This window comes from Drosophila novamexicana, unplaced genomic scaffold, assembly GCF_003285875.2.
Source record: "Drosophila novamexicana strain 15010-1031.04,08,12 unplaced genomic scaffold, DnovRS2.1 tig00000689-arrow-pilon, whole genome shotgun sequence".
Taxonomy (NCBI): Eukaryota; Metazoa; Arthropoda; class Insecta; order Diptera; family Drosophilidae; genus Drosophila; species Drosophila novamexicana.
Genome location: NW_020824818.1, coordinates 341,562 through 413,650, shown reverse-complemented (window position 1 = coordinate 413,650; position 72,089 = coordinate 341,562). Strand labels below are relative to the sequence as shown.

At 39.6% G+C, this 72,089-nt stretch overlaps 3 protein-coding genes and 1 long non-coding RNA gene across 4 annotated transcripts; 3 read left to right on the top strand and 1 right to left on the bottom strand.

The window, feature by feature from the left end:
- Positions 1-19,583: 19,583 nt before the first annotated feature.
- On the bottom strand, positions 19,584-20,329 carry LOC115763214. The gene is made up of 3 exons (XR_004017887.1): positions 20,248-20,329; positions 19,967-20,151; positions 19,584-19,895 (listed from the first exon to the last, which is right to left on the bottom strand). It is a non-coding gene; the product is annotated as an uncharacterized LOC115763214 (long non-coding RNA).
- Positions 20,248-20,823, top strand: LOC115763213 (protein Diedel-like). Its single transcript, XM_030705682.1, has 2 exons — positions 20,248-20,634; positions 20,700-20,823. The coding sequence occupies exons 1-2, from the start codon at positions 20,303-20,305 to the stop codon at positions 20,725-20,727; spliced, it is 360 nt and encodes a 119-aa protein (XP_030561542.1). The 5' UTR covers positions 20,248-20,302; the 3' UTR covers positions 20,728-20,823.
- Positions 20,824-27,942: 7,119 nt separating this feature from the next.
- LOC115763232 lies at positions 27,943-29,035 on the top strand. The gene is made up of 3 exons (XM_030705708.1): positions 27,943-28,026; positions 28,198-28,759; positions 28,833-29,035. The coding sequence occupies exons 1-3, from the start codon at positions 27,979-27,981 to the stop codon at positions 28,889-28,891; spliced, it is 669 nt and encodes a 222-aa protein (XP_030561568.1). The 5' UTR covers positions 27,943-27,978; the 3' UTR covers positions 28,892-29,035.
- Positions 29,036-41,223: 12,188 nt separating this feature from the next.
- On the top strand, positions 41,224-41,911 carry LOC115763124. The gene is made up of 3 exons (XM_030705570.1): positions 41,224-41,476; positions 41,544-41,801; positions 41,860-41,911. The coding sequence occupies exons 1-3, from the start codon at positions 41,316-41,318 to the stop codon at positions 41,882-41,884; spliced, it is 444 nt and encodes a 147-aa protein (XP_030561430.1). The 5' UTR covers positions 41,224-41,315; the 3' UTR covers positions 41,885-41,911.
- The last annotated feature ends 30,178 nt before the right edge of the window (positions 41,912-72,089 follow it).

Below are 72,089 nucleotides of genomic sequence, written 5' to 3'. Positions count from 1 at the left end.
CACTTTCTACTTACTAAATGTAAGATAATTCTCAAAGTTCATTGTGACCCAAATAATTAGGAAAAATATGTACTACTTATATAGCTCTTCCGCCCATTTGAAAAACACAGAATAAGTACGCAGCAGTCAAAATATACTCTCAAAATATATGCGATCTACGCATCTACGTTTTACTCGCAAGCGTTTTGCTTTTAAATAAATGTTGGTATTACTACAAATTAATTGATGACGAACGTTTTCTAAGCTCATAAAAGTATTTACTTTGATTTCATGCTTTTCATGTTTTTGATATGTGAAAATACCATCGTGCTGCAATGTAAATATTTGTGCATCATTAAACATGTATCCCTGTTTTGACTGCCGGCACTTGGGAGAGCCAAGAGGGAGACTCGTTCCGGACTCGTTCCTGCCTCTGCACTCATCAATTGGATGGGCAAACGGCAGGCAATGTAAACAAAATCCACACGTTGCATAAATGTTTAAGCAACTGCTGCCAATCCTAACCAGCCATAAAAACCAGGCAGGCAAACATAAATGCTTGTAAATAAATTGCGCATACGCCGCGTATTTGCCAAGGGCAACCAGACAAGGCTAACAACAATGAAGCAACAAAACAACATGGCAGGAGCGACAAAATGTTTATAAAAATGATTTCTGCATTTTATTTGTCATTTAAACAAATAAATGCCCCAGCACATGCATTTATTGATGCACCCACACCTCCTTCACGCCTGGCTGAATATTTATTTGGACGATTTTATCAGAGACAGGACATGCAACTAAAAAAGGGGCCAGGATGAGCACACAAAATGTAATTAGGCTTAGGCCAGGATTAGTTGCAAATTCAGTTATTCGACCGCCGGCCAACTTGTTGAGCGTGTTTTAATTGAGGCTCGCTCTTTGGATTATGTTATCACATTTGTTGTTGCTACGCTTGCGGCATATTAAATTATCTAGGGGATTTGCATACATATTTAAAAATCGGATCTCAAAAATATACCTCTAACACAAACCAATGGAAAATTTAATAAATGTAGCAATTGAAATGCTTTAATAAATATAAGCCGAGCATCAAAAGCGTTCATCCATTCCTCGCTTCCCTTGTCTTTAGCTGAGACTTGAGACTTTAAAATTAATGATTTCTATTTGATTTCGAATGCGACTGCTTCTAATTGTGTTCGAATCCACGACGATGACTCGAGTCGCCCGAATCGTTTCATTGCTTACAAGAAATGTGTTTACACTCGAATGGCGCACCAGACAACAGCTATATATGTATATACAATAGCATGATTTAACCGGCGTTGCTCGGCCGTCATTTATCTCTTTTAACTTAATAAGCTTAATGCATTTGTTTTTAATATAATTTAAAACCTAACACGGAATGTGGGAATGTGCTCTGTCGTAAACAACTTTCTGATTCTTTTTCCCTCTAGTCGGGGTACACGACTAGGAGATACTCTTCTCATTATTCTACCAAAGCCAGAAGCACGTACAATAGGAATTATTTAAGATATAACCTCTCTGCGCGTGCCATACAGCTTTTATACCCTTTTTATCCATTTCAAATGGGCTTGGGGTATAATTCAGAAAGGAGCCTAAATTATGTCAAGTAATGTAAACTTCAGAAGCTTGGAACTTAAATTTTAAAATATATATTCTTTCATGGCGTATATCATTAGCAAATTATCGATAAGAATCGATTTGAGAAAATTTTTGGTAACACTCCTCCTTGCAAAATCCATTTTTAAAGGTGAAGCCTTGCCAAGTGGTGTTCACACATTTTTGGAGAGCACATTAATGCCCTGGAAATATCAAAAAGATCGGGGAAAATAATCACCGAAGTTTGCCATGAAGGCATGAGGCATGTATGTGTATTTTCGTTTATTTTTATAGAAGATCGGAGTATCTCCCAGTCGGGCCCTAACGGCTATACACTCTGGTTTATCTTTTTCTTAAAAGTTAAAATGCTTTAAGCAATTCGATTAATTTTGATAAAACCCCTACATACCTCCTATAAATAAGCCATATGACAAAAAGTGTGAACAAGCACAATCTTGTGTTCTCTTCATAAGTTAACGACTGGTCGATAGACTTTCATTTCTGGCAGTGCTGTGGCAGAGTGTATCGAGTGTATCTAAGCCCTTGTGTTCTCTATATTTGCACGCACACTGACAGCACAAGTTGTTATTTGTAGTTGGTGTCGTTTTTGTTGCCACTGGCAAATTTCCAATGCAAACATGAAAAGCGGTTGGAAAAACGCCCGCGAGCTGCCGCTGCACAGCTCGCACAGAAGAACAACTTCTGCCTGCTGCCACAGACTCTGGCCGGGCTCTGGATATATCTGACTGACTTGGTGCGTTAATAGAATTGTGATAAACGCATCCTTTTGTATCGATGCGCGGGCATTTTAGCCGCTTTTGGCTTACAATGGATTTGCGATTGGGATTTGGATTGGGCTTTGGGTTTGGGCTGGGGTTTGGGGGATATGTTTGGTTGCTGTCTGAAGCAAAGCTGCTATCGAGAACGAGATGCGCTTCGTTGGGCTCCCAACAAACAAATTTAATTAAATTGACTACAGCAATTTGCTTTGTGTGCTGGGAATCCCAGTTAAGAGCTCAGTTCGTGTTAAGCCGAAAGTGTTGTGAATTTCCCTTTTAAAGGAAAGCCAGTTCAGTATTTTTCCCAACTTTCTTATGTGCGCTTCAAAGAAAGCACATGTGTGCGAGCTGGATGTTGGGGGACGTGTGCGTGTGTGTTGAGTTTCTCACTTTTCATAATTAATTAGAAGTTGAAACGACTTTACGCATTCATCGCTGGCATCTTTTTATACGCATGCCTCCGTTCTAGGAGCTCGATTCAGCTGCTACACGTGCCTACTTCAACCTTCAACTCATAATTTCGCCTACGCATTCAAACTTAATTTGTTTATGCACAAACACGGCACTGAGTTACTTTTGGAGTGTGCGGTATAAGTGCTGCTGGCACGCCCACTTGCCTGCACATTGTGCATAATGCAATATACTAAAAATGTCAACTAAGTCCACTTCGTTTCGCCTCCTTTCGCTATTTTTCAAACAATTTTCAAGAGTTTCGCATTTGCGGCATGACATGTCGGTGGATAGGGGGAAGAGAGCGTAGCACTTACTGCTCTTGGCTTCAGTTGGAATGGACACAAAATCTAGGTGATATATTAGCTGGCGATACATCAGACTGGGCCAAGGAAAAGCATATTATGCCACGTTTTGTGTATATGCTAGGGTGAGTCGGGGCCTGAGCAGGTCTTAAAATGATTTCCCACTTTTGGCAGGGTTCGTTTACCTTGGCCAAAGCTGTGGAACCTTCGTCAACGTGGTGTAAATTTATGTCAAAGCGTTGGAGTCGAACATATTACGTGTTTGTTTCTCATTTATTTGACGGAGCTTATGCTGGGACCTTTTAGAGTGGAACAGAGGAGGCGGCGCTGTGGGGGCGACTACTGAAAGTGGTCAAAGCAATCCATTAACATTCCCCATAATAATGTACATATAAGCCAAAACATTTTTTTTAATAACGTAGCCATTCAAACTGGATAAAAAATGTGTTATGGTTTCATGCAAATGTATGCTACAGGCGGAAGGAAGCCTCGCCGACAATATGAATATATATATATATATATACATATATATTCTTAGTTAGCGTCAGTAGTCGAGTAGGTCTGGACAATTTATTTCAAATCGATAGCAAACTTAATTTTTACGAAATCGCTAAGTATCGATTTTAAAATTAGGTTTCTGGCCATATATCGAGTATAGATATGTAGTAATATCTCGTAAAGAATACATACCCAGATCTAGAATATTTAAGTTCTTGGAAACTTCTGCCCGCTCTTTTCAATTATTAGAATAGAGCGCACTTACTTGCTCATACTCATTTCTTGCTCATTTTGTTAAAATAATATGCAAATGAAATTCTTCAACTCATTAGCCAGGCTAAGAGCAACAGTTGTTCTACACGATGATGCTTGTTGTTTCGTTCATTAGACAGCATTTCAAGAGTTAATGCAATTGCCATGCACTCCGCTAACGCTGGCTGAATTTAAGACCCACGACCTTGTCCTGCTACAGTAGTCAAGAGCGCATCTTTCTCATGCTCCCCATATTCTGTTGTGTGTGGGCTGCGCTCTGGCTTTTGCCAACTGCATCGACTTCCCGGCCCGTCCTCCTTGTTGGCCTCGTCAATCGTCAAGTAATTGCATTTACCAAGCACGTATGTTGACGATAGTTAATTTTGTAAGTGTATCTTGATATCGATTGCAGTCGTGTGTGGCAAGCAGCAGCCAGCAGCCAGCAACCGGCAACCGAAGCAATCGGAACCAAGGCACAAGTTGGAGCAGGCGGCACCAGATGTGAGACACGAGTCGGAAATCCGCAGCCAAACGCAATGAGGCAAAAATGCAATTGCGAAGCAATAACAACAACAGCGCAAAAGCAGCAGTCAAAAATAAGGAAGTAACGGGTCTGAAACTAAGTCCATCCGACTGGTATCTGATCTGTACATACCTGAGCAATATCTAGAAAGTAAAAAAGGTATTTAGCGATTGAATGACTGCAACAATTAAATAGTATTATATCTTATAATCTCTATATATTAGACGGATGGACAATTTTAGCCATGGCAATAATCAGATTAAGAAAAGTTATATGCATGCAGCTGACTTAACAAATCTAAACTTTATCTCACTACAAATATTTCATGTAATATGGAATGTACCTTTTTCTCTGTCTAGTATATATTTAATATTCCGATCCTAACACTAACGAATCACATGCCAATATACCTGTTAAGTGCATTGGGAACAGAGTATTCGAAATTACACAACATTTAATGCCTGCGCGATGCTTGAAATTGCGAGGAAATTGCTAGAAATGTTTTTGGGCCAAGCCTTGAAGCAATTATGTTGATTTTCTTGCCTTGGAATTGTAGTTGAGACCGGCTACTAATTGGGCGACAATTTGGGTACGTCGACAGCAAGTGGATTGGTTTAATTGCCGCTTGTGCAAGACAATCATTTATATAAACTGAAAATAAAAGTATAGCGCAGGAATCATTAGACAGGATGTGCCTCACGCGAAGGCATATCCGTTGTATGTAATGGATTTTTAAAAACCAATTTCCGCTCCTCAAGACAAAAAACATGGAAAACTAATAACCCATTGCCTGCGCTCGGGATCGACAGTAGAAGTAGCAGCAGCAGCAGCAGCAGCAGCAGTCGTTGATAACTCGGAAAAAGTGCCAAGGAAATTGTTTTCAATTTCAAAGGATTTTCAGCAAAGGAGAAAAAGTCAAGCTGTGCGATTAAAATTCGCTTTCACAATATTTATATAGAAACAAATTAAATTTTCTTTGCTCCGACAAGTTTTTGGTGCTGCCGACGATGGCGGCGAAACAATTTCATTTTGCAAAACAAAGCGGCAAAAGGCAACGGCGAGAATACAAAAAACAAAAGTGACTTCAAAAAAATAAAAATAAAAAAATAAGCTGCACTTAAAAATTATTTACGAGATTCGCCGCACGCTGCAGCTCCGTTCCGTCCCCCTGAGATTCCTATGTGGCCATAAAGTGGCTCCTGTTAAACTCGAAGGAAGTTGCAGAAGAAGAAGCTCAGCTCGAGCCATTGACTGACGACGACTGACTACTACCCAAACTTTCCTTACTACCGTCTGTGTGAGTGTATGTGTGTGTGTTTGTCTAGGTTTCTCTAGGTGTTGCTGCGGCGAATTGAAAAAGTTTAGACTCGCCTCCAAAAAACTTTATGAGCGCCCCGCGTACGCTTTTGCGGCAGCCTTTTAACGGCCTTTTTATGGCTGAATCGCAGCCAAAAACTTTGCCAGCGGTCAGCTGCGTTAGCTTTAACACATGTTTGGTGGAAGGTAGAATCACCATCAGGTGTGCCTCAGTAAAAATCAGGGTTGCAACAAGAGCTACTTTATTCCCATATGGATAAAGTCATGCTTAAGTTGAGCTGTTTATAATGGCAATATTGCATAATAGTACAGAAATTGACTTCGGATCTGTATCCACAACAAAACACAACAAAATATATAAATATTGTGATATATATATAGTTCTTAAAAGTTTCATTTTATTCAAAATTTTGAAAAAGCATTTTGTTATTATGCCTAACTAATAATGTAGGAATCAATTTTTAAAGATAGAAAAAAATACGAAATGCTAAGGGGTCTAACATAATAAGAGGTATATCAGATTTAAGTGTGTTATAATTCATAGTTTTAAATCAAGCAGTCTTCACAGTCAAAGTCATTTGGAGCAAAAAATAATTAAGATAAATCGAAACCAGGGTTAAATTAAATTTAATCTTCCTAAAAAAGATCAATTATTCAAATTTTCTATAATTTCTACAGGAAATTATAAATTAAAAATTGAAATGAAAATAAGTCAGCTTGAAAGGGGGTTTAATGATGCAAAATTCGGAAAACGTTTGTTCCTTCTTTTTCATATCTGGGTCAATAGATTATTGTAAAACTTCTTAGAGAATAAGTATACACCAAATCGTGAATAATATCTGTAATATATTTAAATTGTTTGGTGGGCCAGTTAAAATGAATTTACTTTGCTTCGTGCTCCCAACCCTGAAAGCAGCGAGAACCGCAACAGTTTGAAGCAGGCAGCACTTAGCCGCGGACGTGTATGTGAAACCCCTAAATTAAACTTTGAGGCTAGCAGCCAAAAGTCAAACAGGACAAGCTACCCGCGCAACCAGAAGGGGAGGGAGTGAGAGGCGTGGAATGATATGGCATATACCAAAAAAAAGGAAAACAAATAAAAAAACGCATTGTCAAGGAGGATGAGCGGCAATTGCTGCAGGGGACGGTTGTTGAAAAGCCAAAGGCAGCAGCCGCAACAAGCAGCAAAAGGATGAGCCTCGGGAGCCAAAGCCAATGAGCGTTAAAAAACGCGCAGAGAGACACAGAGACAAAAAATAAAAATAAAAAAAGAAAATGCAAAAGCCACAAAGCGGGAGGAGGGACAGATGAAGAAGACGGAGCAGAAGTGAAAGAATCTGTAGCAGCGACAGGACAAACTTCAATTTGGGTTTGCGCCCGATACGCCATTGCGATTCAAATCGCAGCAGCCAGCAGTTGACATCGACATGGACAAGGACATGGACGCGGATGCGGACGCGAACGCGAACGTGGACGTAGACGCGGACGTGGACATGGGACGCTGCCATCGATGCCATCAATTGCGCGGCTTCGACTAACCCAGTGCCCGCCCTCTGCGACTTGGGATTGCCGCTGGATCTCCAGCTGCTGTTGCGGTGTGGCTTGGGCCAAAACGTCCCAGGCGCATTTCAGCTCATGCTTCGACGCCTTTGCAATCGCGTTTGGCATTTGGCATTAATGGCGCGGGCGTACCGCGGGCAATCGACCAGAAGACGGCATGCGGAACCAGGCAGTAGGCGGTAAGGGGAAACGAGAGAGATGAGACAAAGCAAAAGCAACAACCGCAGTTCCATTGCATTACATATCTGCCGAGCACTGCGAAAATATTCATTAGCCCAGTAGGATGTCGAGTCGGAAGCAAAAAACTGGAGCTGTAGGCGTGGCCGCATGGCCGCATCGATATATACAGCATGGTGGAAAGTTTCGTTCATGGCAGCTTAGAGTTTTTCGCACAGATTTTTGTTCGGCCATAAATTGCCGGTTGGCATTTCGGGTCTTCTGGCCAAGTTTTCAGCACGCGCTGCACTCGCGCATAACTTTTCTTCTACTTCTGTGTGTATGCTGCGACTATTTGGAACAATTTTAATTAAAACGCTAGACAATTACGCACAAAAGGAAATGCTGAGGCGGATGGAGGAGCGAGCCAGCGATAGAGAGAGAGTTGGAGACACAAAGTGGGTGTCGCTGGGTGTGTAGATCTTTCAAGCAGGGCAATTGCAGCTCAAGTGCGTCTGTCGTGTGCTCAAGCAGCGCCAAACGTTTCCCACATGCCACAAATAGAAATAACTCACGCACACACACACACACACACACACACACAACCGAACACACACACTCAATCTAAGATTGAGTCTGGGCAAAATGGCGGTGATGAAACCGGAAGCGAGCACAAAACATGGACCAGCAAAACACGTTGCAAACTGTAAACTAAAAGCCACAGACGGTACACGGAATCTTAACTGGAAGGCATAAGTACATAAGCTAACAAACTGTAATGCATTGACAGTACAAATATTCTCAACTGTTCAGACTTGCAAAATATATACCTTTCTTTATGCACCCTGCTTTTTGCCAATTTCCACACTTTTTCATTTAGTGTAAAGTCCCTGGGGCCTTAATTTCCTCAGTGTATTCTTCCTGTTCATGTTTCAATATACTTATGTTTTCCAAAGCTCACTTTGATTTCACCTGTCACTCGGTCTCTTTTATGACTAATGATCTATTTGGTAACTTTATTTCTAATATCTCTATGTTCATTCGATTTCGAAGTTCTTTCTGATCACTTTGCACACACACACTTTATAATTATAATCTTCTTCGTGCTTGTCGTCTCCTCCTTAGCTTTCGTTTATATATTGTTTTTGTTTAGGGTATCTATTTTGCTTGTCTAATCGAATCTTGTTGTCATTTTTACTCCGAATTATGAATATATATTGCCGTAGATCGCATAAAGTGGGTAACTAATGCTACCCATTGCTAGTGTATCAAGAGCTCGATACACTCGCTGTGCAATGGAAAGTAACTCAAAGGCGTCTGGCGCACAACATGTGCTCCACTCTGAGGATGTGGACCAGTTGGGAAAGTCCTTGTCAATTGCCGCCGGCAACGAGCTCTGAGATCGTTAGCTGACAGCTGTTTGGAAGTTATGCTTCTTATAAGTATGTGTGTGTTTCTGTGTGTGAGAGTGTGTCGAGTATGTAAACGCTTAAAGTCAAGTTTTATTATAATTACAACTATAACATTTATTAACGGCTGATAGTGGAGCGCAGCTGTTGCTGTCGTCGTGTTGCCAGGTGCCGTCAAAGTCAACAAAGGCGAACAGCGCGAAATGAACAAAAGACAGCGGGTGTGAGAGAGAAAGGAGACATTCGCATAATATATAGTTGCATATTAGCAGGCAACAGCAACAGCACCAGCCCATTTTCGCTTGCCACGCCCACAAATCCAGTGCTTATGGCCCTGTAATGTTGCATGTTATGAAGCCATTAGGGCCAACAAAGTTTCTGCTTTAAGAGCTCTCTAATTTTTGCTATATGAGCGCGAACAAGACAAGCAAATAGACGAAAAGAGAGAGAGATAGAGCGAGAAAAAGAGAGTTCGCGAGAGTGAGACATAGAGATGAAGAGGGTAAGGGAACTTGAGTTGCAGCATCTTTTGGCACTTAGTTGTTGGCGTCAGCCATTAAATAAAGAAAGATAATGTCTTTCCTCTGATGTGCAGCCACGAACAGCTGTTGTACTATACGAGCTGCAGTGCCATAATTCAAGTGGCTTTCATATCATTCATACTGCACGGCTCCCAGCTAAGTAAGGTTAAACCGGATCCACGAACGTTCTTCTTAAGTTTATTTCGGCTGAATTGTTATTTTATACATCTAGAAGATTATTACAATATTACCATAGAAAGTTCTTATCTTTATCTTCTGTGGTCGCCCCAGTATATATATTTTTGACAAGATAAAGATATTAAGTAACCTGTTAGGAACACGATTTTGCAGATATGTGAATAGATTATTGAAGCTTACAATTGCTGCATTAAGGATTAAATATCCTGTAAATCAGAGAATTTCGCCTTTGAGGAAATGGGGCTGAAAGATTCTGGGGGTGGCATATGTTGCTAAAATTTATTTCCGCAGATCTATTCGTAAAATCATTTGAGGTGTGTTTCACAGTTTTTGCAGAATCCAATCCAAACGGTTGTATGAACATTTTTTGTTTACCGTCCGATTGGTTTCAAGCTAATTTTCAAAGATCTTTGACAGAATGATGAAGCAGTTCGTTTCTAATAAGGTTTGGGTCATATGTCAGGAGCATTCTGAAACTATAACCAAACAAGTTTTTCGCACAAGAATCTACTTTTCATTCGGATGGATTATATATATCGATGTATCGACTCGAATTATGATGCTTATGAAGAAGATAGTAAAAACTTTATGTGTACGGAGATCACTATATCTTCCAATTAAAATACACTTTACGAGGGCATAAACATGACACAAAAAATATATATTCTAGATGCTGTACTCTAAAGACATAATAAAAGCGTATTCAATGTTATCTTGTGATAAAAGATCACTAGGTTTAATGAGCAGTCTGAAAATACGTAAGAGTCTATATTGTCTGGGAATGCAATGCTCCACTGTATCCTAAAGTGCGCATAATTTGATTTTGTTAAATATACAACAAGTGGGCTTTATGCCGAAACAGATAAAACGAGTCCTGCGCAACACTCTTTTTTGACAGTTTTTATTGGTTGTTACGCAACTTCCATTTATAGTGACCATTCGGCTCGCACGCTATGCAAATTGAATCTGTCAAATTGAAGCTTTTGGTAATTTTGTTTCTATTTTTTGTTTGCTTTCATTTATATTTTATTTTGGCCAACGGTCATTTAAACAGATTAAGCCAAATTGAAACCGAGCAAAGCTGTGAGCTGTTACAAATTTCATTTGACCCTCTTTGGCCCCTCTTCTGGCCACTCCACGCACCACTTCGCACCAGTACATGATTTTATTTGGTGGTGGTCCAGCATAATTTTGTCATTTTTACAGCAATTGATCTCGGATTGCATGACATTGCGTTGGCTCTGAGTATTTGGGGGTGTGTCAAAAAATTTGTTTTGGGGCTTGTGTCCGTTTGTTTCTGTTTCAGTTTCTGTTTTGACTGCAATTTCTGGTTAAACTGTCCATAAAAGCGAAATGAAAAATGCAAATTGAATGAGCGAACGCTCTTTGCCGTCCAATGTCAGGCAGTGAGCTACTCCAAAAATTGCACTTTAAGCTCGCACATTTAAAATTAAGTGTAAACTTTAATGCTTCCCAGCGAGTTTCATTTGCAGAACTACGTAAAATTTATATTAAAAATATAAAAGTTTTTGTTATTTATTTTTGTTGCCTGCAGTCTTACAACTTTTCACACACGTTCGCCAACTTACTAGTGAACCTCCTGCTCCTCGTTGTCTCTGTGTAAATTTATTGAAATTTTTTGTTGTCTGCGCATAATTGTTGGCAATTTAAGAGCTACAAAAAAACTCTCGTTCCCGCTTATTCCTTCTCTTAGTTGTCGCCAGGGCTGCAGGCTTTGCGGATGCTTTACAGCAAAAATCGAAAGTCTGCAATTTCTATCGACTTAATGACATTCATAATATATCAAGCTAGATGATCATGACCAGACAAATTCAACTTGTCGCCCTGTGTAAGAGTATATGTATATTTCGGTATGGGATCGAAGGTGCTTCCTAGTGTCCGTTTAATACATTCATAATACGAATATCTGCAACTAAAATGGGGTTATAAAGTGGCATCAGATGTCGCAGACTTGTGTTATTTAAGATTAATCTTATGCTGTTAGCATCTTCAACTGGTGTAACTTGTACTTTGCAGCCTTGGGCGTTGTTTTGAGGTCTGTTGTCAATTTTTAACTTCCATATTCTGTCGGCAATTGCTGGGCCACTTATTTTAATGCTCGCCAGTTGAATATCTTATTATTAACCTAAATTTGTTTGGGGCGGCCACGCCCTCGGTGGCTTGTCAGCGTAGCCTAAACGGTGCAGTCATTAAGCGTACCATTTATGCGGCTGCTCGCCTTCATTGTGTATGCAGAGCTCAAACTGGGCCAAAACAATTACCGCATAATAAATCAATTTTGAGTTCTATGAATTTGCAAAGCAATACACCCACTTCAATACGCCCCGGGCCCTGTGATAGCCTTCTACCAGCTGCCTTCAATCATTCAGGCAGCGCCTGATAGAGTTGCTCGCTATCTTCTGTGTGTGTGGGTGTGTGTTTGGCACAGTACAAATCCTGTGTGGGTAGCAATTTTCAGCTCAACTATGCAAATTACTGACAGTTGGTAGCCTCAATATAATTCGCAGCCGCAGAAACGGCAAAATAATATACAAATACGAGCATGTCCTAAAAAGAAGGCAAATTGAAATTGGCAGAAAAATATTAGCGCACTGAATTTTAAATATTTAATTGCGATACATTTTCCATTCAAGTCATTTACATGGCTTACAAGCGAACACACTCACATGCACACATACGACGAATTTCAAATTGAACCATTAACTATTGAATTTTAAATACAATGAAATTGGGTTAAGTTAGCAAAGGAACTTCACAGACCAGAGGCAGCTTGTAAAATCAGAGTTGTTTACAGAAGATGGGATTGAAAGGGGCTTAAGACATAAGTCGAGAGAAGACATATGGAATATCCTACCTTCCGTTCGATTTTTTTTGTTGTATATTTCGATGAGAATCGCTTGTTTTTTTTTCGTTTGTTACTGACAGGCAAAGCTTTGCAAGAGGGAAACGTTTCTAGCCAAAAGACTCTACATTTATATTCTTAAATAATTAAGGATTTTTTGTTGGAATTCATTATAAAAATAAGGTTGTACATAATAAAGAGATATCTGGTAGCTTAGAGAGTTAGTAGGAGCCAAGAATCACCTTCTGCTTTTGTATAGAGAGTGGTAATTGCAGAAATATGACAAGTCTTTGTTCTTTCTCTTCTTAGTCTCAGGCAATTCTCACATAATTCTAAATTTGCAATACAAGACAACATAGAGCATATCAGTCGCTTCTCTGGCAAATAGTCGTGCTTCAAGATGAGACCTCTTTGGATAAAAAAAATTCAAACTAATTCAATCTGCAATATAAAATACCAGAAATGTTAACATGATACATTTCTGTTATGATAACAGCTGTTGAAGACAAAAGCATCTGATTTTCTTATGACTTACGAATGATTTAAATTCAGGAAATTATAGAAGTTAATCGTATTGTTTTAATTTTTCATTAAAGCAAACATTCAAATGACATTTGAAAACAGAATTGTCTGCTAATGTCGGGGAAAATCTTTTCAATTTAATATATACTCTGCATGTGTCTCAAAAACATCAAAAGCACATTTTGCGCCATATACATGCACCACATTAAACATCAACTGCAAAGACATATTTACATATAATTAAGTGCCACATCTTTCCAACTGTCATGTGTCTAGAGTGGGTGGCAGGTGGTGGAGAGGGAACTGTTGGCGACTCGAAAATGCCACACAATGCAATTTTCGAATAACACGAACGGCAAATATCAATTCAATTCATTTATTTGCACAGCAATTTGCCAGGCAGGCAGCTGTATCAAACTGGCTGCAGAATTCTCAAATGTTATTTTCTTGCTGTTATTTTTGGCATAATCTGAAACTAACAGACGCGAAATGGATTTGTCGTTTGACAGTTGATGGATTCGACGTTTGCAATAAATTGAAACAGGGTGAACAACAACTTCTTTTAACGACAAGTTCTACATAAATAATATACACACTCACACTCATGCTCACACATATTTACAAACACGCTATAAAAATGTCACATAAGGCAATTTAAAAATATACTAACCAGCGCTGAGCTCAGTGGCACGGCCCTTTTGAATGCGGCCTGTATTTAATTTTAATGGAAATTATTATAATGTTGGCACAGCAATTAATTAATTATGTGGCTTTCATATAAAACACGCGAACTATTTATTAATTGGGTGACACACGATATTTTATTGTCCGTTTATTTATTTACACTCCGTCTCTAGGGCATGCGACTTTTGTTACCACTTCGCAGTCGAGAGTAGAGATAAATATTGATAATGGTATTGTGATTCGATAGATGATAACTCTTGATCGGCACTAAAGGAAGTTCCTCCGTATCCCAGCTCGTTTTCCATGTATTTGATCTTGCCGAGCTCGAAAACTATTAAAGACGCTTTGAATTTCGATCAAGTTTTGTTTTTCAAATTATCGATTATTTGCCGGGAATTGATGTTCAGTTTGACTTTTCGATCATATCTCAAATCGCATAAGAGCTAGATATACCAGAGGGTATGCAAGCTCTAGTATAGCAGACCAATATAACAAATTGTGTTTCATCTTCATATATCCCAAAAAAATGTAATTTGTTGAATTAAGTATCCTTACTCAAGCGCCGAGTATTGTATAAAGATGGGACTATACCACTGAAGGTTTTCTGGAAGGAATACATTGTCGGCCTTAAAGGAAAAGGAAACCTGCGAAGATTCTGTGTTTTTGTATGTTCGCAAGTTTGAATGCCTATCACGGCACTTAGGAGCTGACTTTAGGATATCTACCAGTCGATCACTCTGGGAAATATTCCTTTTACGGCTTTCATTATCTGATGTACTGTTAGAGGCCCAATTAAATCTGAAAGCATTTTTATTTCCTTCTGATTAAAAATATTCCACAAACAGTTTTTTGCAGCTTGTTGCGAGAGTTCAGCCTTTCGCTGTCGGCTTGCCAGGTGCTTCAGCGAATTTGTCTGAATTTAAATGCAATGAAATTAATGCGCATTTGTCTGCTGCTGCTGCTGCTGTTGCATCCTCATTAGTATTTGTCTGTTGCACCTTTGTGCGAGCGTCAGTACGAAACGATGTTTGCATGTTCCGCTCTCTTTGACTCATTCTCTTTTTCTCTCTCTCTCTCTCTCTCTCTGATTCTCATCGCCGTGTCTACAGCATTCCAGGCACTCGCACCAGCTAAACGTCGACAACGCTTCGTTTGACTCGAATCGCGTATACGCCACGTTGCTCGTTTATATTTTGATCCCGTGCGTTGCCAGTTTGAAATCCAATTGCCATGAAATTATACAGTTGTATAAATGTATCTAACTAGATGTGCGTGCCACATTTGCCACACGTTAAGCGAAACGTTGCAAAGGTCCTGCGTTGAGGCAAGCTTGCAGTTGCAATGAACTCAATGAACCACACAATTCATAATTGTCGCTCAAAAAGTTATCCATGAGTTTCAGCTGAAACAGACTGCAGCTACAATATATTAGGAGGCATGAATTCGGCAGACAGAGGAATAGCAGACGAAATAATCAATCGGTTTGCCGATGTGCAACCGAATATATATTGTAAGCAAAATTCAATAAAAAACCCGGACCTCGAGCCAGCCAACTATATTATGATACCCTCTAATGTTTGTCAACAGAGTGTAAAACTATTATTGACTATCATAGTGCAAAAGGTTTAAGAACTGTTGAAAGCTCGCCTTAATATATAAATGAACAATTTTTTTAACTAATTTTACTTAAGATGAATCGTATAATCAGCTTCGAGGGCTTCACGAACGTTTAAGTGTATATATATATATATTTATATATATATATGTGAGACAGCTAACAAGTAAAAAGTGCTGATTTAGTCACATGTCCTTAAGGAAAGCACTTGCACGAGTTGGTCAATGCAGTAACAAGTGAGATTTATGTGCTTTATGCCGCACATTAGCGCATTGTCACCGCACTCGGCACACTTTCAATAAATTAGCCCGAGGCTCACACGGTCCACACTCGAGTGAAGTCGACTAATGCGCTTAGCGCCTTTGTTGCGACATTTTGGGCAAAGCTTTGCAAGGGAACGCACGGCGGGCAGGCGGTAAAAATCCGCCATAAATAAAGGATAACAATTTGTTAGCCTGCAACAAGTGGCAAACTAAATCAACAAAAGTGCGAGTAGATTTCGGCCAAGAGCACTTCGACTCGCACCTTCTCGCTCTTTCCCAGTCTCTGCGTCTGTGTGTGCTTGTATGTGTGTGCTTGTATGTGTGTGTGTGTGTGCGTGTGTGACTACACATGTAATCTAAAGCTGGTAATGGAGAACGGTACGAGCCTTAGCTTTGAGTATGGCACGTAGCAGCAGGTGGAACTGGCGCTGATAAACAGTTATCTGTGTTTACTTTAGCAAGCAAACGTCTGGGCGCGAGTCCTTGAGTTATGGATGCTATTTTTTGGCAGGATACTAAGCGAACATTTTAAAGATTCCAAGAAACAGTCAAATTTTTTTTAAGGAATGCCTTCGTTATTTTTTGTAAACATCAGAGTTAAGCTTAGAGATGCCCCGTATCCAGAATGACGCGACCTTAAAAATATTCGAATTTCGTCTTATACACACACACTCAAAAGTCCCTAGGTAGGAAACCCAAAGTTTAGAATTCAGAATATTCCTATATTTTATGGAAAAAAATTCTCCAATCGGAATCTCTAGTGCTAATAACCTCCTCGTTATGCTCCAGACCTCTTCTGAAAATCGATACTTATCGATTTCATGAAATGAGGCAATATTTCAAATAAAATTAAACTGCAAGAGCGTTAGGAATCGGGTTTTGATGATGACATAGAATATACATTATAAATAAAAAAAAAAAACATTTTAAATATAAAAAGGTTTAAAAACAAAAGTTTTTAAATTTAACTTCATGCCTAATGCTTAAATGCTTAAAAATTCTTTATATGTTTTCGATTATTTCTTCTTTTAATTAAATACATTTTCCTTTATAATTGAAAATTGATGCTGAATTCACAATTTACATGAGCAAGAATTAGTAAAGTTGGGTGGTCTTTAATACTCATTTCTGTTTTCTCAGTGTATAGGTAAGATGTATAGAGGCAATGGCAAAAGTGAAAGGACAGTTTTTGTTTTAAGTACATTTGACTTTGTCCTTAAAACCGCAACAAGGATAGAAGCTATTCGTCCTCCCAAACTCCAAGTAATAGCTGAAATTAAGCCTTCAACGCAAAGTGTCCCTTTTTTCCGTTTCCTTTTTTTTGTTGGTAATAACATTAATGCAATTTTACGCACACTTTAGCTTTTTATAATCCTAAGGAGAATAATCTTAAATTGTAGCACAAAGTGCGACATTTTTTTTTACTAATGTTAAAAAGTTCTATAGAATATCATATTATTCTTAAACGAAAGGTTTTTCATTAAATCATTGATCGTATTGTATACATAAAGTCTTGTACAGCCGTGTTCTTTCAACTAATCGAAATTGCCGGTGGCAATACCAGAGGTAGGGCTTATTCTATGCTAGAAAAAATAAGTTTCCATCTTTTACAATAAGGCTTTAAATACCGGCCTGTGGTCCTCTAGTTAGTTTCAAACCGGAAATTCGTTGCCCGCTTATCAACTGTGACTGTGGGCGACAGGAGGCAGGCGGCGGGTGCGGACTGCGTAAGAATTCCTTTGAGTCTGTCAATGCACAATCGACTGAGGGTGCAACTGACACATGCACAGCAGCAAAAGTTTCAGTAATTCGCTTCATTAAGTAATTAACACGCTCATTATAATTTAATTAACATTATTGAATGAACATACACACACATGCACACACAATGCCATATATATAATTATGAAATATTCCCTATTAAATTTCTATATTTTATATAGAATCAAATGGAAAGTGTAAAAAGCATCTATAGGCGATGAATATTTACAATTCCCCAATCATTGAGGAAATGTTCTGTATTTGACGCACACCATAAAAACAAGAAACCCGTTTGCGACCACGAAACCTCTCTGCGAACTTCGGCACGCCGAAGATTTAATACCCCTGTAGACATTTCCCTTGTGCAGATACCTGAGAATAGTGCAGCTCGAAACTGTTGAGTTTCTTTAAAATATCTTTGAAACCAGAATATTTTGCTATATAACTACCAATCTTTCCTATATGATATAGTGGTTCAATGTTGATAAGATTTTGATTATAAAACATAATGGCTGCTGCGGGAAAGGCGAATTCAAAGAATTCCGATGCCAGTAGAGGGATGTACATTTCCAAATAAGTGAAATCTTCCTTAATAATTTTGGGTAACCAAACGTACCTAAATTTACTTTCTTACTTTCCAGTACTATTTCCAGAATATCTAAGCCAAAAAAAACATTGAGGGTCCTATTAGAAATACATCTGTCATGGGATATCTCTCCACAAATATTCTGTTCAGATAGATGAATATTTCAATTTCATATGCGCTCATACAAATATTTTCGAAAATGTATTATACGCCGTTCAGATGGTAAGTAAAAACTTTCAATATAACGATTTTCCGCGTGTCCTCTTTAGATTGTAACAAGTAAGAGGTTCTAGTCGGGAGCTCCCGGCTAGGGGATACCCTGAACCCTCTTCTTCCAGCATCAAATGCAAATATATATCCTATTCTAGAAGCTACATGTTAAGTTTGGTGAATCTAGCTCTTATTATTTACCAAAATTGCCCAAACAACAGGATTTCGATACAGATGTTTATCGATTACTTGGAAACGGGCAAGTTATCGATTATCGGAAACAAACTGGATCTGCGCAGGCACAAGGAGGACCCCATCTAAAATTTCCAGTCTCTAGCTCTTATAGGTTCTGATATCCTTGCGTTCATACATACGGACGGACGAACGGACAGACGGACAGCCGGACAGCCGGACAGACAGACAGACAGACATGGCTGATCAAGAATATGTTTACTTTATGGGGTCGGAGATGCTTCCTTCTGCCTGTTACATACATTTACATTTTGTACAAATACAATATACCCATTTTTAATGTATCAGGGTATAAACCCGTGGCTCTTGCGCATCAACTTTATATTCTTATATCCCGTTTTTGTGTACAATTGATGCTGTCAGTCAGTCAAAGGAATTTGATGCAGTCAGTCAGTCAAAATCTTTCTTTTATATTGATTACAAATCCAATTGCAATTATTATTAATTTAGTATAGTAAGTATATTTATTTAGTATCGAACGGTATATCATAATTGCATTATTTCGTAGATCATTCAATTTATTTCACTAAATATTATTGGATTTAACACAAAGCAAGTCATACTTCTAGAGTACTCTATAAAGTATTTATTCATGTTTTTCTATATTTGCATCCAATCTCGCAATTGCAGCAACGTCTATCGCAGGTGCTTTTTCCGCAACAGCGGTTACGCTTACCACACGGTAAGTGAAGGCATACATGGCCTGATGGGATGACATTCGGATAATATTCGCACGGGTGACCAGACAATGGGATATATTTCAGCTCTATCTTGGGGCAGCAACCCGGTTTATTTCCCGACGACACTGCTAGAAACAGCAGCTGGCATAATATTACCAGCAGCCACGTATAAGACATAATTTCTTAATAAAAAGAGTTCCCTCAAAAAGAGCTGTGGCGTATATTTCAAAATAAAACAAAGTTTTGCTTGACACAATTATGACCTGTAATGGAGCTGTGTTGTGTGACGGTCACGCTTAACTTAATCAACTGTATTAATGTACTGCGAATCCATGGTGCCCCTTGCGACTGTACAAGCTTTTCATGTAAACTTATTTATAAATGCACTGCGAGTTCTCTTGTCAGAGGTGCCCTAGTAGATGATACCCAGTACTAAAGCTGTCAATATCGATCATCTCTGGCATCGATATTTTCAATCCTTATTGTCCCTCTTAATCGATATTATGGACTTAAACGTCTTAACAGATAACACTGGCAACCAAACCATAATAAAACGATCGATGTCGGGTGTGAGTTATACTCAAAGCCAAATATAAAAAGATTTAATATGAATGCTTAAAAAATATAATTAATAATGGCTTCATGCTGGGAATTACTAATTATATTCTTATAACAAGTAAATAGTATATTATTAAAACGGTGTAAGACTTTGAAAATAATCATGTCGTTACCTTTAGCCAAAATAAAGGTGACGACATGATTAGGCGTCAAATTGACGACTTCATTTTAATGCTAAAAGCGCATTAACTGATTTTAACAGGGAACATTTAAAATCATTTTCGGTATTCTGAACTCTTACTATATTTTGAGCTCGTATTAAGTGCCAATCCTGAAATTACAAACTAATCTTTCTAGAACTCACAACAAAAGAAAAAGGAGAAAAAAACCTTTCCAACTTACCGCTCTTTGAGTTTGGTACTTTTCATTATTTTACGAAAAGTTTGTTTTCCGTTTTTTTTTTTTTTATTTTTAATAAAAGGAACTTCGAATGCATGTCTTCTCAGCACAGCGCTGAATACAGAGTATCTTCCAAAGTATCCACTATGATAATATTGGCCATTTGCAACAGGCACCATGAAGTGTCTCTATGTAAAAAAAAAAATAATTTAATTATTTGCCCGTCACAGAGCGCTGCTTCAATATAAAAGTCGATTGGTGCAAAAAGAATTTGCTTTTCTTACTAATCGCAGTAATCGCTCCAAATTCCTTCCGAAGTAATTTTTTCAAAAAGCTGTGATGAGCAAAGTTTGGATGTTGGTATTACCACTAGAGCTGCTCTTTATTGTGTCGGAAGCGGCAGACGCAAATTGGTATCGGAAGGATTGCTGCCCGTCAAAGGAGTTGACTTTTATGCCTAAAACAGATTACGCATGCGAAAATATTCCGGGTGCATTCGCAAAAGACGACGTATGTGCTTACCAGCCGTGTGGAAAGAAACGCTGTTGTGGCAACGGCTGGTGCAATATGTACTGCTGCAACTGCATGGGGGGATGCGAGGATCAAACTAATATTAACTATTTTTTGCGTCACTTCCAAAAGTGTTGCATAAAAGATGTGATTGCAGTTCGGTAACTAAGCTTATACCTTAATTATAATTAATTTTATTAGTGCTTATTTACATGAACTTTACTAGGGACTATAAACCGCAGAGGAACCTTTAAAACAGTGCTGGAAATATTAAGTCGCATAGAATGCATTTGATCCGAGGCAAATCTTGAACTCAATAATAAAGTGTGAGATATTTGTTCTAAGCGTAACCATATAATTCATTGGCTACAGAACTACAGTGACAGCTCTCTTGAGCGGAATGCGACTATCGGGCAACTATATCTTTGTCCAGATTCTTAATCGTTTCGCAGAAAATGTCTGCTTGAAAGGCCTGACCGCATAATAGGAGTGTAAAATGAGCTGGAAGCTTTAGTTTTATTTTCATTCGATGGACTAATGCTCTTGTGGTTTTTAATATGTATGACAAATAAGTATAATTTTTAAAATGAATTCCGTGTGGCGGAATTGTGTGTGAAGACCTGATCAATGTCGAAACCAGTTTCGCAAGTATCCCAACACATTGAGATTTTAGGCATGGCTCCTTATTTTGTACTTGCATCAGCGTTTTCCCACGACATTTACACACGGATTCCAGTCAGAGCCTGTCAATCACAAATCAGTCAATGCGCCAACGACGAGGACGACGACGAGCACGACATCGTCGCCAACTCGTTTGCATACAAATTACAGATGCAAGTCGCATTTGATTGAAAACAATTTGAAATGATATCGCACTCATCCGCATCCTGCGCCCCCCGCCACTGCTCGTTATCGTCTCGGCTTTGCCTGGCTCCAGGCACGTGTCCTGGCCTCAGTTGTAGCTGTTGCCGCCAAGTGGCTCTATTTTATTTTGCCACTGCTCTGCATTTACCTTCACAAAAGGGCCAAATCATGTGCACACTTTATTGCTTTTACGTGCGAATTGTTTGTGTTGGCCCATAAAAGATATAAACCAAATTGCTCCAGTCCAATCCACAATCCTCAATCCGCAGTCCATGGCGAGCGTTTCATTTCATTTTCAGCTAAAAGGGAACGCATTTCACATCAGCTTTCCCTTCTCTTCAGCCCGGTTGAGTTTAGCTGCATTGGAATGCACCTCGGCACCTGGTCAGTCCTTTGCGAATACCACGACTTCCATTCCCTCCCAAGAGTTAGGAGTGCAGCTAATCAAAGCATTTGAAAGGTTAGCCAACGCCTGAATACACTTCTCTCTCTCTGGTTCCAAGACTTTTTATACCTCGTGTTGAGAATGGGTAAAAGGGATATAATTATTTTTTAAATACTTATGTAGCAAACGGATGAAAGGAAGGAGATGAGCTGAATCCATCTAGTCAAGGTCGAAAGTCCGTCTGTTTTCTCTTGACATCTCCTGCCATTTAGATTATATCGATAATAATCGATTTTGAACATCATCATTTAATCCTAACTCGGATATTTTATGAGCTAGATACACCAAACTTGATACGTTGGTAATCGTTTGTAAAAACAATTTTTCTTTTTGGATGCATCCACGGGTTCTCAATAAAATAAAACAAGTAAGAGGTTCTAGTTGGAGCTCCCGACTAGGGGATACCCTGAACCCTCTTCTTCCAACATCAAATATATATTTTAGAAACTATATGTCAAGTTTGGTGACTCTAGCTCTTATTATTTGCCAAAATTGCCCAAAAAACACGATATCGATACACGATATTTTTATCAATTGATTGGAAACGGAGTAAGTTATCGATTATCGGAAACAAACTCGATCTGCGCTGGCACTAGGAGCACCTACATCTAAAATTTCAAGTCTCTAGCTCTTATAGGTTCTGAGATCTTTGCGTTCATATATATAAGGACAGACGGACGGACGGACAGACGCACGGACGGACAGACGGACAGACAGACAGACGGACAGGGCTAGATCGACTCGGCTATTGGTGTTGATCAAGAATATATATACTTTATGGGGTCGGAGATGCTTTCTTCTGCCTGTTACATACATTTGGATTTGGAGCAGAATGTAGAATAGGTGTTAATATCTCACATAATGGATACCTTCCTCAATTTCCTCCGAAATGGAAAAGATTCATTATTAAAGGTAGAGACTAATGCTTTGTTATATACACACAGCTGGGTGCTATGTTTGTGACCTGCAAATATACTGTAAGGATCGGAGTATAGACAACGATGCTAGAAATGAATAATTTTTGGCTGAGAGAAGAATAAACATAGCCGCCGCCTGTCGTGCATAGTTTAAGGCCAGCTTGTGTATAAGTATACGAAGAATTTCAAAAGGGTTTGACTATCTATTCCATCTATTCGCTGGGTACAAAGTACTTTCGAGTCGGGCACTGCCGACTAGCTTACTCTAACTTGTACTAAGTATATCGATGTGCATCCCGCCCCTTCCAGTGTTTCAATCGTATATTGTGCGTTCCACCCAGATGCAAATAATTACCAATATGAGGTGTCAAATGCCCACACAGATACACATACACACACACACACACACACACACACACACGTACGTCGCATCCTTCGTTAGCTATAGTGGAAAATTTGTGTCGCTTGCACTGTTTGCCAATATGTTGCCGGACAGGTGAGCTGCTGTTGTTGTCCTTGCATGTTCCGCTTGCTGTTGCTGTAAGCGCTCTAATTGTTGTCGTCATTGCTGTTGTTGTTGTAATCGCCTGTGCGCCGTGGATTGTGAGCTTGTAAATAAGCCTTAATTATTGCTATGGCAGCCATAAAGCTACCACACAATAAACATGCAAATGCAGTAGCCGTCCCATCTCCCGCCCCTCGGGGGATGTGTGATAAGCCAATTTGTTGGTTTTGAACCAGCCACATCGGCGATCTAAACCAAACGCTAATCACGGTCAATTTGACTAAGACTCTGTTAAATAACAAGAACTTGCCCAGTAAGTGTTGCTTCGAGCAACAAGCAAAGTAGAAGCTTCGATAAGGAAGTAATAGATTAAAGAGCTAAGTAAGATCTAATCGTGATGGAGCGACAGGGAGCGTCGATCTTTCTTTTCATCTGACGCTGCGGCTGTGCTTCCACTTTCCAGTAGTATTGTCCAATTTCGGATGAAATGTATTCCAAACGTGAACTATTCAGTATATGCCATTCGATTGCCTACCAAGTTTGGTATGTTTAACTGTAAACATAGTTTAGCTGTGCTTTATGATCTACAAGAATATATAATAGTTTTCATATATTCGAGGAATCTTGCAAAGGAACAGACACAGTGCTAAGTAATCGACCTTAGCCATAAAGAACCATAAAAAAAATTGTTTTTAAATATTTATGCATATTGCCAATTGACAAATTACATTAAAATTCCATTTAGCTGAACGTGGCAATTTGTTTATAAATTAGATTTAATTATTGAAATTTGTAACTTGTATTTTGAGCCAACTACCGTAAAGCATTTAAATGAACCTGCACCAGGGCTCGGCTGGCCGTCACGTTGTCATAATTAGAACGTGCCGTGCGCGCTGCAGTGAGAGCCACTGCAGCACAGGGCACACATAAACGCTCATCAAATCCACTTAAACTGGTAATGGCCTGCGCTGCTACAGATCCGCCACGCCCCCAATTGGTTTTATTTGCCATCAACAAACAGCGAAACATGCATACGACGCGTTGCACCGTTGCATAGCTGATTGTGGCACCCTCTGCCAATGTGTGTGTGGGTGGGCTTTGGTTAGTTGGCGTTTAAGTGCCGCTTGGCCCGGCCAAAGGTGCAATGGAGAGAAGCCAACAACAGAACGATGATATCCAGGTCCGGCTATTTGCCTGCTGCGGAAACTGGGCACAGGCGGCTGATGCTGGCGCTGGGCTTTGGTCAGTTCATGATGACGGTCGGTTCATGTGATTTTTGCACTGATTTGCGTTTAATTGAATTTTGCGTTTGACACAGCTGGTGTTTGGCCTCACGAAGCTGCCCAGCTCGCACTTGGCCCGTCAATTTGCAAGCCACATTTAATTACGTCGAAAAGGAAGGGCAGCTAAAACATGTTGAGCCTACTTAAAATGATTACGAGCAGGCACTAAACGAACAGACAAACTCCGTAGCATATAAATCAAGGCGGATGCCTTTTCAGTGGCTGGTCAATGAACCGCAATGGGTAGGCAACAAAAAAGAAAGATAAAAATAGGCAAAGGCGGCAAGACTATGTTCCTACTCCTGCTTGGTCTATAACCATTAATGATGTGGCCTACAAGCCTCGATACGAACGCGAGTACGTGCCTCAATGCCACAGCAGCAGTTTCCTAGCATCCTCATGGGAGAAGCTGTTGCAGTCTGGCAGCAGAGCTGGGCCTACTCCCACGCCCACGCCTGCCAGCCTGCACGGAGAAAACAGTAGAAGAAATGCGCGAAGCGGAAACAACTTAATGACGCGCGGCGCTAATGGTTCACTTAAGCACCCACATAAGTTGCCCGCGCGCTCCCAAAAACAGAGCGATAGAAAAAACACACATAGAAGCGGCTGCCTTTGGCACCCCGAAACGTGAATACACTTGCCAATATAAATTAATTGAATTTATAGAATAGAATCCGTGCTAACGATTACTGCCCATAAAAAATGATTATTAAAAAAAAACAGACTTTTCTATAGTTGAATATATGTCATTGAACTTCTTAGATTAATAAAGGTGCATAGTTTCATCTCATTGCAGATTAAATATCTGCAACGGCCAGCTTTGTTTACTAAGTATATCTTTTAGTTGAGATTCCTTATACTTCGTTTATGGAATTCGAATTCCATGAAACATGGAAGAACATTATAATCGTTGCAAAATTGGGCTAGGTAAACAAATACTACAATATTGCTTCGTTTTTTTATAAGGATATTCAATTTTCGATACCTAGAATTAAAATATACTTTCTTATTCCCTGTATTTACTAAAAATATTGATAAATTTGGGCATATTGATAGTATGAGTTTAAGAAGAGGAATATCCTAAATAAACATTCTAAATATACCACTTGATTTTCCATTTTTCTGTGTGGACGCCAATCAGACAGATTACTTCTCTCATGGATATATGTCGATTATAAGTTTCTGAGATTTGTATAAGTATAAAAGGGTATCTTCTAGTCGGGCATCCTTGACTACAGCACTCCTTCGTTTTTTTGTTGTGCCCCATTACATTTTAGAGGCGTCGCAGGCTTGTGGGTGTCACTGTGTTGTCGTTTTCCCGCCAAAATCGGCAAACGGCCTCTACCCTCCACTCCGCAGCCTCCGCAGTACAGTTTGCCTTCTGCTTCTATGCGTACTCCAGTACTTGGCCTGGACCGGCGGCTGCCAACCCTCCGCCCAGCTCCGCTGACGTCGCAAAGTAATAATTTCTCGCTAATGGTGTCCTAAATTGTCAAGAAATATGGAACCATTTGAATGTGGCACCCCCCTTCAGTCACAGCGTTTGGGTGTTCCTCCCGGAATGTGTTGATATATGTATATATATATATACATATATATACATATATACATATATACAGTGAGTATATATGTACATTATGGTATATATGTATGTATATGATAAGGAACGCTGTTGCTGAGAGTGCGGCTTTTAGTTCGTTTGTGTTCTTGACTTCCGGTTAGCCTGTCGACTAGAAATGTCTTTGTTTTCTCTTTTGACTGCTTTTATGTGTGCTAAAAAGAAGTAGGCGTGTCTCAAGGGTGGGTGTGCATCAAGTGTACATGTTTTTGACAACTCAAAGTACAATATGAAGGCTAACCTACTGGTAAATATGGGCCAACAGTCATAAGCAAAAGCTTTTTAGTAGAAGCTCCAAAATCGAAATTTAATGCAGATCGATAGAGTGCTTTAGTGAATTGCACTGAATAACATTCTAGTCATTTTTAATTACTGACCCACATGCAAGATCGTCCTGTCTTAGAATTTGTTATGCTGAGATTTCAAACGAGGAGAGGTATCATATTTGATTTTACCTGTTTCACATATCTAATAAGGACAGTCGACCAGCCAAGACTAGTTAAAAAGAATGCTATACCTAATAAGTTTTTCGGCTTATTCCTATTAAAGCAGATCCCGGAAAGTGCAAAGAACACTTGTTGCACCTTCAGCTTTAAGTAGACAGGCAACTGCTTAGCTTCTCGTTTAACGAGGTCTCTTTAACGTAACGTAAGCCCGCTACGTCACGCATACGTATCATTGAGTTATCCACAAGAATCCATTGTTCTCGTTTCTTTGTCTCAGAGTTTCGCTGTGGTAAATACCCTCAAAGATGGCATCGCATTCATCTTCAGCTATTCAGACAGACAAAAGTGAAAGACGAGAAAAAAATGCCAGTATTGTGTGTGCGCGTGTCTCTAACTGTGTGTGTGTGTGTTGAAGCATTTATGCCAACACAGACGTAAAAAATCTGCTACTTATAAATTATGTTTATTTATTTATTATATTTTTGAAGCAGCTGCGCTCAACTACGCAGCATTTTGTTCAAAGCTGCCGCTCGTCCTGCTGTCAACGAGTGTCCTGGCTGGCTACTGGCATAACAATGCTTTCGCTTTGTCTCCGTCCTTCACGATTTCTTCGTTTTCATAAATCTGCAGAAAGAAAGATGAAAAAATACGTTGTACAAATGTTGTTGACAGCGGACAAACAGACAGCGGACGGACTTACAGGGCACACTCAAAGCTGGCCATTTGGTAGGAAGAAAAAAAAAAAGACGAGGGTAGCCTCAAATTGGCCAAGCTGGCCAAATTTCGGTAGTTTGAAGGAACCCAAGGCGTTTATAAGGCATTTGTTGCTAATAATGTTGCCGATGTGACAAATACGAGTACAAAGCCCATCACAGGATCTACATAATGACTCCAGCAATAATATCGACCATTTCTCACTCTATTGCGATTCGCTAAGCGAATATTAAGCACAATTAATCTAACTTCTAACATGCCCAATGAACTTTATTTATCTATTCATTGATATCATGAGACATATTCGAATGCCAGCTAGCTTTAATATTTATTGAAAGGCATAATGCTCTATTTCTTAATGCTACCTAGTTTTCAATATATTTATTTACCCCCATTTATTGCTACTTTAAAATAGTTCTAAGGACATTAAATTTATTGTAAAGGTTAATGAACCCAAATTAAAGCTGACTGAGCTCCGAATGAGTACAATTTTCAAGTTCTCTTGAATAAATATTAAATAAGCCTCTATAGTTAGCCTTTATTGAAAGTAAGATACTTTGACTTAAAGCTCAAGGCTCTATTAATCGTTTTTTTATGCTTTCTTTAATTTGACAACTTCATTATGATTACTTAATGTTATCTCAATTTTCCAATTTTTTTTGTATCTTTGCAAGAAAACATCTTAATCATTCAACAGAGGCTATAAGGCATGAATGAATTCAATCATTTCTCTCAACATGTTTAACATAAAGATGTCTGTGGTAAGTTGCCATAAATCTTATGAAAATTGAAGCATTATTTTGTTTGTTTGTATTATTTTGTTGTACTTTTTGTTTGAGTGATGGAATCGAGATAGGCCATTGGATAGGAATATAAAATTCAAATTTAATGTGTTAGGTTAAATTTAACAAAAAACTTGGTTTTCTGTTTAGAAAATGGCAGGCAACGATGTTCTGATTGTTTCACCAACGAACGTCAAGTTTCAGGCTCCATTTCCACACTTGCAGAAGCGTCAACTGAGCCTGCTTAATCTGGGCGCTCAGCCCATGGTATACCTAATTGACATTGCGAATGAGGCACTATTCCAAGTGTTTCCCTCCAGCGGCAAGGTGGCTGCCTTCGACACCACCGAGCTAAGCATTTTAATGCAGCCGGCAGCCAGAGATCAGCCGGACTGTAATTTAACAGTTAAGTACAAAGTCAAGTCAGTCCCAGTTGAGCCTTCGAAGGAGCCAGACCCTGCAGAGGATTGGACACACGCACAGACAACTGTAGTAAGCATTGCGCTGGAAAATTTCGTGGAGAATGAGAAGGAATTGCTCAATATGTTCGGCTTAGACGGAAATGCCAAGACTCTTATTAAACTCATGGAAGAGCAGTATCAGCCTCTGTGCAGCAAGTGCAGCTTAAAGCGTATCCATCGACCTCTCAAGAAACAGAGCTGGTTTAGCCGCATGTCGTGGCCGCTACTGCTGGTCTTGCTGTCGGTTATGGGTGGGTCATAGCTACATTGTACAAATATGTGTATGTGCTTGGCAAACAATTTTTTTTGTTTTGATTATTTTAGTTTACTTTGGTTGGGAGTGGCTTGGACTGCTCAATCTCAACTCGGAGACGGTCTACTGAGAGGGAGACGAGGGGCGTGGATCTGTGACAATAATGCAAATCAATATTAAATTATGCAAATAGAAAACTATGCCTCAAGCAGCTGCATACGAGTCTCCCCAAGTCACGTGTTCTCAAGCAAACCACGCAGAGTTTGATAAATCAATCATACGCGCCGTTGGCTGCGGCTTTAAATCAACTTGCCGGCTGTCTGGCTGATTAACTTAACTGCCGTTTTATTAGTTTGATTTCGAAGTGCAGCTCATTCAGGCCCCTAAATAGCACACTCAACCACATACGTACACACACACACGCACACACGCACAAAACACACAGACACACGTATACGGACGTGTGCACACCAAGATAGATGCTTGGATTTATTTATAAGGCAATTATTGCCGCAATTAATTTCTGATTGCATTCTAGACGCGCATCGGCTATTTTATACGGCTGTTGACCTAGGTTGTTGTTGTCGATGCTATGGTTATGGTCCTTGTTGCTTGTGCTGCTGCTGGCATTGCAACTTTAATTAATTTACGCTTGTCTTGAGCCGTTGCTTTATGATGCCAATTAACATTTTGTGTGGCAATTCAATTTGTGTCCACTCGCCATCAAAATTCTAATGCAAATCCCTTGAAGCGGCAGCCAAACTACAAATTGATCCCCCGAGGCATTACGCTAAAGACCTTTACGTTGCCCTCGTGACAGCCAATTCATATTTATTTTATACAATTTGCACAAAAATGAGCCACGACACCAACGGGCGACACACTGCACTGAAAGCACTCAAAACGCCTCCAGCTCCAGAAAATATCCCAAATGACTCTTTTTCTGGCTCTCTGCATTCGCTTTGCCCTCTTACCAAGCCTTTTGTTGGCATTTTTATAGCACAGCTGCGAATGCAACAAGATAAGAAAAGTGAAATACTTGAAACAGAAAATAGTTAAGCATTGCGCTTTGGGGCGGTGGCTAGTTGAGAGCCGGGCAGTCATTGTGAACTTGTTACGAGCTGATTACAATCCATGAAGATTGTGAAATGTGGTTCATAAAGAGCACTGTTCAAGCCCAAACAACGAAAGATGACTTAAAATGAGATGTTACCTTTGTTTTACTGGATCATAAACGTGTCCACAATCTCAGACAGTTCATTCGTGAATCGGTTCATAGTTCGGACCAATAACAAAAGGTTCCGTTCAGATTTGTTTTAATTTCCTTGATCCGAACCCTTTATTAATTTATTTAATTTTACATATTTTGATTTTTGATATACCTAATTTTTCTTCTAAAAATAATTCTTAAAATGATCTTTAATAAGTAAATATATGGCTTGTCTGAAAAAAAAAAAAAAGCGACAGTTCCAGTAAGATCATACTTAAGCTAAGACACTCAACCTGAAGATGTTACTCGTAACTCAGCCAAAGGAGGTAATTGGAGTGGTCAATCGGGGGTCATGTGTCCAGTTGACAAAATCATAGACCAGAATTCAATTTGGTGCCGCAATTTATGCCGCAGAGAACTGAAGAATCGTTTGCTGCATTTCCGTTTTAGTTGTTGCTGCTGCTGTTTCGCTTTATCACAATCAGAATTTATGTGACATAAGGAAGTGAATTTGGGACTTTGTTCTGCCCCAGCCTGCCCCACGCTCAGTTGATTGTATTGAGAAATGAATGAAATTAGAATGTCTGATGGCATTTTGAATTGGATTTCGGCATTTGTTTTTTGCGTTTCCTTTTGTCCCTCTCAACTCTCCTCTCTCTCTCTCTTGGTCTCTTTCTATATCCTTTTTGGCCTATTCGTGCTTGTTGCCATGTTTGCTGGCCAATTTCAGGCGACACCGCAAGACAGGCCACAAAATGGCGTCCTGGCTTTCCCCTGCTGCCCTCGAACAACCACAGGCCCATATCCTGTACCCGTACTCTTTCGTTACCGCTCTTCGCTTTTGATTGCTGTTGCATGTCAAAGATTTTGCGAGCCAAATGAAAATATTTTGTTGTGCTACACTGCAAAAAAAAAAATATATATATGTAATAGTTGTAATCGATATTCATTTAAATATCCACTGGAAGCACAAAATGGTCCAGCAAAATTTTAAATAAAAATAAGCAATCGGAATTGATATTAAAGTATACAAATGTAAAACAGTCTCAGTGTATGAGATTGAAGTTGAGCCAAAAGTACGACATTTTGAAGCGTTACGCTACAATGTCATAAAACATTATTGACATTTCAATTGCAAAGCATTTGTGTGATACATTCCGGATGGCAGGAATAGCAACCGGAGCAGAAGTGTGAAGAGAAGTCCAAAAAAACAGTCGCAAGCTAGCCGACACATTTCCCTATCGCCTTTTTAACCCTGTATCTGTATCTATAAGGGAACAAAATATATTCTAAAGCCTTGCCTTGCTGCGAGACTAAACAATGTATATATATGTGTGTTCAGCATCGTATGCTTGAAAAATGCAAGTGTTGAGACTTTAGGAATGTTGAGAAACAATTGAGCTAGAGAGTCGGGGGTACTCTTGGTCCGACACTCCCGAAATGGTGTGGTTTATGTTAAAGAATTTCGTGTCTATTTTGTCACGCCGTTTGTTTTAATCAAACCTTAGAATTTTTAACTATACTACCCCGGCTGCCCATGCAACCCCTTACGACTCATTAAATTGTTAAGACAAAATGTTGAACTGTTTTTGTTTGGGCTCTGGGCCACCTTTGATGGTTGAGGCACGAAGCGCGCATAAAACCTACAAAAGCCACAAGCCACTGAACCCATTGAAAATGGGTATATTGGATTTGTGCAAATGTATGTGACAGACAGAAGTAGACTTCTCTGAGTCTAGTTGAGAAAGGGACGTAGCCTCCCACTTCATTCCGATTCCCTATTTAGGCATTGAAAATGTCAAAAAGATCACATTATTAAATTGAAAGTTTTATAGGAATAAGTCCTTAGTCTTCCTTAAGGAGGTAGATTCATAGCCGCACCATAAGCTGCGTAGCTTGCATCATGCCTGCTAGGAGAGCTAAAAGCTAGAACTTTGTCCGCTGAGTTCAAGATATTTACCAGTTGGGCATACCCGAGTAGATCATGCTGATTTTTTTTGTTAAAGGCAAAAGTTTTACGAGCTTATCCCAAGAAATAAATGCGAGTGAAGAACACGTTGAAAACACACACAAAACACGTGCCAATAACCAACAACCAAGAAACCCAGAGGCAACAACCGTCAACCGGCAACCATAACAACAGCAAGAAACAACTGCGATGGGCGCATTAAAACCTGCGGCCGAGCCGAAGGATACTGACTCGGGCAGAAGCCTCCGAATCTGAACAGCTGGCGGGCCGCGATAGGCGATGGCCGATTCAGGTGGAAAAAGTTATAAGGTGCCAACGGCCGTAAAAGATGCAATCAAAATCAAACTGATTTGTCTCCGGGGAGTGTTGCCAACTTTTATGTTTACGAGCAAGCCATAGAATCTTCAAAATGCAAAAAAGTTGCAACAAATGTGGCAGGTTAACGAACTGCAAATACTCTATATTTGCTTAATGTAGGTGAACCTAATAAGTATAAATATATATTATTGCATGTGCAGTCAAGGACAATTCAATTGAAAATATTCTCTAATAAATAATTGTTTTTACTACGTTGATCTTTTTTTTCCTTTGAGCTTTTATACTTTATTAAATATAATTACTAATTTCTTTTCGTTTTAGTCACATCTAATACTGTTAATAATACATATATACACAGATATAATTAGATTTTTAACAAAGAGATTTGGTTTGTTTTTTTCCATAGCCTCATGTAACTGGGCTTTTGTATAAGTGCTTAGTTTGAGCTAAATTTGAGTAGTTTCTTGAAAGCAAGCCTTAATCAAATAGTTTATAGCAACCTCCGCTCCCGTTTGCGCCACCATAATAGTAAACGGAAGGCATTTGTATTGCTGGCGCACAGGAAAGGGGCTACGCCCGTTGAACTGGCTTTAATTAGACAGTCGTGAAGTCGGTTAAGTTATGGGCTGGCAGACGAGGCTGCTGTGCTTTGGCCTCGGGTCGAGTCGTGAAATTTATGCGTTAAAATTGCATAATTTCCAGACACGCACACACACACACAGCTATACACCAAAAGTTTGCACATAAATTTAAGAGTCAAGGTAAGAGGGCAAAGTTTTGACTGCCGTGCCCCCATTTGCTGCATGCCATTGGCCAATGGCCACTGTCCCTGGCCTCGTATTGAATAAAACACTTTGTGTTTCTGCCGCCTCAGTAGTGTCTCTTGATGCCAGCCATCTGCAAAATACACAAACACACTCACACACACACACACACACATGCACACACACATATCTACGGAATACACGCACACGATTCGTTTTTAATTTCCTGTTTCGGTTGCACCTTCTCCGATTGCTGTCGGCTTCAGTCTGTTCTTTTGTCGCTCGCTTCCCCACTGCCTTTCTCCATAGTTTTCCCCCAATTGCATATATGGCCAACATTTTTGTATTTTTTATACCCTGCGCCCATTGAAAATCGTCGAGCAAGGTATAATGACTGTTCATGTCAATGTATGTTACAGGGAGAAAGTGACTGCTCCGACTCCAAATTGTATATATATTCAGGATGGATCAGAGATTTGAAATTTGCAGTGTTCATTTTTAAAACGCAGAAGAAGAATTTCACATTTTTAATATCTTCTCCTAATTAATCATTTTATCATATTTAATCGATTAAGATAATTTCACTTTTCAACTACCTTCTGCTATTTCCCAAAACTGAAAAATGCTGCTAGAATGGTAGTTGAAAATTTAATAAAGATCGAACTATAAATACGGAAGTATTTGGGCAATGGGAATAAGTTAGGGCTCCTGTGTATATACACTACAAGTGTACAATAAGGATACGGCTTACTCTAACATACTCTCTCAAACCTGCAGATTCCCTGGAAGTTGTTCGATTTCGATTATCTGGTGTTTGAAGTAAGCAAAGCAATGTTTTCCTCACATTCACCATTCAATCTTTACTTCCTCCAAAATGTATCACACCTACAACCATTTTATTATAGTTAAGAGGTGAACCTGGTACAGCTTGTCGCTTGGCTTAGGGTATCTGGTAGTCGGGCACTCACGACTAAAAAACATTTGCTTATTTTTGACTGTGGTATTTTAGGTGATTTTTATTTTGTTTTTCAACGCGGGCGCCTGTCTAATAGTTTTTTACTGCAACTTTATTTAGTGCTCCCTCTCCGCACTCTCCCCCTCTCATTCTACGCTGTCTATGACATGGCCCGTTGGGCGCCATCCTGCCAGCTCGGCCAGCTACGCCCCTCCCTTTTATTTCCATTCAATTTTCCCCGGCAACAGTTTTTTCGTGCACCATTTTTGAACATTTTGCAATGAATTTCGTTTGGGACAGCGTCCGTCTGTCTGTCCGTCGTCGCTTTGTCTGGCGGCGTTTTTATGAAGATAAAAAGCTCAGCGATTCGGCAACAGCATTGGCATTGGTCTAGGGCATGGCTCTGGGCCGCCGCTTATGCCCGGCTGACGCCTGTGGCTAATAGTGAATGGTAAGGGGGGTGAGGGGGCAGCCTGAAGTGTGCTCTGCGTTTTGTTTTGCATGAATTGCAATAATTGTTTATTGGCAACAATGGATTTAAATTGTTATCGGCTGCAGCTGTGAAACAATTATGAATGCAGAGCGAACGAATGAAGCGAATCGAGTGAATCATGTGAATCAAGTGTGATTGAATTGCGCACTTATAAATTGCAAAATGTTATGATATTTCAGAACATTTGATGCCAGATAATAAAAAATCAATAGCTGAACTTGTCTTGTGAATATGAAATTATATATCTGTATTACATACATTAATTACTGATAATTAACGAATGAATATACTTCCCATAAACCTACAAAATCGCCAGCAGTTCAACCACAAGGGTATTTTAATTTCAGTATGCCTACAATAACAGTTCTTTCTAGCTTAAATGTAATACCAACACATTATACACACACCTAATAACATGCTCTTTTAAAATGTTTCTTAATTTGAACAATCAACAAAAATACAGATTGTCATCTGTCTTTCGATTTTCCGATGAGGAAAATTGATTTTTGGCAGGTGTCTAGAAATGATGTTGTTCAATAAGTTGACAAAATCTCCAGTTACCCAGACTTCAATATATTTTCGTTCCTTATGAACGCATGCGTTATGAGCATTTGCAACTGTCGTGCTGATTCTGCAGGAATATTTGGATTGCTATGCTTTTTACTTTGTGGCATCATTTTGCTTTTGCCGCCTCTGTTGTTCCTATAACAGGTTAGTTTCCTGTTGATATGAACAGGGAGATAAAAATAGCATTGTTTGTCAGGTTTAGGACGGCAACCAAACAGTTTGTGGTTGTAAGTCGTCAACTGTTGCAGACTTTTCTATTCATTTTGATATGCTTGCCAAAACTGTGCTGTGTGAACTATTTTGTCTTTTACTAACCTCCCACAGTACCTGAGGTAACATTTTTACTTGGTGACAGTTTTAGATTTTAAATATGTTTTCAAATTGAATTTTACCTGAGCAAAATTTTTTTATTCTTTTAACAGTAGACATATGTTATTGCTGATGTTATTAAATGAAAAGAGAACAAAAGCATAATAAACATCGTCAAAGGCAGCCGCCGTAGGGTATTCTTTGAAATATGAATTTCACAAGGTATAAAAAGTATAAACAAAAGTAGATTAGATATATTATCTTAGGATTTTTCATACACATTCTTCTACGAGTTATCTATTTATTTAAATATAAATATTCATTTAAATAAAAATTTTCATTTCCTGCTACTTGAATCATTTATTAAATATATCTTTTTAAAATCAAATAGTTTTATAACTTATATTAATGTTTAACAGTATCTATGGGCAAAAAAAACCTATCTGTAAAAATTGATGAAGAACGATTGCATATAGGACGTGCTCAAATTAATGCATTGAAATGAAGAACAGCTCGAAATCATTGCTCCTCGAAAACATGAGCCCCGTTTTAATTAAAGCCTAATCCAAAGTTCAAGCTTTCAAGCGACCTCTTCATAGCTAATAGATCCGACAATAAACTGATTACGATTTGACGGTATTATCCCGTCTTTGGCAGCTGAAATGTCTGGGCTTTCAAGTCTGCTTGGTGAACATTTTTGCGTTTGTGGGCCAACTGAGAAATGCCAATTGGCAAGGGCGCTGGATGCGACTTGAAGGCGGCTTGCCAAGTATAAAATAAATAGCAAGGCTGCAACAACAATTTGGAGAGAAAATCAAAGTAGAGCAGAGCGGACCAGATTCTGGCGCATATTTTTGGCAGGAACGCGAAATTAATTATGCGCGGCAAAAGAAAGGCTTACCGCAGGACAAAGACACCGCATGCGAGCACCCAAAAAGTGGCATGGGCTAATAGGGGCGGGCAGGCCGCAAGGAAGCGCTGTGCCGCGTCAGCTGCCGAAACGGTAGCATTAAATGAGTGGCAGCGCCGGCGTCGGCGGCGTTCCAGGATTATGTTAAATTTAGCGGTGACACAGACACTTGGCAAAGGTTCTCACACAATGGCGCAATAATTGCGCAAGACTTGCCGGCCGACGAGAAGCGTGGGGGAGGGGGCGTGTCAGGCTGGCCGCCATTAATTGTGCAAAGTCAGTGCGACTGAATGTGTCGTCCCTGGCAGCTGCACGCCTCCCTTGCGGCTGGCTGTCTGCCCCAGGCAGAAGTCAGTGCCAAGTGGCAGATGCCCTGCTCAGTGCCAACTGCGAGTGTGAAGTGTAGCAGGTGTGGGTGTGGATGTGCGGTATGCGTTGTGGGGCAGGGAGTGAGCTGGGGCAAGTGCAAAATAATAAAATGGCCAAGAAGCCGTTCCCGCTGCTTCGACTCTCATTTCGTTCCATTTTGCTTCGTTTGGTATGCCATAAATTTGATGCTATTTTTATTGTCATTTTCATTGCGCGCTCTGTGAAAATGTTTGTTTAATTTACGACTAAATCTCTCTCTCTTTCTCACTTTCCCTATCTCTCTCTCAGTTTTTCTCTATTGCAATTATCAAAAGCGGACTGCGAGCACGACAATACAATTAAATACAATTTTCGCCCAGTTCAAATACTCAAAAGTTCGTCAGCAGCAGCTTAAGATACGCGCAGAAGATAAATCATTTACATTTTCATTTTCTATTTATCAAGCTCAACATTTAAGGATACGCTCAAAGACCCTTTCGGCCATAAGCGAAACACAGTAAGGAGCTCGGCGGTGAGAGGAGGGATTAAGGCAATTCCCGCCTGACGCGGTTTGTCGCTGCAAATTGTATCGCCAAAAAGTGGTCGTTACCTTGGTAAATACTCAGACAGACTTGTCGCTACATAGCGGTGGGGAAGGGAGTCGGGCATTCACTTGCCCTGAGGTTGTGCGACGTGCACATTTCATAGCTGTTTACGTGTGAAGCACAATAAGGACTCGCATTCATTTGGCCAGAATGCGAACGAGAAATGTGGCCATAAATATTACAAATAGCTGTGGAATAGACTTTGCTTAACCGATTATTTCTTTAGAGTTTCAGAATTAAATCTTCGTGCATCCTCTATATCAACCAAGGCTGCAGGCCCATAGCAAAAAACTGGCAATGACACGCGTATTTGGACTTTTAGATCCATGAAATTAGGCGGTGATTAATCAACATGGCAAATGTAATCTCTACCCAAAATTGGCATCAACCTAATATGGTTAGATATATGCAAAAGTAGGTGCATGGTATCTCCCCCTTGGCTTTTAATTTGAACCAATTCAATAGATTAAGCTGTTTGTAAGGAAATTCGTTTGGTTTAAACTAAGGCTCATAGTTAGCAAAGTCGTAATGGGGTCTAACCTAATATTGACCTAATGCAGAAAGTCGCCCCCTTCCGCGCTTTCATTTGGCTGCTGCCCATAAATGTACGGGGCCTTTTCTTTTGTGGTTGGCCAAATATTTGCATTAAATTTGGCCAAGTGGCAACATTTTTTTCGTTTTTTTTTTTCCAGGAATTTTACTTGCATTTCCTTTGTTGCCGCACTAGCTGCTCTTCTTCTCTATTTCCTCTTCATTTTGTTTTATGTTTTTTTTAGTTGTACAACAATTTCTTTGTTTGTTCTGCGCTTTCGCGGCGAGTTAATTTTGCATTTCCGCTCATTTAACTGCATTTTTTCTGTTGTTTCTCACTTGACCACTCTCTCTCTCTCTTTATCCTACTCTCTCCCTCACTCAATGCCGTGAAGTTGTTTTTTCCAATGCAGCTTTACCAGGAAGTTCATTTGGAGCAGCCGCAGCAGCATATGAATGAATGTTGGCGCAGGAGGCCAAGCTCATGAAATTCCACTCAGCAGACCTTATAAATAACTCTGCATCATGGCAGAGGGTATTTTAGCGTAGCACGAAATGTGTAATTCATAAGATGAAGTATTTCCTCTTCCATCTATATAAATGCGTATTCCTCATAATCCCGACAGCCGACGTGGCCTAAAATAAAAGCAATCGGTCAAAAATCAAGCTCAAGATACTTTAAACATTCTTATATATTAGCCAAGATATTTTAATGAATTGTCAAATCTTCCAAACTTCTCTCGTACCAAATCACGTTAAAAGTGAAGCCTTAAAGTGTAACGAGGTGTGCTTTATAATTAGTCCTAAAATCGATATAATAATAAGGTCAAAGCCTATCATAATAATATGATAAACTGCGTATGATATATGGGAGTATATACTTAAAATTGCAAGTCACCAGCCTTTTTCCCTCTGGTGGGAATTGCTTCTATTTGTTTGTTTTATACATTTGCATTGCTTTGTAGAATGCATTATAATTTTGCCATGAACTGTGTAAAGCATGAAAGGAGACATCTCCGATTCTATAAACTATATATACACTAAATCAGCTTTAATAGCCGAGTTGCCACTATATCATATAGCTGATTAAGTTCGCGGCACTTTAGAGTTTCAATAACATATTATACAGCTGCCATACAAACGATCGGTCGAAAAGTGGTCAAGCATAGCATTGTGGTGTTTATTCTTGTAATAGATCTGTCATATTTGTAAGAAAATTTGTATCTAAATGTATATAAAGGGCTTCTCTGCTGCTGATTGTTATTGATTTGATATCTGAGGCACAGGATAAATATTTTTTAGCGATAATGCGATAATTTAAATGGATTTCTGCAGCTAAGCAATTTCTAATTTAACGGCATCCCTTGGCTGCTGTTGTGTGTGTCTATGTGTGTATGTGTAATAATTATATGCCTATTTGGACTTACGAATCGCAGCTCGTAAATTTCACACCTCAGCCATCAAAAGTTGAGCAAGTGCTGCGTTCTGGCAAAACTTTTGCCATTTGCGCAGGATGCGCAAGGATGCAGCTCCACACACACACCCACACACACAGCGACTGGCGACATAAAGATTATATGTCAAGCGCAAAATCTCGGGCAGGCAGCGCTTAAACATGCGTGTGTGCCTGCATTAGTATGAGTGTGTGTGTGTGTCGATGTGTGTGTTGTGTGCATTTGTAAATGTTGCTGTGTGAGTGGCAGCTTCCGTTCTCCATTCATGGCTGCACGCGCTATCCCTACTCGCTGCTCCTCCCCCTGCACACGTGCCCTAACTCTCACTAAGTCTCAGCATGACATTGCACTCAACTTGCTTTCACCTTAGCGCTCGAGATGCATGCTCCACCTGCCGCCAGCCGCGCCACCCGTTGCCAGACCAGCTGTTGACTTTTATTGTGGCTTGACATTAATTTGTTAAGTGCACCACGGCGGCTGCCCGGCAGCAGCCCCTGTCCCTGCCCCACACGCCAAGTCAACTGTGTGTAATCTTAAAGGTGAGCAACTCGAGCGGTTTAACAGTTTTGCACACCCGTGTTGTTGCCTTAATTGCATTTCAGTGTGTACACACCCTGCCCAAAATGAAAAGTACATTCCGCCTTCCATTCCACAGGCGCTGTGCCCCTTTGACGTCGACGTCGCTTTTAATTATGCCCAATGCACTGTGAAAATGCTTAAAAATGCAAATTATGCGCTGCAAAATGCAACGCATGCAAAATTTGTGGCACATAATTTATGCCGCACATGGCGAATATCCATCCGCTGCCATCTCGCTCTCACTGGCTCTAGCTGCGTCCCGCTTGCGCCGTGTTGCATGTTCTGCTGCTGAGCGGTGTCTATCGCATTATGTTGTTCAGCATTGCTTTCTGGTGTCATCGATGCCGATTGTTGATATAAGCCATATGATATGCATAAACATGCCACAGACCCGCACACCCAAGCCACACACCTACACCACACACCACACGCCCACACCAAACACCCATCCCACACACACATTCAATATTTGTTTAATTAGCCCGTATTAATGTCGATGCAAGCAAATAAGGTAGCAACACATAATGAAAACTGCAACCAGCTCCATTGTTCCGGCCAATTGTTCCTATTATTATTCCTGCTGCAATTGCAGCATGCCCTTCCATCGGCTGCCGGCTCCAGTTGCCCATTGGGGGCATGCCGTGATGTTGCCCACTGACCCACTGACTGTTCGATTTTCATTTGAATTCTCTGTTTATTCAGGCCATTTGGCTTGCCATAAATCCGCTCGTGATTTGAATGAAACACACAGTTTGTTGCCTAATGATCGGATTTAATTGGTTTACATATACATAACTAAATTGTGTCCAAGCTCAAATTTCATTTATCAACACAATTTGCCTGGCAGTGAACATATTTTATTTAAAGTGCTTAGATGATTTGCTTCAGCTCATTTCTGCCTAAAATCAAGCTGGGTCGAAAACACATTAATATTGTCGCTGGGCCGGTTCACGGCTAGAACCAACTCCCTGTCTTTGGGCTCGGTTCTTGAACTTGTTGTTCCACGCCCATTAACCCACGAGCTAGTTCAAAGAATGGTTTGTCTCATATTTTCAACATGTTTATAAAAGATTTCACTTTTTAACCTACAAAATCTGGCTTGTTAAATACAATTATTGGCGACCAGATTCCTTATGCTTATTGGCGGGGGGCGGGGCCTCCATCTCATTGGAAATCTTCAGTCAAAATCTTTTTTTAGGCAAACTGATTTCGGTTATTCCTTATTGATAGCAAGGCAAGGAAGCAGACTTTAAGCTTATAAATATATTATGGATATGGATTCATTAAACATAATATTTAAAAATATTGGAAATAAGCTTTGATCTCCATTCTAAAAAAAGAAAAAAACTATCGCTGAGTGATTTCGAGATTTCATAGAAAATTTATTTTGAAATCTTTTCCTTTGTTGTCTAATAAATGTGTAGAAGTACGAACGAAAATTGTTAGTCACCTAAACATTTGTCATTCGACTTACATCAGATCAGAAGCATTTGCCAAAAACACAATTTTTTAATATTTCACGTTTGCTCAATTGTTGCGGCCATGCCCTGTAGGAGGAAGACAAAGCTATGGGAGTCGCACATGGACAGTTCGGTCATGAAGACCACCACACAGATCATGCTTGAGCAGGGCTCTCGGCCACAGCGCACCCTTTGCACTACGGACCACAAATTAGTCAACTTTCAGTCCTTCAACATGGATGAGTAAGTGCAGTCAAGTATTCTGATGCATTTCGTTCGCTTAATTCTATTCACTGACCACTGACCGCAGTCCACGCTATGGGCCTGTGGACCTCGAAGAGGAACTGATACAGCCACTTAAGTCCGGCTATATGCGTGAGTATACGCAGCCTTATCCCTCACGCTGCAAGCCGCTGGAGCCCAAGGGGGGTACCCCCGACTTTATGTTCAATCGCTTGCCCAAGAACGACTTCGACCCGAACACTGGCACCTTTTACAAGTTTCTGGATGATCATATGCACGATATACCCGAGGTACGCAAGAAGGTCAACTTTTTCAGGCAGTTGAGGTAGGACGGGTGCCAATACAGCTCACACATAAAATTGTCATTTTATTTCCTTCCACAGAAATCAATCATTTTTGCTTTATTGAGGGCAGCGAAATTTAAAATTGTTGGAAATTAAATAAATGTAGTAATTGTTGTTGAAAACAGAACTAGCTATATTTGAAGTGCTTAAAATAGAATCCTTAGTCATGTTCCTCTTCAAGCTAATTGCCTGACAATTTGTTGCAATTTGACTCAATCATCATTCAAGTCACGCTACATGTTCTTATGCTAAAAGCTTTTCCAGTGCTACACAATTATAAATTACCCCACAGTACTTTTACCCAACCCTCCCCCTTCCCCTAGCCGAGCCAAGTAAAAATGTGTCAGTTGTTTCCTTTTCTATAGAAATCAATTAATATTGCATAAAAAAATCGTTTGTCAGCAAGAACAAGTAGACTAACTGGGTATATATATATGTGGCAATCGTGGGGCATGCTTTGACTGATATCGCTTATTAGGTTAAAGCTGTTGCAACTTCTCGGAAAAACGCCAACAAATTGCAATTAATATTGCACAAGGCATGCATCGAGCAAGTCCGATACTTTGGCTCGTAGTTCTCCTATATTGCTAGCAATTTGCATAAATGCAGCCAATAAGCTGCAAGGACCTCAGCTCGAGGGTGGTGTCAAACTAATCGCAAACTATGACAGCGCTGATTTATTATGCACGGTAATTAGTTTGGCCTGTTTATCGTCTATGGAAGTGGCCAGTGCCAGCCGCAAGGCGCATCGATATGCCAAGCAACTGCATCGAGCTTTTTTTTTGCTGACGATGACAAGACCATAAAAACTGTTGCGACAACAAGCACCATCAACAGGCACTACTCAGCCCCTCAGCCAGATGATGACGACGGACAGGACGAGCAAGGACGATGAAGTGGCCGAAAACAAAACACTCTTAGACGTCAGCTGACAAGCGCATGAAAGTCAAAATGAATGTTCCAAAATGACAGGCAAAAGGCCAGGCCGAGGAGTACACAAGACGAAGCAGGAGCAGAGGGACGAATGGCGAGGCGGAAGTCGCCATTGTGGTTGACAAACGGCACATGGACATGTTGTGCGGAGTCAGGCGCCAATGCATCAATTAGGAAGTGACAAGTTTTCAATCTCGCACTGAAAGCTGACACCTGAAAGCTTTAAACAAGATCAAAGCGGAACCTTGCGTTAGAGATCAAAAGGAAAAGTAAGAGTTTGGAAACTAAGATTATATTTAAGACTTTATTAAGAATTTTAATTAAGAAAAGTAGAAATAAGAAAACTTTACCGAGTCAAGCGGCAATACAAGATCAAACCGGCATCTCAAATGAGAAGTAACTATAAGGGTTGAGCTATTAAACTAAGAATTTATGTGTCTGTGATATTTAGGGCTTAAAGAAAGCTTTTCAAGCACATGAATGCTTCCCAAATTTTTTTTCAACTCTTACATCTTAACGTAATGCATGTAAATAACATTAAAGACTAAAGTTCGTTGACCTTCCGGGGCACACGGCAGCATATTAGGAAAAATATTTGAGACCTTAGCTCAAGTATTTCACGGAAAAATAATTTAATTTTTTTAATCGTGTCAGAACAGGTAAAAAAACAAAAATCCAACCTTTAAGCGAATTTTATTTACAAGGCACGAATTTTAAGACATTGAATATTTATAAATAAGAAAAGAGTCTAGATATGAGCTTTTATTAAAGTTTTCCTGTCAATTGTTACTATAAGAGCTTTATTTATATATTATAATCAAGTTTTATATATCAGATATGTTAATTGTGATAGGTTTATTATGAATTTGGGCAGCTATTTTGACAAACAAAAGCAGCTATATTATATAGTGGTCCGAACTGACATAAAATTGAAAGACAATGCATACTAATTTATGCTGATCAATAATATATATATTCATATGTGGCCGGGGCGAATCCTTTGCTAGAAAAAAATATGATCTCGTCTATAAGTATATGTATAATCAGTGAGGAACTTAGGTAGAGTACTGCAATTTCATGATAATACTTCATACATAGTTCCAGCAGAATCCGATTTCCTCTTGCACGTTAGCCAAAGTCGGACAGCCGGAGTCTTGAACAGCGGTACCTGCTACGCACTACTGATAACAGACTGAGGTGCCACATTCCGCAAGGAACATTCAACAAGCTTTCACCAATGCGTACGACAGACAAAACTCACCACACACCAACAAAAGCCGGCAACAGCTCTCGCGATTTCAGTCTCTTTTGCGCTCTTGCTCTCTCTCTCTCTGCTGGGCGTCTGCGTTGTGGTCTGACGACACGACGGTGAAACTCAACACGGACGCCCGACTAACGGCATCGTTTGTGATAAGAGCCATTGCTTCGGCTTTGGCCACGGCTCGTGCCTTGGCCAGCAGCTAGGCTGAAATCAGTCAACTCGGAAACGTGGCCATGTTCGTTTTGCGGCCATTTCGTTGCGGCTCTTTCAGCCTGGCCACCAACAATTGGCAGTAGCCAAGCCAAATGACAACCGCCAACTGCCAACAAAGTTTGTGTATCGTTTCGTGGCCCGTGCTGCGAACCGAGTGCCGTTTTTGTGTGCGGGCCAAGTGCCAACCAAATTCCGAATACGTCAAAATCAAATAACACAATTCGAAGGTGTGCATAAGTGTGTATGTGTGTGTGGCTGTGATCCTGTGTGTGTGTGTGTAATCAATTAAAAGGTGTAAACTGCAACAACAACAATCAAAGTAACAGTACAAAAAACACGTGTATGTGCGTGTGTTCGTGTGTGTGTGTCTGTGTGGCATGTGTAATTAATTTTTGGCATTTAAATTGGCCGCCATCAGCATCCAGACCTTAAACCAATTTGATAAATTTGCATTTTTGCACACAAAAAATAAAAAACGAAACGAAACGACAGAAAAACAAAAAGGGGAACCACAAAAAGGGAGGCCTGAAAAAGCAATTTAATTTACAAATTACAAGTTGATGGGTTAGTCAGAGGGCAGCCTCCAGGCGGGCAGCTTAAAAAGGGCAAAGCCTGAGAAATGATTTGGGTCGTCAAAATAAATCAACGATTCAGTTTATTATTGTGAGTGCTTCGAATGTTTTTTAGCAGTTGGATAAGCCAAAATGTAGCTATAGCATTTTCAAATTTTTTTTTTAATTCAATCATTAGCTCAATCAAAATGGAAACAATGATTTGTATATAATCTATCAATATGCAGAAATCATAAATTTCAATTCTTACACAAATTGTCAACACAATTTCATCTTTATTTTTGATTTCCCAATTGTATGAAACACCGATATGCATTGGAATTAATTTTGGCAATACTTATCGATACATATGAAGTCTCCAATCTGTGAAATTATATTAACAAAGTTTATTTTTGATTAAAGTAAAGATATCCTGTCTAAATGAAATATATTTGTTCAGGACCATCATATAATAATATATTTACATTAATGTTGTGATCTTAATAATCGCTTCATGATTTTAATTCACTTTTTAAATTTTGTTCAAATTGTTCAAGCTGAGTTCACATTATGTATGTATGTAGAAAATGAATATAAAGGAAATTAATTATTGATATACAAATGAGATAAATAAAAATAAGTACCATATATAAAAAATATCACTCATTTATCTTATCCGGAGATCCTTTTAGGGCAGATTCTGTTACTAAATTTTCAAAATTGCAAAATGATCAAATGTGGATTTAGATAGATGTTGATATTCCATCTTAGCGGCATGAAAATCAATTTTGTTAGATATAATTTTTTATTTTGCTGAACTTAACTTAAATTAATTAATATTTTCTTACCTTAACCCTTTGTCAACGTCATCGCTCGATATAATTCACTGGAATTAGTAAACAAAAAATAAGACAAAATTGAAATGAAAAACATTCCATGTTATTTTTTATAATTTAAAAGATTTTTCATTTTATTTTTTGTTTTGCTATTTGCTGTCGTCTTTTTAATGTGGTGCTAAGAAATCTCGCATTTGCACTTTGAAGGCTGTCCCCAAAAGCTGACAGCGAGCCGTGGTAAGAACAACAAGAGTAATAATAATAATAATAAAATGAAGGAAACTCAGAGAAACAAAAATAAAGAATAAGTTGAAGAAAAATGTCTGAGACGTGCCTCGTATGCAAATATTTGCAAAACGTAGACTAATAAGTGAAAAGGGAAAAAACAGGAAAGAACGCCAGCTGCTTTCGGCATGCCGGAGTCGAAATACCCTCTGCGTTTGGTTAAGATACTTTCAGAAACTAACTAGTTTTCCACACAGAATTTTCCTATATGATATGAATGTGGATTATATGGTATAGTGTTCCGATCCGGCTGACGACAATGCATGTCGGCTGCTGCATCTTAATACTTTAAGGGGTTGAATATGTCTTCTTCTAGGCGTTACATATTTCATGTCAAAATTAAAACACGCCCTACAAGGGTATTTAAAGGGGCGAGGCAGAAAAAAATGAGACTGCGAGATTACGACAAAGCCAGAAGCCACATCCACAGTCAGAGAGGGGTCCCAGCTGAAGGGAAATCCTTCAAGCGCCTGAGCCTGGCCTTACGATGGTCGTCGCACAGGAAGCAACCACGCCCCCAGAAGGCTGCCAGGATGTCACGAAGGCCCCTTCCACCTGCCGTGTCAATGCTTGTGCAGAGTGGAAGGAGGTAAGGTGACCTCGAGGCACAAATGAGTGCAGAGGCAGCGTCAGATAAAAATGCAGGACAAGCGGCAAAGCCGAAACGAGTTGCACCCATTTCCCATTTCAACATTCAGCAAATTTTCATGTGGTTAAATTGAAATTTCAACAGCACTTTTCTCTCTTAACTCGCCCACAAGATCAACAAATGCGTTTCTTAAATTAAACAATCATTTTTCTGGAATTTATTACATTGCCAAATAACAAGGATATTTACTGCAGTCTTTCAAAATTTCAATTGCCCCGCAACGCGTGTGTGTGTGTGTTTGTGCGTGTGTGCTGGAAAAATGAAACAAATTTCATTGCATAATTCATTACGCATTTGAGGGGTTAAGGGACAGAGAGCTGGTGGCAAGAAAACCGCCTGCCATTTTGTCTGGTCATAAATCTTTTGACATATGGGCTGCCATTGCCATAACGTTATGGTGTGGCAGGAAGCAGGAGGCTGGTGGGGAAAAAAATCGGGCAACGAGCTGCAAAAATACGTATTAATTTTTTATTGTTTTGTCTCTCCTCTTTTTTACACGCTTGACATTTTCAGTTAAACAAATATTAAAACAATCAACTTGACAACGCCTATAAACAATTCGCGCCCCGAAAAAGGGGAAATCTCGCAGTGTTTTTGCAATTTTCCGAATTGTTGAAATTGCGCAAAGGGCTAAAACGAATTCAAATTCATTCATTCGCTGACAAGTGACTAAAACAATAAACAAAACAAAAGAGCTGGCAAATTCTACGCTAAAATTACAACAAAATGGCGCGCTTTCTGCTTCCGCATCCGCAGCAAAAACAACAACAACAACAACAAAAAAAGCAACAAATGCAACAGCAAAAACTGTTAAAACCGAAACAACAACAATCAGCTGACCATCTACAAGAGTTGTAATAACAAACGCTGCATAGAGAAAGAGAAAGAGGGAGAGAGAGAGATAGAGAGAACGAGAGAACAGCAACAAAAGCAATTGAAACGATTGGCAACACTTTTACGAGTTGCCATCTACTTTTTACAACGAATTTTCATTATAGCACAAGGTAAGCTTTTCATTTTCTTCTCATTTTCCTTAGTTTTATTTTTCCTTGACAATTTCGCACCAGCTTTTGTCATTTGCTCCAGTTGCCCGCTTGCAGTTTATTAGATTTAAAATTTTGGACCTCTCGACCATTGCAAATGCAATTGGATTGCGGAAAGTTACAAGCGTACAAAAAAAGTTTAACATTAGTTTCTCTGTCGAGTACAGACAACTACCGTTCAGAGTTTAAACAAAGCTTTGTTTTCAAAATTGTTCTATATTCTTTATATAAATGGGGAAAAATTCAGAAGAAACTCAAAGTTGCCAATTCTTAGTGCTTAATTTTCAAACAATCAGAATGCATTTCTTAAATATATTTTTGTCTTTTAAAAACATTAATCTAAATGAAAATAATAAAAAAATGCGTTTCAAAAGTTCATTTGTTCCTATTTTTCCGATGATCAGATAATATAATTTGGCATTTTTTCTTACCAGACTAAATGATACTCAAGGTGTATGATGTCTGCTGAAATCGAGCTCAGAATGCTATTATTATTTATTATTTTGAGTTTTCTTCCAAAGGAATGATCAATAAAAAAATGATCGCATGTATGCCCCTTTATCTTTTAAAAATTCTTAATTAAGCTTGGCTACAGCACGACTATCCTCCCAACAAATAACCAAAATCGTATTAGCATCGGACTCTTTTAAGGCCAATTAGTCGGATATTAAGCAACAACTGATCTATTAGATCTTCGGTGTAGCAAAGACTGCTTTTCTTTTTAGTTCGGATCTTGATCACAAAAGAAAATAATAATGGAAGCAAAGGTGACAGGACAATCGTCGGTATTCGCCTTGGCCTATAAAAATGACATATTTTGTTTATGTTTTAAAAATTTAAAAATTCTTCTTCAGGGCTTGCTCCTGACCCGCTTGAGAAATAAAGACCTTGATGATATTTTGTATCCTTTCCAATTTCGGCCAATTATTGACTTTGTTTCGTATTGCTCCCAACATCAATAGTGTTAAGTCTAACGCAGACTTAGTGCAGCTTTTCAAATCTCCTTTTAATATCCTGTCGCATTAGCATACCCATAGGATATCTTCATTATCTATCATTTTATGTAAAGCACACTTCTCAATTAAATGCTCTTCTCTTGCCGTTTCCGTATTCCTCACCCTGCACCCCTAGCCACAAACGTCCTGGCCACATAATTAAGCGAACTTTGCACTCGAAAGCAACTCTCATCAGCCCACTTGATTCGGCAGAGGCAGCGCTCAACTTTGGCCACTTCGTTGGCGCTCTCGAACTGGAAGCACATGTCCAATATGCTGGCTTATATCATCTTTCAACTTGTGTGTGGATAAGAGGCACTTTCAAAAAACGCTGACAGCCCGTCCCTCCCAGCGTGGCCACCGAAAAAATAAATAAAAAGCTCGAAAGAGAAAAAATTTGTTCAAGTTACTATTCAAACGGTTTTCAGCAGCTGCCGCACCAAAATCCCTTTTTAATTTTTCATGGCTGCCTCGCTGCCTGTCGCTGCCCCCTGCTGCACTTCATTCAGTCAAAGTCAGCGCAAACAAAAAGCCATTGGAGGGCACACGGGGGGGGAGCATGCAGGACACACACACACGCACACAATGCATATGCATATTGCTGGGGGGTCTGCGATGCATATTTAACCCATTGCAAACACATTTGCATGCACTCAACTCGACTCCGGCTCTGGGGCTTGAGGTTTGGGGTTGCGACTTGTGGCCTCTCGTCTATCGCTTAATGTCTAACGTCTCACGCGTCTCGTCTTGCGTCCAGCTGCCATTTTGCATTCCCAAATTCAAATTCTCATATGCTAAGCGTGAAAAATGACTTGAGGTGGGGTCAACAGCAGCCACCCGCGCCGTCTTTCACTCCACTTTGCTCTGACAAAATATTTGCATAGTAAATGGTTTTATTATTAACTGTGTAAACTTTTATTTTAGAGCTAGCTCCATTTCAGCCCCTCGAAAATGTGGCCGCAATTTTCGTAAAATGTTTTAACAAACTTGTTAAAATATTTGCCAAGTCGCTGAGGCCAAGCAAAATTTCAATGGCCAGCGGTCAGTTTTAGTCATCCAGCTAAGTGCAAAGCGGCGTGTGCGCTACAAAAACAAAAATAGATGCAATGCTGATAGATTCTGACATACCCTATAAGCTGCATCATAATCGAGGTGTCTGCTTTGCTAGATTAACTGGGGAAATCTTCCGCAAGTTGCAGTGTTGGGTTGGCTCGCAGTTTAACTAATTTCCTCGATTCCCCTCCCCCCGCACCTAACCAACACCCTCACTTCCCCTTGCAGTTGTAGCACTGGGTATAATCAATTAAATCTTTCGCACGCTTTTAATTAAAATTTCCCTTGAGTTACATAATGAAGTTAACTCCTTTAATATCATTTTATTTTTTACGTGTTGCGGCAGTGACTATGACGATGTGGCGTAAATTTGCCTTTTTGGCCACGCCCACTGTGATGCTGTTGCCGCCTGTCGCCACTTACATAAATAAAGCGCGAAATTTAAAGCTCAAATCTCATTAAAATCGTTTTATTGCCACATTGGGGAGCTGCTCTACACGCGGGTTGCGCTGGGTGTCTGGGTGTCTGGGTGTCTGTGGTGGTGGCCACGGCAGTCGGGTGGTTGGGTGGTTGGCTCGTTGGGTGTTTGGGGCTGGTTTGAGTGGGTTAACTGCAGCTTCCATTTCGCTACACATTTATTTTCTCGCCCATAGTTTCAATTTGGAGCGTTGGTAGCGCTGCGGGTGTCAATTTCATTGCTCGCTTTGAAGTTGCCGCGAAGCAAATGAAATATAGTAAAGCGTGGGAGCAGGAGCCGGGCAGGAGCTGGGCAGGGGGGCGAGGGCGTGGTACGGGTGCGGTTGCGATGGCTGGTAGGACAATCGCCATGACACAATTGAAATCGATAGCAGACTAGGAATAAAGTATGGGTATGCCAAAAACTATGGGGCGTATTTTGTAGACATCCCAGACAATATTCATGCCCCAAAAGGCAAACCAATGAGAACGGAAAAGCCCGAAAATATCGAAAGGGAAAAAATCGTTCAACTCAATTTGCGTCCATTTGCTTGCTCCTTCAATTTTTTTTTTTTTTTTTTGTGTTTTTGCTGCCAGTTGCTATTTTTATAACTCGAGCGCAGAGCTAACCAATAATTTTTTTTTAAGTTGCCATTTTTTGGTGGCAGCCGCTTCGAAGGAGCTGGCGCTCCTCTCGGCTTTGGCAGAGCTTGGGCATCGACTTGGGTTCTGTTCTGTTTTGGGAATCGTCTGTGCGGAAAATTACGTTAAAATAGACACAAAATGCTACTCGTGGTGCGTTTCGCTTAAATAATAGACAAATGCCAGAATCAGGCAGCTAAAGAAATTATTGAGTTTGTGTGCATTCAACCCATGCCAGGTTTGTGACGTCACCAACGTAAGCAATGCCAAAATTTATTGTCAACTTTGGCTATTTCCAAATATTGACATTCTTATTAAGTAACATGTTAGCTCAATAAAAAAGTATGCCTTAAAAAATGCCATGGACGTAGATGAGAAGAAATAGTTGGGTTAAATGAGAGGCTTGATTTACCGAAGGTCTCCAATTAATGGACCCGATTTGTTATTTATTTAAATAAAAACATATTTTGTACCATCAAAAAATGGGAAAATGTACACTGCTTTATATTTTTGTATTAGGTAAAATAAATTAGAGATCCTTTAGAACATAGCTCAACCAGATAGCTAGAAGCATTGCAGCCAAATCAAAATTTGTTCATTAGGGATATTTTATGTTTATTATTATTATTATTTTTTTTTTAATACATTCGAGAAACAACATGATAAATATTAAAAGTTTTCTTCTGATCATTGAATTTGGCTTACTTAGTGTCCTGCAGTAATGTGTCAATTGAATAAAAGATAGTTTAGCAAATATGGATAAGTAATATATGAAAGGAAGTCGAACCATTCTGAAATGTTGGCTCTCATTCAAACCGCACAGAACAAGCTTATTATCTTCAATAGCTCCTCCCTTTTCCCATAAATTATACTTCACTATGGCGAAGAGTATCTCCTGATAGTGCAGTTTTGACTACAGGACATCTACTTATTTTCCTAAGCCTTGACACTGCTTTCAGCTTTCCACAGCAGGCATAAGTCCAATATTTTTTAAAACCTACTCTTGCCTCTCCACTTCTCTTCTCAACCCCTCTCACATTGCTTGTCCATTTTAAAACTCACACATATGACATATGGGCATATGGCAAGCCCATGAAAACATTCGTTCAGGCATTGACAGACTTATTCCCAGCCATTTGGAAAGTTCCCAATGTGACAGTTTATTTTACGGCGATTGACGTCAGCGCAAAAAAAAAACAAATAAAAACTGCGTTAAAAATTGGCTTCAAAAAGAAAAAACAACAAAATTAAAGGGTAAGTAAATTTGGCAGTTGGCACATTAAAAAAAAATAAACGGCAAATGAAAATAGAGAATCAGGCGAGAAAAGTAACTTTAAGCGAAAGAGAACGCGCGCGCGACAGAGAGAGAGAGAGAGAGAGAGAGAGAGAGCTGAAGCAAAAAGTTTGTTTCATTTAATTGTTTTGAGAGCAAAAAGTGCAAGCAGTCAGGAGGATTTGTTGTTTTACATGTTGTTTCCACTTCTCTGCAACAGCGGTAGAAACAACAGTGGAATCAACTATAACAACAACAGAAGCAGCAGCAGCAACAAGAAGAAGAGCGACTGTAACAATCAAGAGTAAATATAAATAAAAATCCAGTAAAGTTGTTGAGCCAGGACGAAGAGACAGGCCACTTATGCATGTCCTGTTGGCACCACACACACGCACACACACACCCACACTCACACAAAGGGATGGGGTCGCTACGAATGGGTTGGCCCAGGCAGCAGCCAGCAGACGGCAGACAGCAAGCAGGCAGCAGCTGACAGGACCTGTCGGGCCAAAGACGAAAAAGGAGACAAAGCAACGCTTGTGAGTGCATATAATCTGAGGCTCATCATCTGCAGCTGCCTGCTGCCTGCTGCCTGCTTCAAGCGAGGTGAATGAGCAGGAGCAGCAGGCGGGAGCAACACAAATGCCAGCCAAGACACATGCACACATCCTTGTGTCCTTGCACATATGCAAGTGTTTGTCAGTGTCCTGGCCGCTGCCTCCTCAGTGCGAAAAACAATGCAATTCTTCCGCACTTTTTGCCTGCTCGCTCGTTTGTAAGCGCAAGTCCTTTGGCACAAATTTCTGTATGCCATCTCGTAAAAAGCACAACATGCTTCACCCTTTCCTGCCATAACTCTTCGGCCTTAGTTTAGGTAAAGTTGAATACGTGCGAGTCTTTGGCTCAAACTCATATGCAAATACGAGTAGACAGAATGCGTTTCCGCATTAATGCGTTTTGTTTTGGCCAGCAGTGGGCTTAGGACATCCAAATGGATATTAGTTGTCATAGAGCTCACATCAGACACTTCATTCTTTCCAGTTGGTTATGCATAAGACGATTTCTCTCCCTCTCTGCCTCACTCACAAACTGGCTTACATAAAGCGGACATATTCATGAGAAATTAAATCCTTTACAAACCAATTTTACTTATTCAGATCGTAAATACAAGTGTATTTATGCTCTTGTGCAATCGATTAGAATATGCGAACATGTTAAACTTTCTGCAAATAGATTGTATTTTCAGGCATTTCGTGTAGATCGAGAAAGTTTGGCAACTAAATAATACTGATGGAAGATAAGTAGCATAATACAAATCGTTTTTATACTCTGCTGGAGTAGGACAATAAATTGGTGGAGGGAAATACTCTCTAATTATAGAGCCATTTCTCAACACGCCTTTACTAGAGACACGATATTCGAACGTAGATTCTTATTGTGCACGAATAGCTGAAGTTTATTTTAAATCGATAAAAATCGATATAGGAGCTTTTAAAAGCTTCAGACAGCAAATTTGGTAATATAACTTGGAGTATACATGGAGTATTTAACTTTTTGAATAACCCTCCCGTTCCCGACTTGATGAAATACCCTGCTTGCGGAGATGTAGCCTCATATAAGTTTCATGCTAATGGGTCAATGTAGAAATGTGCTACTAAATGTGCTATAAATTGCGCAGCTTGCGTCGCTGGATCGGGAAACCCCTACCACGCCTCTCCCAGCCCATCTGGAAGAGACCTTGATTCAAGCTCCATATAAAAGTTAAGCTTTCTGAATCTGTGGTATACATTTTTCAGTTTGTTTTCATATAATTATAAATATTCGTTTTATTTAGTTAAGAACATTTCTCATGCAATCATTGGCCACAACTATTTTGAATATGAAATTACTAGCACGTTTAAATTTGCTGCGATATCTAGCTCGTTTCGCACTGAAACGGGCCACTTTTCACTTGCTGTGTGTGCAAACAGGCAACCTGTTTAAACATTTACCCAACCTCAGGTGCACAGTTCAATTAGCAAGGATTTATGGCCAAGCCTTCGGCCTGGAAAGAAGTTTCACTCTGTTTTATTTTACCGCGTATTCAACTTTAATTTCAGTCAGCCGCTTTTTCAGCTGAGGCAATTTTGATGCACTCGATGTCTCCCTCATTTATCTCCTATGTAGGTTTTGCGTCACACACACAAACACGCACACGCTCTCGTGCTGCCAGGTTGTGTGTGTTGTTTGTTGTACTAAGTAGAGCAGCGGGAGTGGGCCTGGGAGGCGCTGGGGCCTTTCCCAGTTTGCGTCGCGTTCGTCATTTTGAATATCTAACCGCATCTTGACTAATTCATGGGCCTAAACACGCGCGTGTGTGTGTGTGAGTGTGTGCGTGTGTCGTGCACTCGTTTGGCTTCGGCATTGCCGGCTGCTGTGCCCGTCTCTGCCTCTACCTCGGCGTCTGTCTCTGTCGCTGTTGCCTTCCAATTAAGCAAAAATATAAAACGCTGTCAAGGACAAATGTGCATTTTAATTAAATTTTTAGACCAAGTTACCTCCTCTCTCTCGCTCTCGCGCTCTCATTTTCTCTATTCCTCTTCCTTTCTCTCTTTCTCTTGATCTGCTCTCATTTCTCTTGTCTGCTTGTTGCCAGTTTCTCAAGCCACTTTTGATATAAAAGGCGCATTCGTTGCGCCTGCCACAGAATATCAAGTATACGCAATGCAAGCCCCCTCCTACTCGGTCGCCCGCTACAACCAACGCTTGCTGTCATAAATCACTTGAGTTGCCTTAAAATGTGCGTCTCTGGACGTAATGGTGCGAGGCAGGGGCAGAGGCAGGAGCGACGCCATAATGTGTAACTGTGCAAAATGTCCGAGCACCAAATAAAATGGCAACGTGCAAAATGCTGGCCAAAATAACCAAGCCAAAAAAGAACATATCTTGCTTTCAAGTTCTTGTTGTTCTGCGGGTGGCCAGAGCAGAGGGTGGGGAACTGGAGTTGTACCACCAGCGATAAAGCGTGCCAAGTAAAAGATACATATTAATTGTTGTTATGCACAGGCTGCAAAAGCAACAACGACATCAGCAGCTTGTGCGTTTTTGTGTGTTGAAATGCTAAACAGCAAAAGTTCGTGTTGTGCATGCTTCTGTTTGTTGTAGTCACTAACAAATGGCCAGAGCTCCTAAATCCGCAAGGAACATTGCAACAGAGCCCGGCACAAGACAACCAAAGCAAACTAAGCCAAACCAAACCGAGCCCAACCCAAGCAGACCAAAACCAAAACCAAAACCAAAGAACTAAACTAACAAGCGCCAAGGGACAGTGTTGTGAGAGCTGCCTTGGAATCAGTTTCTAAGGGCTCCAAATCTGGTCAGTGGCGGCGTAAGAAAGGGTATAGAGTGGGATGCAAGGATGAGGGGTTAGCGTAGCATAAATGGACCTGAATAATATTAGCAGTGTGCATACTGAACTCTTGTTAATTTACAATAATATCTGCTAATAAATAATTTATAAAACGTTGTATTTTAAATAATTAATAATAAATGCTATTTTAATTTTTCGGTACTTTATATTTATAAATATTAACAAAGGAACCACCAAAAAATAGTCGAGATTTTGGTTTTAATATTATAACAATAGAAATTTTTGATTATTATGAAAAAATATTATTAAATGGCTTTTATTATCGGTCTGCTATTTAAATGATTTTCACATGAAAATAAATGTAGTATATTATATTTATTTTGTCTTTGTGAAAGACATTTCTATACTTTAACTGCAGGTCTACGAATAAGAATTATCAGCATAAAGTGTATGGTAAAGTGAAGTTCTTACGGGGCTTATGTTGCTCCAAGACCGTAAGATATTACATATTTATTGCAATATATCCATCCCTTGGTGCATGTAGCAAGAAAATTGGCTGGCCATGAGAGTAAAAAATAATGCATTTACAAGGACAGAGTTCACAACCTAAATTTGACAAAAGCAACAAAAAAACGTTTTCAGTTTGTGAAGAGTAAGGCTGCACACGGGTTTGGCAAAGCCGATTGGTACCAATATATTAAAATAGGCTTGGATTTTTGTGTAGTTGTAAAATAAATAAATATTTGTAAATATAATCAATTTAATTTATATTACATTTTAAGAGTTTACCTAAAAGTAAAAAAAAAGTGTTGCGAATCAATGCTCGAACCAATGCTGAGTTCCTGTGTCTGGTAAAGGTGTTTGACAAACCAAATTGTGGGGCGAGGAATTGGTTCAACCCGTGGACCAAACCAGAAATGTCTGATTTCAGACCTTTTATTTTCTGTTCCTAATGTATAGCCGCCTTTAATTTTTAAATTCTTGTGTGCTTTGTATTATTTAGACATCTGTCACTCTTTCAATAATGCAATTACTGGCTACCATTACCAATTTTCAGTATAGTTTCCGAATGGCTTTTGGGCTGACGTTCCATTCAAAGCCATTCGCTTCCAAATTTATTGCAGCGGTATATCTTTCACCTCTTTCTCTCTCTATCTCTTCCTCGTACACGCTCTACCTCGCACTCTCTGATGACTGTCAGTTAACATTAACTCCCCAGATTGGCGAATGTCATTTCGATGGCTACTGTGCTGCTCCGCGCCCCCGTTCCACAAAATGTCGCCGTCTCTGACAGCAGCTTCTCCTCCCGCTGTGTCAGCTGAAATGTTGTCTTGCTGAATTATGCCACGACGCAGTTAATCATTTGTGTTTTCTTTGCCGCATCCGAAAAGTTTTTGCATACCAACGATTTTCAATGTTCGCTGCTGTTGTTGTTGTTCTTTCTGTTAGCTGCAGCAGCAACATTTTCTTTTTTTGTTTTTGTTTTTTTTTTTTTTTTTTTTTGTGGACATTGCCAAGTTTTGGCGGCTGCTGCAGCGCTAAAGACCGCAAAGAGCATGCGACTCTGCTCTTGTTGTTGTCGTTCGTGTCTGTGCGTGCCCCTGTCACAAGTGTATAACTGTCGCCTCAGTCTCTCACTCCCTTTCTCTCAATTTCTCTCTCACTCTCTCCCTGTCGCTATCTGTCTCTGTCGCACTGTGTGTCTGTGGGTCAACATTTCACAGGCAGCCACAATGAGCCACTTGAGAAAACTTTGGGTTGAACGATGAATTTAACTAAGAACTTTTGGCGTTTGGCGCTGCGGTTGCGACAGTGTTGCCCGGCCCCCTTTACTTTCCACGCCCACATTCGTGGGTCCCCTCGTAGTGAGTCAATAGAGCAGAGTGACGGCCCAGGTCCTTGAACAGCAAACCTACCGCAACAAGCTCGAGTTGTGAGCGTGAGCGTGTGTTTGTGTTTTATTTGTTTGGCATGCGGGTCGTATGATTAATATTAAAGTTGCGAAAGAGTGAAAATTAAGCTGGGCACAGCGACAGGCAGCATAAGTTTGCCAGGCACTGGGGCGAAGGGCGTGGTGAAGGGATGGTTGGCTGCGAAGTAGTGGGCAAAATATTGCCTGTGGGTGGTTGTAAGTCGCAAAGGGGCGACTCTTGCCAACGTTTAAATCAGATAAAATTTTTCATGCTGTTGTTGTTGTTGCGGGTGCGGGTGTTTCTCTGTTTTTCCTCTTTTTTGGTGGTAGCATGGCATTTGCTGGTGTTATAAAGCTGCAGGCGGCAACTTAATTTCTTTTTGTTATTTATTTTCTTTGTTGTTGTTTTTTTGCTTGCCAGTCAGAAAACTGAAGCTCAAATAAACAAGACATTTGCTGCTGTAGTTGTGTTACTTTTTCTGATGTTGTTCACATGTTGTTTTGGTTGTTGGCGTTTTGTTGTTGTTGCTGCCCGACTAAAAATAAACGAATTTCTCGTAAAAATCCCTGACATTCACTTCACGTTCTACGTTTCACGTTCAGCAAGCGAATACACACGAAATATTCGCCGGGGTCCAACGCGGCGTATGAGTGATTTGTTTCACATAATAAATCTGTGCATGTGTGCGTGCTGGCATGCCATCGCTCCATTGTGTAAGTGTGTGTGTTTATTTATTCATAAGCGCATTTCGTTGTTCAACAAATTTTTTATCATCCACTTTGAGCAAAGCAAATAAATAAGACGAAAACAAATGCCAAAAATCTGCTTAAATATTGCAATTTAATTGTGGGACAACCATTTATATTAGCTCTGCCTTGTGTGCCTTTGCAGATCAAACGCAGTGAAGTGCAAATAAAAATCGTGACTTTGACAACGCTTTGACATCATTCAATCGTTTCAATGCTCAAATTTATTCAATACAAACTGCCTTTATTCATTATTCATGGTACTAGGGAATTGTATAATTTAAATCATTCTACGCAAAGCTTGTAATTCCGCTGGTATATATTATCAATATTTTCTGTCTATTTTACGTTATTTTAAATTTTTTTAATTTTCAGACTTCAGACAACTTTTAGAATTGTTTGCGTGTTTTTGTGTTGGGAATTCTTTTCTCGCATCAACGAACTCTCTCATCATTATTATTTTATAAAATGAAATTATTTGGCATCAATTCTAGTTCAGTAAAGATTCTAAAGAGAATTAAGACGGTAGCAGAATACAAACATACATCACGCAGTCCATTTAACTTTACCATTCACACCTTTAACATAAACATTAACACGCATTATTGAGTATGAGAGGTGTATATGGGAACGTAAAATAATTTAACTTGGTTTTGCGTGTCGAATATTAAAGAAGTAAAAGGAACTTCGCTTTGTCTTATTTGTAATTTGACATAGCTTTGGTCTTCTACATACAATTTATTCCTTGACCACATGGCTCAAAATCCACTTGCACTTGGAACATTTTTTTACGGCTATTTTCCACATATTTTCAATCTCTTATCTACTTTTAACTTTTACGCAACTATCAGAATAAAATTTTCTTGTAGCTCAACATCTGTTGCCGAAGCATAAAGAATCCATTGCCTACTTATTGGGTCATTCATCATTTGACAGTTTACAACATGCTGCACAAATTCGCCACACGCTGCTAAACCCTTGCACCACAACACTACAACATCTCTCTCCCTCTTAGAAGTAGTCCCTCCCTTTCCTCAAGCTGTTTGCCGTCACGCTGTCATAACGCCAGCGATTCAACAATTTCCACTCATTGCACTCAGTCAATTGCCAACCATATTTCAATTTTATTTTATTATCGCAGTACACGGCGCTCGCTTCCGCACCGAAACAGAGATGTATCTAAAGGATATAGATACAGAGCCCGGGCGCATCCTTTGCCTTTATATTGTATTAAGGGTTTCCCGAATCCCTACAAACGCCTGGACAGCATCCATTGTTGCTGCCAGGGCTGCTGGCTTTTAAGCCAAAAAAAAGTTATTGATAGTTATGGCACGCCCACACGCACAGCCCCCCCCCCCCCCCCCCCCCTTGCGATAGCCCTGGGCAAGCATTTTGATTTGACCAAAATTCTCGTTTACTCTCTGGCTGTCTCTGTTGTCTCTGCATGCAATACAGGAATTTTGCATAATTTATTAGGAATATTTAATAAAAAATACCACAAGGCAAACACTGAGAGGCTGAAAAGGGAATTGTGGATGAGTGGCTGGCGACGGGATGTGCGGGGAGTTGCGCCGGATTGTGTAGCGCTTTGCCCGCTTGGCCGCTTGCCATTCCGAATGGCAGCCGCTTGGCAAACTTTACGCTTCGTTAGCTTCTGTTCGCTGTGTTCCCAGTTCCAGTTGCCAGTTTTCTCCTCTGCGCCCTCTCCTTTCTCCTTTGTGCCATTCGTGTGCAGCAAAATGCGTTGAGCTACATTTATGCTTTGTTTTTTCCTTTTTTTGTACATTTACTCACACACACGCACTCTCGCACACTCAACTTGCTTGCATTTGCAATGTAGATTCATTTTTGTGAATTTATGGTGGAAAAACTCACACGCAGTGTACGAGGGCAAGGCCTGCAAAGGGTCGACGAAGGGAGTGAGAGGGGCCAAGACAATGAAAGCAGAGTCCCCCTTTTGTATACTCTTTATGTAATATGCAGTGAATTTGCTTAATACGTGCTTAGAATGACTTCAAATCGAATTGGCCCTCAAGTGGAAGGCAACACCCTAAACAAAATATTAAATACTTTTATATATTTAATTAGATAAAAAATATATTTAATTAATACGTGCTTAGAATGACTTCAAATCGAATTGGCCCTCAAGTGGAAAGCAACACCCTAAACAAAATATTAAATACTTTTATATATTTAATTAGATAAAAAATATATTTAAGTATAATGCTTATATTTAATTTGATTTCTAGATAATAAAAACATCAATATATGTGAAGCTGAAAGGATATTTCAATGTCGAGTTGGCAACAATATTCCAGTGTTTCTATAATATTCCCTTTCTTTTTTTTTTGTAGTTGTTATTGTTGCCGAAACTTTACGCATTCATTTTCATGGGCTCGCAAAAAAGGTGTAGCTGTGTGAGTGTGTACGTGACTGTGCGCGTGTGTGTAAACCTTTTAACATAAATCATTGCAGTACATGCCACCCACCAGACGCCACACCCCACACCCCACCACCAGACCCACTCAGCTTTAGGTCCTTCGGCATTGATTTGATTTGAAATAGTTGAAGCATAAACTGACAGCTGAAATATCGTTTTACATAGAAGCGAGCGACAACGTTGCGTCTGATTAGTCAGTCAGAATTGCCACATTGCACCCACCAGTCTCTCAGTCAAGCCACCCACCCACCCACTGGCATCATTCTGCTTGACACGCAGTTTGAACTTGACATTTTCGCGTGTTTCGTTTGAATTCGAATTCGCATTTGCCATGCAATTCAATTTTCGAATGACACCCAATGGAACCCTTCAAACGCTCCGTTAGTCAATCCTTGTCAGTGGTTTTTCGGCTCCGGGCCATTCATTTCTCGCACATTGATGCAGTCATGCGTGTGTGTGAGTGAGGCGGGGGATATTATATAACATAGCATTACCCGTACAAATTTTGCTTGCAATTGTTTATTTTATCGCATTCTTTATAATTTCAAATGTTGTGCCTTGTGTCTTGTGCTTCCTCTTCCCCACAATCACACATAATAGCTGACTGGGCTTAGAGGGGTCAACAATGGGTTAAGTGCCCGCAGGCTCAACGTTCGTGACTCGTGTGGCGCATTCATTAACCCCCTCCTGGGGGCTAAGGACCGTACGGATATTTCTTCCCATTATCCTGGCACGTTTCCCAACAGCAACAGCAACAACAACAGCAACAGCAACAACAACAACAACAACAACAACATCAACATCGTCAAGAATACCTTTAAGGCTTTTGTGCTCTGCTTTGCGTATTTAAGCTGTTAGATAATAGTTACCATGTGCCGTCCCCTCCGCTGCCCGCGCATGGTTGATGCCCTTTTAAATACTTGCAAAAAGTAACCGAAAATAATTTCATAATGTAGATATTTTAGGCTCGCTCTTCTTTTTGCTGGTTCCTCTTCCCCTTGCTACTTCTTTTGGCAGCTGCTTAGTTTTACAAATTGGGCTAGAACAGCAACAACAACAATAAAGGCAACAACAACAAGAAGTATCGCAAAAACAAATCGAAAAATATGGCAAAAAAAAATTTCTCGAAACTCTAATCTTTTGCTTTACGCTTGAATACATCACATACTCACACACACACCGTCACATCCTGTGGGTGTGTGCGTGTGTGTGAGGGTCGTTTGATATTTCATAGAGCAACATAGACACATAAAATATAAACACGGCAAAACAAAAAAAAACTGAAACTGTTTCCAAAAACTTACACATACATCATGCTGCATGTGTAAAGCCAAAATATTTTGCAAGTCAATATATCAAAAAAATATTTGGCGCGTTTGCTGAATGCAAAGATGAATGAACAGCCAAATTTTTGTTAGCCTACAAAGAGAGAGCGATAGAAAGAGGTAGATATTGGCAGAGAGGAGAGAGTGGAGGTTTACGGAGAAGTAGAGTAGTATTAACTCAACTGCTAAAACACAAAAGTAAAACAACTCGCAGGCAAACATAAAAGACAGTAAAAAAACATGTAAACTAGCCGGGACTGGCTGACTAGGTCATACCCTGCACATACTTCTACCAACACCAAATGTAGTTCGAGCTACATGGCTTGCCAATACAACCACACCTTTTCCTTAACAACGTCTGTGTTTTTTTAGCCTACCTTTTAATCATAACTCTTAGAGGCGCACCATGGGGACCTGCGTTTATTTTGGCCCATTTTCAATGGTTTCTGTGTATACACATAAATGTTCCATATTACCCAGAGTTGCCCTGGCCAAGTATTTGCTTCAAATCGCAGGCATCACAGTCAGAGCACTGCACCATTTTATTTAACAAGCGAAAATCGCATATGCCCTTTTTTCAAAAGCAAAGTATTATCAACAACAAGTTGAAGCACAAATAGAGCTGGAGTATCATAAAGTTTCATACGTATGTGTGTGGAGGTCCACTTTTTTAGCTCATCTTTCCTCTTTAGAATCTCTCTATCTCTTTTGCTTCCGTTCTCTCTCTACACTTTGTTTAAAACAAATGAATTTGCCGCCGAGGCAAACTAACAAACATTAATCAAAAGTTGCCGTCCGGTCTGCAGGTTGCCCTTTAACGACGGCAGCGACTTTTGCTGTGGCCGCAACACAAACTCATGCGTGCATGTGCGGGGAGCAGAGCGCGACGGATCAGTGTTAGTTGGTTAGCTGGTCAGCGATGGTGGCGTTTATTAAAGTGCCGCAGCATGACTGGGCAGATTTTAAGCACAAAGATACAATGGTAAAGGTCACAGGTTGGGCACAGCAGCTGTTGGCTGCCCCAGTCAAATTAGGCCAACATATGCCATGGGAATTGCGAATGTGTGCGGAATTGTTTGAGCGTGACAACCTTAAATTTGACTTGACCTTTTACCAACTCAACTGGCCCTAAATATAGAAAGTATGCCCACCCTAGATATCCATTAGTCTAACAGGCTAGTTGCACAAACTCAAGGATTGCATCATAGCTGAAAATCTGCTGGATAAACATTTAGCTCCCATAATTGCTAATGGGCTTAATAAAATGATTAAGGCAGTTGAGAATGCTTTCTAAAATTCATATTGCATAAACACAACCTGAACAGCCCTGGAATTTAATTTAAAATTAAAACAAGCTGTAGGTGCCTGTGCGCTCCAGGTAAAATATGCTAAAATAAAACATTCGACGTCAACTGACATAAATACTTTTATCCAAAGCATAAACAGCTTAGTTCCCAGCCATTGCAAATGATTGGGAAAAACAGTTTCACGAACTGAACATAAAAGCCGACAGCTGGTACGAACCGTGCTAATAACAAGTGTATTGGAAAAATAGGCGTACCAATAGACTTTGTTTCGGCTTACGATTCTTCCTTCAATTATTTATTTGAATTAAACTTATTTTGAGGGACAATGCGTAATTTCAAGAGATATTCTGGCAAAATTAATAATTAATTAAAGTGACATATTCCAAATACTAAAGGGTATTTCGGCTTGGTTGCTTAAACAGGTCGTTTGCATTGCATTTCGCTGCTGCAATATCATGCATATTTAAAAGTACCAACACACACACACACACACACACACGCACACATACACTGTGGGACATTTTTGATTGTCCTGATTTTGGGTTTTCTCCTGTTGCTGTGTGTGTGGCACGTGTAATGTAAAAATTGTCCTTGACTTTGTGTACTTGCCCCTCGCTGCTTCAACCCCTACGAGCTTGTCAATTGCTGATTCGCACACACACACACACGTGAAGAAACCCGTCCTAATGAATGCAAATGAATGGCAGCTACAGCCAAAAACATCCAGCTTAACTACTAAATATATTTATTATGCGCAAAAAATATAAAACGAAAAATTAAATTTCATTACACATATGAGTGCCAAGGGAGCCAGCAATAAATGCACTTTCTGCGGGGTGTGTGTGTCTGGATGTGTGTGAGTGTGGGTGTGTGTGCTTCTTGTTTGTTTGCACATTTAATTTAAATATTTAATTAAAATTTCGAGCGCGGATTGATTCAGACAATTAAAAATAGCACGCGCGAGCATAACTGGCTCAGCATCAAGGGGGGATGGCGCAAGGGAGCAGGTGAAAGGAGGGGGTAGGTCGTGGGTTGTTGAAAGGGGTAAGCTTACCTTTTACTTTGCTATCTGTTTATCCATTTGATTATTACAGTTTCTGCTTATGGAAAACAAATTGAACAAATTTGTCGCATTTCGCTTTTTCCTTTTGTAAATATGCACGACGAATTAAATCAGTTGTGTGTGTGTGTTTGTGTGTTTATGTGTACAACTGATTGTGTGTGTATGTGTTTGTGTTTGTTTGGCCATAATCATAATTAAAAATTGTTAGATTTGCCTGCCTCGTGTGGAGGCAATGTACAAATTAAACCAACACCGCAAAAACAACACGCAACAAACCTTACTACACATGTGTGTGTGTGCGTGTGTGTGGGAGTGTGTGACTGTGTGTGTGTGTATGCATTTGATGCAAGCGACGAGCGTCGCTTTTGTTTTATTTGCATTGTTCTGGTGCTGGTTCTGCTTCTGGTCCCATGGATTCTTCTCTGGTTCTTCGGGGTTCGGCTTTGTTTACTCTTCGGCTTTTATGCGCGCAAATTGTTTACTTTTTTTAGTGGCTTTTACTATGGCACACAACAAATCTTTGAATTCTCTTTGTTTTTTTTTGGCATACCAAATACAAATGTGAACCTGTTTCTGTTTTGTTGCTGCTTTTGCACAGACTCCAGCTGTTATTTAATTCTTAAATGCCTATGTTAATTTACAGATAAGTTTTAAGTTAAAGTAAGCCCTTTATCCAAATATATTAGTTACTTTCTTTCGGTCAATTTGCAAAAATGCAATGGATTTCAACATGGTTTATTTTATTGATCGACTACGAGTGAGGAATTAATGCCGAGCTCTATACTTATGCATTTGTAATCTATAAAATTAAAGATTAAAAAGAATTTCATTTTGAATCAATTGCCAAAATGTTATGTAGGATCAAAACAAAAACAAATTTAAAGTTCTTTTCAAGTTTTGAGTAGTAAAGCAATTGATATATTAAAATTGCATTGTGATTTCAGCTTAAAATAACAATGGCACATCAAAGTTAGAATAGTTTTTATTTATAACTTGGGAATAGTTTAGGTTAAGATATTGGCGAATGTAACAATGGCTGCAGAGGAATTCGGCAAGTAACGCAAACTGCATGTATGTTATATACATTTATTGATTTTTACAATAAATTAAATACATTAAGAATTTATTTAATTATTTGATGGTGTTGGGGAAACCTATTAAAAAGTTATTTTATTAGAAAATCCCAAATTGTTTATAAGTTCTCTGCATTCAGCTAAAGAGCATTTGCCGATGGGCTTGCAAAAATCTATTGGGCGCAGCTCACAAGCCAAGTAGTCAACGTCCCCAACCCCTGCCTCACTCTAACCACATAATGTACAAACAATGTGCTCTGCTTTTTTCATGGGCAAAAGAAAAAGCACTTAACACCCGCTCAGGCAGCATAATGGCATATAGACCGCCCTCCCTCAACGCCAGCTCTCTGCACGGACTCCTTTCCCACGCACACACTCACATGCAGAAGCATATGGAACACTTTTGCCTTAATGTGGCTGCTGAGCCGCTGTTCGGTTCGTGAAAGGCGAAAATGCATACAAATGCATTTCATTTGTGTGCAGAATTTGCACCTAATGCGGCATACTGAATGCTGATGCAAAAGCTGAATTTGATGCCGATGGCATTGGGATTGGAATTGGGGATTGGCAATGGGATTGGAGCATTGCCGATGCAAGCCAGAAGATTGCTCCGACTTTTATCATTTGCCGCAAATTTAAAGCCCTTTAGTGTGGCTCAAATTGAACCTTGTGTGCAATGCTGCGTCCAGGCCAAGTTAAGAGCAGTCACAGCTGCCATTCGTTTGACCTTTGACAGCTACAAGCAAATACAAAAAGTGAAAGTGGAGCACACCGACAGCTTCAGTGGCCGCAACCACAGCCATGTCCAGGCATCAGGCAGGGCCAACTGGTCCAGGGAGCTGAGTCCAAGGGCCGAATGTTTTTAACTTTTGCAAGTTGTCTTTGCAATTTCTGATCCACTGACCTGAATGGCCAACCAGCTCCATATGTATAGATTGCCCATATATATGTAGCCTACATATAAACGCCTACATATTTGATGACCAAATGCTTTTCAATAACGGCGAGCAACAACAAGGCAACAGCCACGTCGTACAAAAGCCAACAACAATAGCAGATAAACTATAAAAGTGACCGGCACGGAGAGGTTGACGGGGAGGTCGACAGGGGGTTCTGCAACAAAGGACTGGAATGATATGGCTGTATATGGCCAGGTGTGCACCGGCATTGTGCCTGAGCAGCACAGCTATTAAAAATTTTACTATATATTGGCATTTGTATAAATCTAGCGAGCTACAGTACGTGCTACCAAAGTGCAACATCTGTCAACTGCAATTAAATTAAATTTTGTACTCATATTTAAACATTATTGTTAATCGATATAAAATAGATCAAGCTACATAATTGAACATTGTGCATAACAACTCTGCCTGAACAACTTTCAAGTTGTCTAAATGGAAGCTTTACTGTACTATCGAATAAATGCCAGTGGTGTATCACATGCATTTTTAAATACTCTCTGCGCTTTTTAAATATGCATAAATATGCTAAAGCGAAAGCCAAGAGGTAAACGGGGCGCAGGCCTTGAAATTTATTTCGAGCTAATGCCATTAAATATATTGCCCTGCCCCTGCTTCTTCTTATTTGGTTAGCCCCATTTTGCGCGTCATTCAATGAGGTTTATGCGGGCTTAGTTCTTGTCGTGGAATGTTTTAGCTTTATGCTGTCGATTGTCACCATAAAATCCATAAAATGGCCAGTTATTATAAATTGCGGCCATTGCGAACAATAAAAAACATTTTCCTTTCTCTTTTTTATGTAAATTTTTGTGCACATGTGTGTGCGAGTGTGTGTGTGTGTTCTATGCAAATGTTTTCCTATTTATTAAAAATAGCAAACGATTTTTTTATAATCCGCTGCATTTAATTGACTGAAACTAACTACTGCAGAACGTGATGTGGGTCAACACGAGCCAAAAAAAATACTTGAAATGAGTTATATGCACATATGTACAGTAATAATTCGTGAGCAGACCCCATGGGCTATGGCAATCAATTCAAATGTATCGAGGAATCGGGTATTGTATTCATTTGCATTCTCTGATCCGAAACAATTTTAATTATGACAGTCACGCACGGGTATTTACATTTAATTTTTCGATTACCTCAACAATAATTCGTAATAGTTTGCTTTTAATTACAGCGAAAGAAGAATGTAAAAACTAAAAGGAAGTAGCAAACAAATATTTTAAGCTAGTTTATTTACTCAATTTCATTCAGCGTTTAATCAAAATAAAACGATTATAGAAGCTGTATAAAAAAAAGTAGTTAAAACTTAGTTTAATTGTTCTTCCATGGTATTGAATATGCTGTGATACCGAAAGAGGAATTAAGACAGAGATTTTACATACCTCGTATTGATGGTTGATTCCAATATACGCTGACTTTTTGATTTAGTTTCATTACCTCAACCTTGATTTCTAAACCTTAAAGATTATTTAAGTCGCTGTCCCCAAAAATACAATCATTTAGGGAATCAGATTGTATTTTATAAAAATATATTATTATTTTGCACCAACATATTAACAAAGTATTTTAAGTATTGGACAATTAATTAATTTTAATAAACTGGGCAGAAAGGAGAATGTTAGTTTTTCCGCTTTTTCTTGACTATATCGTTAGTTAAAGTTTTCACAGCTACCAATCAGGTAACGAGCTTTCCGTGCTTTTTTAATGTCGTAGACCAATCTGAAAATTTACCTTTAGGAAATGTGTTTTGAGCGCTGCGCTAATAAACAAAGACTTTCACATGGCTGATTATTATCATTGAACCGAAAACGCGACAACGAGCGAAAAGTGTAAATGGAAAGGAAATCATGACAAGTTTGGCCTGGCAGATCCATCCGCTGAACCACTCAACCCCCAACCTCTCATCCAGCTCATCCAGCCAGCCATCCATCTGTGAGCTTAGCTGCCACTACTCGAAGATGTTGTTTCAAAGTTTCCCGAAGCAATCAACTAAGGCAGCGGCTTCCGAGCTGCGGCAGCTTTGGAGCTCTGTTGCAATCGGAAAAGTCAACGGCTGCTTTCGATGCCAGGGGCAATATTGTCTCTTCTTAAAGATGCGCAAGGCGAAAGGGAAATTGAAAACAGCAGGCAGGTGCGCGAAGGAAATGCAATCAGGCGGCTGGCTCTGCCTTTGGCCTTGACTCATCCCCAGCTGATGTTGTCTTTAGAGGATATTTTCTAGATTTTTACAAGATTCTTACAATTTTCCTCGAGAATCGCGTTGCATTGCACAAATTATATAAATCCTATAAATATTTGCAATTATAAAATATTTGCTAGCAGAAAATATGAAAGCAAGAAGCGAGTTATATAGTATAGTAGTGTATATAAATTTTTTTTGTGGGTTTGAGGCAGGTATCCAGAAAATGAAATATTCTGCATTTGTACTATAAAGAATTCTCTTATAATCTTCCAGTTATGCTTGAAAACCAATTCGCAAAATCGATATTATCTTTTAAATTTCAATGCCTAACAATAGGCTCTATAAGCACCTGAAAGCTTTGACTAATCCACTGATTGTTTTAACTGAGCGCATTTAAATTTTTAAGCTCTCCTAGGTTGTTAGAGCTTGAAATATTTTTGCTCTTACTCCAGTCAGTTATATTTCTTTGAATAATTATATTCCTGTATTGCTCCAAATGCATTTTCATGCAAAATTGTTTTGCATGCATATAGGCAAATATTTTTTATTTGCCAATGTTCTATTTTAGCGAATAGTTTGTGCAACTTTGCATTTTGCAAATAGTTTCGCTGAAACTACACAGCAAATAGAAATGAAATACTGAATAATAAATGTAGCATTGGAATTTCGGCGACGAGGCAATCAACCGTAAACAGAACCAATTCTCATTGTTGGTATGCAGAATACCCCTATTTGCCCATACCCTAAGTCACTGCGAACCCTTTAGGGGCTCAAGTGCAAATCGAGTCAACGTCGCGTAAAACGCGCCAAGGAATCGCGAGACGAAAATCTATTATATTATTATTGAGCTTTTATGCGACCGCGTTGAAAGCATCGAAAGTTGGAAATCCTTGGCATACAGCGAAATGCATTTAACGAGTGCAAGACACGCCCCACGGCCCCACGGCCCCACGGCTCCAACCCAATACTCAAGCCGGTTGCATGAGAAAAATGTGAACGTCAAATGGATTTTTATAGCTCCGAAGCTAGCTGGAGATTGCAGCGCTGTGAGCCGGCGTAAGCAAATCAAATTTCCGGTAGCCTTAAAGCTCAGTTTAGCCACTTAAGCAGCTCATCGCGAATCCTTTTAAGTGCCTGGCATGGCCATTAAAGTTGCAGTAGCAGAGCTGGCTGTCACGTTGCCCAGTTGGCCCCAGTCGCTCTGGTTGCCCCGGTTGCCATGGGCACCTGGACAATTAGCAGCAGACTTGGCCTAACGAAATGCGCTCCAATTTCGCTGATTTCCCCAGCAGCTTCGCAGCAGCAACATCCAAACTTTGTCCAAATAATCAATAACTGTCACATGTATAGAAGTGCTGCCCCCGTCTATCTATTTCGCTCTTCCTCCCGCCTTGGCAACACAAAAGTTTTGGGCAAAAGTTCTGTGTCCAAAACTGATACGTCGTTTTCATTTGTTTTGATTGGCGTTGGCAATTCATTCCCAGCGACTCGACGGAGAAAGTGAAATGGCATTGTGTATGCATCAATCGAATGTAACTCAATATTTGAATGAATATTCAATTAAACAAACAACAGCTACAACTCACACTGAATGCTAAATGATGCTGTCCATGAATATGAGCTTCAGGTCGATGGATTGATTCAGTTGGTTGGTTAGGACAATAGAAAACTTTTACACAATTGCTATACTAATTAGTGGATATCATTCGTTATACTCCCTGAAGCAATTTAGTTTTCTATCAAATTTCATCTTGTGTATGTATAAATTTGCATATATATTTATATACATTTTTGCAAATATGTACGCAACGAAAATAAACATCACTACAAATACAAAAGTAATAGAAAGCGGGTAAGAGTAGAGAAGGAGAAAAATGTAAAGAGAGAAACAGAATGATTGATTGATAGTTAGGGGAGGAGCGTATGCTAGTATGAAACGAAAAAGAGTTTATTTGACTAACAGCACCCTATGAACATATATAGAGACACTTTTAATCAAATCTGTTATTTATATGAGAAAACCGCAGAGAGAGCCAATAGTTAAGGATAGCTTGGTATAAGAGAATAAACATATATTTTTTGATACTAACTCTTTTTTAAGCATCTGTATAAAGGCAATTAAAATTCACCATTATGCCAAAAATCTACTCTGCAAGCATAAATGGAATTGCAGGGTGAAACGTAAAGGTGCGAAAAGTAATGAAATAAACGGAGGATACGGAAGAAAACCCCTAGACCGGCCGTAATAGTGTGCAACCCTCTAGTTGTTCAAATCCCTTTTTTAATGTGGTACTCAGAGCAATATTAATTTCACAAAGTAAAAAGGGGTTTTAATGCCGAGCAGATTATGGGACGCATATCCAACTAAAAGTACAACACAACAAGAAGGGTTCCTAATTATGTTCTGCTCCGGAACAAAGGTATCTCCAGATCTTTGGTAAATTATGCCAAAAACTATACCACAAAGACATTTATGAATTTGAAACGCATTTTCAGTAACATTATTTTATATAGATATTCCAGTTTTGTACCTTGCGGCTTTTGCTTATCTACTCGATTGTTAAGCCGGTTACGCCTTACATCCATCCCGTTCCCTTTCTCTAGCGAATGAGCATGTTCTTATTTTGTTATACCCCGTACCTATTGAAATTAGTTAAAATTGAGTATTTTGTAGTAATTTAACATATGAAACAAGCAGCGGGAAGCAACCATTTGCTCATACGTCTGCATAAGTCCGTCTATCTTGAGAACTCTAAAAGCTGATACTTATATGTATTTTCTTACTATTATAATCCTCCTCTCATTTTTATAATATCGATATTGATAATATCGTTTTAAAGCCTACATTGAAAAATATAAGAGTTAATCTCAAGAAAAAGTACTCATCTAGGTATAGACAGAACAGAAATATTTCAGATTTTACAATCTAATCATTGCAACAAATGAAGGTGGTATAAGTCTTGGGTACAGGTCATCTATAAGTCGAGCAAGCTCAATTATAGCCTTATTTTTTGTATATTCCCTGTGGGCTGACATTTTATTGCCATAGCCATCAGATACACACCCTCTACATACCTACCCCAACACAACTGCTGCCACTCACATCTTTTGAGCTAATTTAATATTGTGCTTTGTATGATTTTCACATATTATCAGGAAGTTTTATTGCGGCAATTGAACACGTTTGTCAGTTGCTCTGTGAGAGTCAAAAAGACGAGCAGGTTCGCAACGTCCTTGTAGTCCTTGTCGTAAAATTGAAGCACCCACAGTATTTTGATATTTATGTTCAGAAATTGTAAACGTATGCGAATACATGTGTGAAAGTATTTCTGTGTGTGTGTGTGTATGTGGGTGTGTGCGACGGCTTATGCGGGCCCCCAAAGCGTTTTGTGCATGTGGTGGACTCGCCTTTGTTTTGTTGGGTTGTTTACTTTTATTAGCTTCGGTATTATTGGTTATTGCGGGGATACATTCAATGGGTGATGGGCAAAACATATCGGAATAAAACAGAAATGGGCGGAAGAGAGGAGAGTGAAGGGCAGCATTTAGCCAAAAGGTAGTCTATGGCCTGATTATATAATTTAACTTTTATTTCTACATTTATAGCTCAATAAAAAGGCACATCCCCATAGCCAAGAGCTGTTTAATTTATCTGCCAATCGAGCCGCATATTGAATAGCACTTCGGAATTTATTATGCTCCCGTTCAAGGCG

Bases quoted from the DNA above. Each gene is read 5' to 3' on its own strand.
- LOC115763213 (XM_030705682.1), top strand. From the start codon at position 20,303: ATGAGCAAAGTTTGGATGTTGGTATTACCACTAGAGCTGCTCTTTATT. The intron at 20,635-20,699 runs GTAACTAAGCTT...GAACTTTACTAG, and splicing joins AAAGATGTGATTGCAGTTCG to GGACTATAAACCGCAGAGGA.
- LOC115763232 (XM_030705708.1), top strand. From the start codon at position 27,979: ATGAATTCAATCATTTCTCTCAACATGTTTAACATAAAGATGTCTGTG. The intron at 28,027-28,197 runs GTAAGTTGCCAT...TTTTCTGTTTAG, and splicing joins TTAACATAAAGATGTCTGTG to AAAATGGCAGGCAACGATGT. The intron at 28,760-28,832 runs GTGGGTCATAGC...TGATTATTTTAG, and splicing joins GGTCTTGCTGTCGGTTATGG to TTTACTTTGGTTGGGAGTGG.
- LOC115763124 (XM_030705570.1), top strand. From the start codon at position 41,316: ATGCCCTGTAGGAGGAAGACAAAGCTATGGGAGTCGCACATGGACAGT. The intron at 41,477-41,543 runs GTAAGTGCAGTC...CACTGACCGCAG, and splicing joins CAGTCCTTCAACATGGATGA to TCCACGCTATGGGCCTGTGG. The intron at 41,802-41,859 runs GTAGGACGGGTG...TTCCTTCCACAG, and splicing joins AACTTTTTCAGGCAGTTGAG to AAATCAATCATTTTTGCTTT.